This window comes from Ixodes scapularis, unplaced genomic scaffold, assembly GCF_016920785.2.
Source record: "Ixodes scapularis isolate PalLabHiFi unplaced genomic scaffold, ASM1692078v2 PGA_scaffold3__209_contigs__length_174095766, whole genome shotgun sequence".
In the NCBI taxonomy this organism is placed as follows: Eukaryota; Metazoa; Arthropoda; class Arachnida; order Ixodida; family Ixodidae; genus Ixodes; species Ixodes scapularis.
In genome coordinates, this window is record NW_024609868.1 from 75,062,485 (window position 1) to 75,134,312 (window position 71,828).

At 44.7% G+C, this 71,828-nt stretch overlaps 3 protein-coding genes across 3 annotated transcripts in view; all 3 read right to left on the bottom strand.

Annotated features, from left to right (window-relative positions):
- Positions 1-10,898: 10,898 nt before the first annotated feature.
- LOC120846643 lies at positions 10,899-41,936 on the bottom strand. The gene is made up of 6 exons (XM_040218477.1): positions 41,781-41,936; positions 37,932-38,104; positions 37,748-37,836; positions 15,262-15,348; positions 14,307-14,378; positions 10,899-11,101 (listed from the first exon to the last, which is right to left on the bottom strand). The coding sequence occupies exons 1-6, from the start codon at positions 41,934-41,936 to the stop codon at positions 10,899-10,901; spliced, it is 780 nt and encodes a 259-aa protein (XP_040074411.1).
- Positions 41,937-48,155: 6,219 nt separating this feature from the next.
- LOC121837403 (antimicrobial peptide microplusin-like) lies at positions 48,156-63,141 on the bottom strand. Its single transcript, XM_042293022.1, has 4 exons — positions 63,037-63,141; positions 61,819-61,880; positions 48,599-48,688; positions 48,156-48,233 (listed from the first exon to the last, which is right to left on the bottom strand). The coding sequence occupies exons 1-4, from the start codon at positions 63,110-63,112 to the stop codon at positions 48,183-48,185; spliced, it is 279 nt and encodes a 92-aa protein (XP_042148956.1). The 5' UTR covers positions 63,113-63,141; the 3' UTR covers positions 48,156-48,182.
- A 1,566-nt stretch (positions 63,142-64,707) lies between these two features.
- LOC8032630 (antimicrobial peptide microplusin-like) overlaps positions 64,708-71,828 on the bottom strand; it is a 7,237-nt gene continuing 116 nt past the window's right edge. The window contains exons 2-5 of the mRNA XM_029981045.3: positions 70,555-70,622; positions 69,082-69,171; positions 66,444-66,470; positions 64,708-64,808 (exon numbers count right to left, since the gene is read on the bottom strand). Of these exons, the coding sequence (XP_029836905.2) occupies positions 64,758-64,808; positions 66,444-66,470; positions 69,082-69,171; positions 70,555-70,622 (236 nt within the window). The 3' untranslated portion in view covers positions 64,708-64,757. The remainder of the gene's footprint in view (positions 64,809-66,443; positions 66,471-69,081; positions 69,172-70,554; positions 70,623-71,828) is intronic.

Sequence of the window (71,828 nt, forward strand, 5' to 3'; positions counted from 1 at the left end):
TTTCTAAGAAACTGTGCCAATCAGGAAAGAAGTATTGTGCATTTAGAAGATAACTCTTGGAAATACATCTTGCTCTTAAACATTTTAGATACTTCATCGAAGGACGCTCATTTCACGTAGTCGCCGTGTCACAGAAACCGGCTGTTCTAGAAACCGACGGGGGTCGTGCTGACGTCTGCGGAAGAATAATGGCCAGTGAAGTAAACGACCGCCTTCGGCGGATGAGCTCGCAGCCAGGCGCGTGTCAGGTTACGCAGGGAGCGCTTCGTTGAAGCGACCGCATGTTCGGTGTTTCTTCGTATACACAACCTAGAGTGGTTTTGGGGGGTACACAGGTCTCTGCAGCCCCAGATTTACGAGGCGAGCTGGCGGCTGGCTGTTTGAATGTGTTTTTCGTCAGCGCTCGAATTGCCTGGCGGGTCTTAGTGTTTAGAAGAACCCTGCTTTAGGGTCAGGGGTCAGACCGAGGGGGCAACAACCTACCGTGGGAACAAAGAGAGTGCGGGAACCGCGGGGTCGCCAGGACTGACAGTGCGAGAGAGAACTCTAAGGCGGACGATCGCATCGCGACGTCGAGAGATGCGGCGAGACCCTGTCGACGGCCCCACGCCAGGCACCGGACGAAGCTTCCAGTGAGTGTGCGACCGCAAAAAGTGGGCGTGCGGGGCCAGTGAGCCGCGCCCACGGTGTGCCAAGCCACCCGCCGGAATTTCTCCACCTTGGACGGACCGCGCAGGGAGACGCCAGCACCTCAACGCCAGATGAGACTTTTTCTTTGCACTCACCTATCCTCTATTTTAGTTTACCATTAGGACTCTCTTAAACTTAGTATTTTTCTAGTACTGTCTAGGCAACCCCGAGCATGAAATTGTAAACCGTTATACTGTGTGTACCTGTGCTATCTGCCGTTTGATGTCTACGTGATTTTTGCATATTATATAGCGCCTAATTGTCTACTATACCCCTGTCAAATTAAACGTCATTTATATATCCCGCACAGGCCTCCGTCTCTCTTCATACGTAAGACTCTCCACCAGAGCGTGGCCCTATCGCTTGGTCAGCGGTCCCCTTCTTTCACACCGTCACTCGGGAGGCCTACCGCCTTCCTGTGACACGCCGATCACAAACCCTTGCCTTGTGGCTTAACATCCAATGGACATACATACTCTCCACGAGAAATCAGGGAAATAGCTTTTAATATGCAATTCAGCACCAAAATCAAGTACGTCAAAGGTTCTCGCAACGCCTCAGCCGATGCTCTCTCCCGCGCAGATATACAGTCGTTGGAACGAACCTTCTTTAGTACCATGGAATTTAATCACATGCGCGGTCTCAACAGTCCGACCAAGAACTTCAAAATCTACGCTCTGGACACACAGTGCTCAAGTTCGAGGATCTTCGTCTTTCATGATGTAGCGCCACTTTAACGTGCGACATTTCCAGAAGCGCACCACTGCCAATTGTTCCTCACGACTTCCGTCGTCAAATCTTCACGGCTCTGCGCTTACTGGCCCATCCTGGCAATTGGGGCACCCAACGTCTAGTGGAATCACGATTGGTCTGGCCCAAAATTAATGTTGTCGTTCGCACATGGATACACACTTGTCAGCAGTGCCAAAATTCAAAGATTAATCGGCATACCGTTGCACCAGTAGCCAGGTTCAAGATCCCAGATGCCAGATTTTCCAAAGCTCTCATCGACCTCGTTGGGCCATTACCATCTTCTCGTGGCTTTGCGCACAATGCACAACATGCACTTGCATTGATCGCTTTACTCGCTGGCTAGAAGGAACACTACTAACCAACATCACAGCTGACGAGGTCACATAAGCCTTTATGATAACATGTGTCCCACGCTTTCGCGTACCAGACAAAATCGCAACATGCAGAGTTCGACAGTTTGAGTCACGCCTTTTTTTCTCAACTCTTATAGATTTTTGCAGCGACGCGAATCCGAACCACGTCCTATCAGCCGGCTTCAAACGGTCTAGTGGAAAGGTTTCCTCGGCTCCCGAAGGCAGCCCACCGAAAAAAATACAGTATAATCCAGTTTATACTGTTTTTGTTTTATTTTCTGCAAGGATAAACTAAAGGCATGCAAAAATCCAGCAAACTGGCCAGAAGCGCTCTTGCTTCTTCTACTGGGTCTTCGTTTGGTCTACAAACCATATCTCTTCTCCACACCACCTGAACTTGTTTACCACACGACCCTGACTGCCAGGCGAGTTTTTTCATACTCTTGAAGAGGATGCGGTGCCAGACATGCAGACTTATGTATGAAGACTGAAGCTGAAGATCTAAGGTTTGCTCCCACCGCCTACACGACAACCACTTAACAGGAATGTTTTCATAAGCTAAGACTTAGATACGTGTACACACGTTTTTGTTGGCCCAGAAGCAGTGAGGAAACCACTGCAGGCCCCTTATGACGGACAGTTTTCAACGCGGTCCCAAGACTTTCCTTTTAGACCTAAGAAACAGACATGACATGGTGTCCGTTGATCGCCTGAAATCCGATTATATTGAGAGTGTGCAGGTTTCGCCCCAGACACTACCGAAGTCAGCATTGCGACTCCCAGCACAATTTCCGACCAAGTCATCAATTTGCCGACATGTGCATTGGCAAACCGTGCCGTGGCCTTCCCGGAGGGGGGTGTGATATAGAGTCAGCCAGGGCAAGCCAGAGAAAATAACAAGAGTCGTAGAGATCCACTCAAGGCTCGTGACAGAGGATACCTGTTTCGTTTTACGTTCTTTTGCGAAGGGCACACATGGACAACCTTTCGTGCCGGAGTCAGGCTGAAGACTGACATCTCGTTTATTAAATATAAAACGAAATAAAAGAAAGGCGCCTCGGGTACGGGGCGCTCAGGTTACGCGCGAAGCGGCGGGACGGGGCTCCGCGCGAACGGTTGCCCTCGCTCGGACGCTTTGGACTTTGGAGCTCGATAGCGTCGGCTCGTCGGCGACCTCCATAACATGATGAAAATAATCCCTGGAGAAGGGGAACAATCCCTCTCTCTAAGGGAGCTTCGAAGAAGTGCTGAAACGGTCTGGCTCTTTTAGACATCGGCCGTGCCGAAAATGTTTGTGGGAGGTGTCGGCACACGTTTCCTCGGGCCTCGTGGTTGTTTCGGGGAACTCTTCAATGCATTGTTTATTTTGTTCGTCGGGGAAAGGAATTAGATGCGTGCGATTTCTTCGGATCTCTTGACCCTCGGACGTTATCCAGTAAGATCGTGGTGTATGGGCCTTGTTCTGAACAGCTCCGGTTCGCTTTAGGTCAATGACCCAAACTCGCTCTCCAGAGCCGAGTGGATCGAGTTGACGCACTCCGTGGCGCCGGTCGAAGTATTGCTTTTGTCGGTTCCTATTTTCTTGCTCATAGCGACGCAGTTCTTTTTTTTCGGGTATCTTTGGTTCCGGTAGCTCAGTGGCGATCGGTACGGTTGTACGCATCCTTCTCCCCATGAGAAGTTCTGTCGGACTGTATCCGTTGGGCAGAGGCGTTGAACGGTAGATCATGAGTGTCTCGTACGGATCTTCCGTTTTGCTGAGTGATCTCTTTATGATCTTCACCGCAGCCTCCGCCATCCCATTGCTCTGCGCGTAGCGAGGGCTTGATGTGATGTGCTTAAATCCGTAGGTCTGTCAGAACTTTGTGAGTGCTGAACCTGTGGTTCCCGCAAACTGAGGACCATTATCAGACACCACTACTTCTGGGATGCCATGCCTCGCAAATATCGATTTGCAGTGCATTATTACGCACGCTGCTGTGAGGCTTTCCAGTCGGGCGATTTCGGGGTAGCGAGAGTAGTAGTCGACGACGACCAGCCACCATTTTCCGTGAATGAAGAAGAGGTCCATCGCCACTCTCTCCCACGGCCGACTAGGAAACTCTGACGGGATGAGGGGGAGCTTTCGGTTCTAGCCAGTTTTAATGCATTTTTCGCAGTCGCGCTCGATATGATCGTTTATCCTCGGCCACCACACTGATACATTTGCCCGTGCTTTGCATATTCCTATGCCCATGTGTCCTTCATGAAGTTGTTGCAGGATATGTGGACGGCAGGATTCTGGTACCACTATTCTAGAACCATTCATGAGAAGGCTGTTTTGCACGGCAATGTGATGACGGTACTCGTAGTACTCTTTGAAGTCTGTTCCGAGATCTCGACGATTTGGCCAACCTTTGTGGCTGTAGCTGGCGAGTCTTTGGCAAACAGGGTCTTGGTTTTGTTCTGCCGTTATCCATTGGAGACTCGTTTGCGTTGCTGGTAGGGACGTCTCTATGTGTCGAATGAAGCAATCGATTTCTTCTTGCATTTCTCTGTCTTGCCGCTGTGGCAGAGGGCTTCTTGACAACGAGTCAGCTCCTTGGAGTTCCTTGCCCGGAACGTGGACAACTTCGAATGAGTAGCGCATTAAACGCATGCGCAGTCTCTGAAGCCGAGGGGTTAGGTCGTCCAATGACTTTGATCCGAACAGAGAAATGAGTGGTTTGTGGTCGGTTTCCAGTACAAAATGCGTTCCCACGATGTAATCTTGGAATTTTTCGCATGCCCACGTGAGTGCTAAACCTTCTTTTTCGATTTGGGCGTACCTCTTCTCTGTTTCGGTGAGTGTTCTGGACGCATAGGCGATGACGCGATATGATCCATCCTCCTGCTCTTGACGCAGCACTGCTCCCAGGCCGTAGGATGACGCATCTGCCGATACAATCGATCGTTTGTTGGCGTCGTAAATTCCGAGAACGGGGCAGGTTGAGAGGATTTCCTTCCATTTTGTGAAGGCTTTCTGCTGAGGATGATCCCACACGAAGTCCACTTTGGAACTGAGCAGTGACGATAATGGATGCAGTAGGTCAGACAGGTGTGGCACGAATCGTCCTAGGTATGTCGCCATACCCATGATGCGCTTGACTTCTTGCTTTGAAGTCGGTATGGGCATCTGTTTCACTGCGTTGACGATTGTCTCGTCTGGACGGACACCATCGCTGTCTACTTGATGACCTAGGAACTTGATACTTCCCACTCGAAAGACGCATTTTTCCTCGTTGAGCGTGAGTCCTGCTGATGAGAGTCGTCTGAGGACCTCTCGCATCCGTTGTTCGTGCTGCTCGGACGATGAAGCCCATATCAAGATATCGTCCATGTGGCAAAGTACTCCTTCCATTCCTTGGAGAAGTTGTGTGATACGTCTCTGGAAGTGTTCCGGAGCCGACGTGATTCCGAATGGTAGGCGATTAAAACAAAATCTTCCAAACGGAATGATGAATGTCGTCAGGAGTCGTGACTTCTCGTCTAAAGGGATCTGCCAGAACCCAGAGTTCGCGTCCAGCTTTGAGAAGATCTTGGCTCCCGCTAGCCTTCCAAGCGTGTGCTCCACTGATGGGATGGGGTGATATTCGCACTGAATGTGTTTGTTCAGTTGTGTAAGATCAACACAAATGCGAATTTCGCCACACGGTTTGGCGACGATGACCATCGGCGCGCACCATTCAGTAGGTTCTTCTACTGGAGAGATGACACCTTGCGACTGCATGTTTTCTAGCTCTTTCTGCGTTTCTCGATACAGCGAAAGCGGTACTCTTCTCGGTGATGCGATAGCAAACGGCGTCGCGTTAGGTTTCAGCTTGAGAACGTGAGCACCTTCGAGAGATCCCAGTCCTTGAAACAGGTGAGAGAACTCTTTCTTCGGTTCGCAAGCTTTGTTCGCAGTCATGCAGATTTGAGGGCAAAGCCGAAAATTTTCGATAGCTGGCTTACCCAAGAGAGGTTTGCGAAGTCCTTTCACGATGTAAACGTCTTCGAGTGCTTGTTGCCCACGGCAGTTGAGCTTCATCCAAGCTGATCCCATGACTTTAAGGGGTCGTCCGTCTGGACCATGAAGTCGGCGTTGGGGCTCGGAGAGCTTGTGGCACTTTGCGAAGACCTTTTGAAAGATGGCAGCTGGTAACACCGTTTCATCTGCTCCAGTGTCTGTTCGCAAAACAACAGGAGTTTCGTCGACGAATATCTCGATGTACCATTTTGCTGTTTGAGGAGAAGCTGCAACTCCTACGAATCCTTGTTCGTGTACAAGGGAGTTCACGGTAGTTGAAGATTTCCAGACTGTTGCAAAACGTCCCTTTTTTTTACACCTGTTGCAGCCTGCGTTCTTCGCCGGACACACGCTCCTCGGGTGAGCTTCTCGACCACACGAACGGCACGGTTTGCCTTTTGGTTTGGGTGTCGCGGTCTTCTTAGTAGGAGTTCGAACATTTGAACGTTCAATTCCTCACTGAGCAGGTGCTGCTGCTGTCCCATTTTTGGCTGCTAAACGGTCAACTTTGGCATCTTTTTCTTTTGTAAGTCGGAGTTCCACTTGTTGCTTCTTAATCACTTCCGATTGTCGCGCAGCAGCGATGGCCTTCTGGAGGTCCAGATCAGGATCCAGTTGTAGTTTTTCTGAAGTCCTGCTGTCCCGAAGACCAACAATCAGCCTGTCGCGGATCAATTCTTCCTTCAGTGGTCCATAGTTGCACGTAGTGGCTAATCCACGGAGAGCAGTGACGTACTCCCCGGCGGTTTCCGTCTCCAGTTGCAATCTTGTGTTGAACATGGCTCTCTCATACACCACGTTTCGACGAGGAATGAAGTAACGTTCGAAGTTCTTACCATCGCCAACTTTCGACTGTAATCGAATGTGCATACATGTAACTAATTAAAAGGCAGATGACTACCCTTCAAACTCACCGACCTTACAAGCTCACGCCTCTCACCGAACTCACGAACTCACGCCCCTCCAACCAACTGATGAACTCTCCTAACTCATTAACTCACTGAACTCACGCCCCTCACACAACCTCAAACTGGTGAGTTTTCGAGGCATACTAATTCACTCACCCTCAGGCTCACGCCACATCGGTGAGGGTGAGTGAGGTGAGTGAGCGCGCTCGTGAGTTAGTTTTTCCGGGTTACGCAGGTTACGATAGTTTACGCCTTATTATGTGTGAATGCTTTTGGGCATCGCCTGCTACGGGCTGTGTATGCTTTATGTTACGTTGGTGCGTGTGTATAACTCTTTTTCATACCACTTGAGCGTGATGCTCTTCGCATGAAATCCGTCCCGTAAACACAATCTGGGTTAAAATTCGTAGTGGGCGCTACGAGGCTAGAAATGTAATTCTTATGCACGGCTTAAAATCGAAAATAACCCGGCGAAGTGCGTCACTGACTTGGATTCTCCACTATACCCCTCCGTTGCACTCATTAGGTCAACTGCGATATGGACACGTGAGATGCACAGCCAGCTCAACGCGGAGAGATCGAGCGGATTGAGCTGAGCGGAGGAATGGATGATTCAACGCGGAAACGCGAAGCTGGAGTTCGAAGCTAGGCTTGCTATCGCTTCACTCCAGTTGGGAAAAAATGGCTTATAATTCCCGACTTCAGCTTGTGCCAAGCCACTTCGGAACTGCCTAGGTTTCGGTGGGCGACAGCTTCGCGCTCTCAGAGTAGACCGCCGTACTGATGCCCGGTTTTGTAATATGGGCAGGAGATGGGGAACTATAGGGGCCGCTTTTTTTAGCTTGTTTCTTCCACAGCCCGGTGTTTACTAACAGAGCATAATAAAGAAATTGAACCACACGTTCTGGGCGCGAGCGCTTCGCTCTGAGCAGTGCTTTAGTCCCACGAGGAGCGGCCTTCGAAACGTGATCTTCGCTTTCTCGGATCAAAAACAACAACATAAAAAGCGGTTTGTTGCCCCCGCAGTTGAAGCGCACCGCTAGTGGCGTGACTGTTCGATCTCCTGCCCAATACACAGTTCACGCTTAAGCAATAGACCATTCCAATTAGCGCTGTCTGGGCGGCACCAATTTCTTCGACAGCAGCGCCCTCTCCACACATCCGGGAAATTCAGCGAGTTCGGCGGGGTAAAACGAGAGAGAGGGCACGCGCCCGACTCCGCTAGCGGACGACAAACTGGGAGGTTGCCATCTTTGGGCTGTACCGGCGGGCAGTACGGAACATTGAACTCTCGCTCGAGGCTGCCGTTGTGAATTGGTTCGCGTTCTTAGAATAGTTACGGCTACTCCAAAATCAGCCTAGAGCTCTATGTTGTTCTATTTCAGTAAATGATCAACTAGCATATCTTTTTTCGGTTACTTAAACAGCCGGCAGTACGACCCTCAACTACTGCGTGTATTGCGGCAGGAGAGCGCGTTTTTATTTATTATTTCAGACTTCCACTCATGGTCGCTAAAGGCCTACACCAGTACGAACTTTGTATAGTAAAAAAGGTACGAAAACCGGATTTATTTTTTGCCGGAGAAACCGGCCAATCTGACAAGGTTTTCCTTTTTCTTTTTTTTTTATTTGCACGCAGGTTACAGCGCGATTGGACCCTGTAAGTCTGTTTATCTAGCATAGTAGTATGCGGTAACTGGCATAACCAAATCTGCGCATCTTCCCTTGAAATTTCCAAAATGACGCGATTTGAAACAGAGTTTGTACGCCAGCCGGATGCTATAGGTACAGCCCACTCGGCGGAGCGGACGACATGCGGGTGAGAGGGAAAGGGCATTTTTTTCACTTTTTACCCTCTCTGCTATGACCCTAATGGAACGGTCTATACTGTACTTAAAGGGGCACTGACACATCAAAATCATATTTTTTTTTATTATCCGAAACGATTGAAAACGATGCCGGGACATTATCCTCAAAATTTGAAATTTGGGAGTTCAGTATTTGTGAAGTAAAAAAACAATTTCCAAATGCCGAATTCGAAGTTCCCGCGCGATCGGCGCCGGTGCCTTGACGTCAAAAATCGCGGAGACCTGAGAGTCGACTTTCTTTCACCCCTCCCTGCTGTTGCCATGGCGACCCAAAGCGAGGAGGAAAGGAGTGAGCGGCGTTACGGCGGACCGGTTTTGAGCGGTGTCGCCTGTTTTCCGTTGGAGGATACAAATCCAGGAGACGGCACCACAACGAACTCCCGATTTTTGGTATTTCAAAAAGAAGGGCCGTAGTGCGTTCGCAATTGCGTTAAAAAACATGTTTTACGATTGCCGTAATTAAATGTTATAGAGATGTCGCCTACAAAGCTTCTAAATTTCCTGATTTTTGACGTCACCGATCAAAGGAAGCGAGGAGGCGAGAGGCGGGAAAATCAAACGCCAAAAATAAAAAGGCGCGCGCGCGCGCGGGAAAATTATTTTTCGCGATGCGGTTTTTTTTGCGTGTCTATGACTGCAACTTGCATCGTTTTAGACAATAAAAATAAATACGACCTTTGGGGTGTCAGTGCCCCTTTAAGCTGAGACTGCATGCAGCCAATACCATAGTCACGAGAGCTCGAGGCTGCTGCTTTGAAGCGTTCTTCCGCAGAACGACCGCTAACGCTAGAAATGCATGTCTCAAAGCCAGGAGCGCCAGTTAGCTCGCACTTGTAGCTTTGACTGCAGTCTCAGTTTAAGGATGAAGGGAATGTAGTTACCAACACGACGGTACTTTAGAAATGGCGTCCGTTGTTGCTGGCTTCAAGCTCTTCGTTCGCGTGTGCGTGTTTTCAGGTGAGGCTTCGTTGCCATGGTTAACGTTGCCAACAGCATTTAAGGACCTATACTGTGCCGAATGAGACGGCTGTGTGTGGAGTTGAGGTGGATGCTTCAGTTTTTGGGGGCGAAGCTCCTTAGGGGCTAGCCATGTCCGTATGTCCGTCCGATGTCCGGCGTCGGGGGCTCGTGCTCCTGCTCGTGAGCTCATGCGCTCACGTGCTCACGAGCACGTGACCACGTGCTCCCGTGCTCGTGTAGGGCAAAAGAAACATAAACAACCGCATATCCATGTGGTGAATTATTTTTAGTGGGGCGAAGCTCTGGTGGTGCTTGTCTGCGTAGACGGTGAGCCGCAGCATGCCGAGCCTTTCGTTCGTTTTAATCCATGTCAGAAAGAGAATGTGTGGTATTGAAAGTGGTTATATACGCATTTGAGCATTTGATCGCAGCGTGATATGGATGAAAACGAACGAAAGACTCGGCATGCTGCGGCTCAGCGTCTACGCAGGCAAGCACCACCAGAGCTTCGCCTCAATCAACATCATTCAACACGTGGAGATGCGTTTTTTTTGCCGTGCTTTTTAATCGGTGGAAAGTGAACAATAGGGAATATTCACTGGACGCCATATTTGTGGGTGCTGTTTAGGGCGTATGCTCAGAACGAACTCACATCAATAGGCTGCTAAGCCTGGCACTTTTCATGGTACGGAATGCACGTTGCAAAAGAACTGTGAAAGCTCGCAGTCAGCACGCGCTCAACATTCGCGCACACAGCTATGGCCGACAGTGAATACTCCCTATAGTTCTTAGAAAAGAAGACTTCACGCAGATGGCCTTAGTTTCTCCAGCGCCTAAACTCCTACCAGCTTTACACGAAAGACATGTTTTTAGTTCAGGAACCCGACCTTTCTCTTTGCATACCACATAGAGATAAATCGCCGATGTACTACCGCCCCTTTAACTTTAGCACTTCGTTAAGCGCTGTTTTCGTGATACTATTTTCTTAAAAATGACTATGTGTCTACTTTCCTACAAAACACTCGAAGAGCCAATCTTTCTAATCTATGAAGTCAGCTCAGCAAATGATGAGGCGGATTATTTGTTTGGACCTCAAAATTAAGTCTGCGCTTTTGCATTGCGCTTTGCATTGCGTAATGCAACAACGCAGACTTCATTTTTGGATCTAAACGGATGTTCCCCATCATCATTCGCTGAGCTGATTTTGTACATCGCAGAGATTGGCTCATTGAGTGTTTAGCGGATAAGTAGACGCGTAGTCATTTTTTAGAGTGTTTTGGGACACTTCTTGTAACACTGATTCAAAACAAAATGAAATGCAGCATTTGAAGGTCAGTTTTTATTCATCTTTTGAATAAGAGTTAGTTATGTTAATGGGTAATTTTTCGACTTGATCACAAATTGGCTTGTCGTAGAGAAATATTTTGGTTTCACCGCAAAACTGTTTGTAGTATTTGGTGCAGTTCTCGCTTAGAGAAGTTTCGTTTAGATTTTCATGCCTCACCCACATTTCGCAGGCTGTTTCGCAGGGTCCTTGTTTACCTGAAAAATCATTGAGAAAGAGTATATTTGTAATAAATACTAAAATATAGCCAAGGGTTAAAAAAATAAGAGACCTTCCTAATCATTTCTTACCCATGTCTATTATGAATGAGACCTAACACACGCATGAATTCCCGTCATTTCTGGACGGTTATTTTATATCCTGTGGAATGCACATACAAATAAAACACTAACCAATCAATTTTGAAGTGTTCAGGATTGTTTGCAGTTAACTTTCTTCGCTAATGGCACACTCACATTACAGATTTTGTTTCAAAGCCATCGAAATAAAATTATGTTAAATTACCCTGTTATCAAATTTTAGTGTTTTCTAACAATAATGAGCGAGAGACAAACAAAACAGAAGAGGCTATTGTATTAGATTATAAATAAATTGATTAGCATTTTAAGACTCAGAATGGTGGCATCCTTTGATGAAAACTACAAGAAAATGTAGACAGAGCGATAAAGGCAGCCGGGATTACCTGAGGTACGCAACATAGTGTCAAGGATATTGGCTTTGTTTTAAGCATTTGCAACTGAAAGGAGGCACGAGGAACGACTTCGATTTTCTCATATTCTAAGTTTACTTCAATTTTCTTAGTTCTATCATGCAATGCATGGCTGTGTATGGGCGACATCTACGGCCGCTGCAGTCTGTTTTCAAGGAACCATGCCAAGAGTCTAAACCGCTCTCTACTATCGTTATGTATACACTCACGCCTTCCTTCTTGATAAGTCCAGTGGTTTATGTTTGCAAGGTGCGTACATTTTTATAGCATTCCAAATAGTTTATTTTAAATGTATCTTTTTTAAACAAGTTATTTCACACTAGTTAATTTGTATTTTCTTGTAGCTGAGTTTCTGTGAGCCTTCTTCGAAGTGAACGACGTATTTTGACAAAATGCGCCGCGAAGCAAGGACAGAGTAAGTAAGACAACACGAAGCGCTACTTTCAACTGAATGTTTGTTGAAACAACACACTATTTATACACCCAATCGAACTTCTGAAGCAAGAATTCAGATTCCTTGTCTGTGCATCTCATCCCCCTGCAGTATAATGTTAAATGACTCGAACATCTCTCTCGAGATTTCACTTCTGAGCTTTCCCAAACATTTTCTTTTTTCCATATCCGGGGCGCAGGGGTATCTATCGCAATGAATAGTTAAATTGCCCGAGGAGGAATTTCTTGCTGATAGTGCGTGCTCTCTTCCGCTTCCATTAACGCATCTGCCCGTTTGGCCCACGAACCCTTTCCCGCACGTCATTGGAATTTCGTACACGACCGAAGATGCGCATTCCACGAATTTTCTAGAGTGTTTCTGCAAACGCAACCTCCGTCTTGTTTGTGTTTAATTTTATGGCACTGGCTGGACAGCTTTTTCGGGGAAGAAAACACAACCGGAAAATCAAAGTGTGCCGCCACTTTTTTTAGGTTGTGTGAGACCTTGTGGATATAGGCTATAACAGCAGGTCTCAGCCTCCTCCTGGGATCCTGTGCTTCCTATTCTTTCTTTTTAATCTTGGAAACAAGTGTTTCAGCTACCTCTTGAAGAAAACGATCAGGGTGACCCGACGACTTTAGGCGTTCTACCTGGTTGATAAAACTACATTTCATGGCGTGCTGGCACGACTTGTCAATAACCAGCTTAGAGTTTGCTGAATTAAAGGGCAAGACAGTTTTCTTTGAGTGTTGTCTGTACTCCCAGCACATGTGCTCTTCTTGAAAATCTAAACTTAAATCTAGGAACTGAAGCTTTCCTGAAGCCATTGTTTCACGAGTAAATGTTAGTCCACGCGAATTCAAACTGAAACTCCCCAGCACTCTTTAAATGAGGTTGTCATCCAACACAGTGGGCTGCGGTACCAGCACCAGGAAGTCATCCACGTATCTTAGTATCTTAACATCCCCCTTTTCTTTTAGACTGGTGAACACTTCCTGACCAAATCGCGCCAAAAAAATGTCGCACAGTACGGGGGCGACTCGTGACCTAATACAGATCCGATGCTTTTGAACATACAAGTCAATTTCAAAAGACACAATGGTAGAATCCAGGTAACTTGTGAGCAGTTCTATAAATGAGTCCACACTAAGCCCGCTGGAGTTCCTAAACGCGATCTCGTCGTTACGCTCTATGCACTGCCTTAAACACAGGGAACAATTCGTCGTGCCCTATGCAATAGAACAAGTCCTCTGCAGCGATGGAGAACCCGCCCGAATAGAAAACATCTGCAGACAAGCACTGGATGGCCGCCTCTTAATTACGAATCAAAAACGGATCGTTTTGACTGTCCCTGTCTTGCGGCGCATTTTGTCAAAAGAAGTCATGTACGAACTGGCCCATCTGTCACCATTGCTGAACGACGTGTTTGTAGGTCATTTTCTGTATCTACTGCTTCGTGACGCTTCATATAAGTTTGTGATTTTCAAAGGATATTAATATTTCAAGGAACGCATAAACGAATGTATTTTAATTCAAACCCTTTAAAAGAAAGCGACGTGTGCGTGGGTTACCGTCTTTGTTATTGGCATGTAAACCAACACACACACGAAAAAAATACATTGCCTTGTGAATTGTTGTACAATTCAAGGCAGACGAATTACAAGAACAAATGTGTTTCTCTTGGCATCGGTTTCATAAGTACAACGGATATATCTATGTTTGCGTCAATTGACTGTGTTAAAAATGGGCATGCATTTCATTCGTTCATGACAAGCTTCCATGGTGGCCAAATTTAACAAACCATTAGGAAATTTCATTTCAAATCATGCAAATAAAAGAACCCATGTGTAAACATTTTCAAAAAGATTAAAAATGTTTATATATATATATATAAACATTTTTAATTTTTATACATATATATATATATATATATATATATCTTTATATATATATATATATATATATATATATACACTGGACAAATTTTTCACTACCACAAAATTGAAAACTATTTTGTCTTATATTCTGAGTTCCAGTGTTTTTTACATCCGAAGGACCGATGGCGGATTTTTGTTTTTGGGTCAGTGTCACAGGTCACATACTTAGGAGCTTCACAAGGGTCGGATACCCTCTGCACAACACAAAAACTTTTTTGCTTAAACTGCCTTCAATTCACATGTTTTCTCATAGCGTTTTTGTATTGCACAGTGACGTTGAAGGCAAGTTCCATGAATAGATAAATAAGATATCCCCACTTTACCAGTAGTGGCCGTTATTTTCTCAGTTCCATCCTCCTGATTTGGGGTCTCCTCTTTGCACTGGTTTTTGGCAGCTTAAATAAAAAAGTAGAGCAATTTAGTAAAAAAACATTATACTAGAATTTACAAAATCGCTCGCTTCAAAAACAAAAATAAAATATTTTAGCTTGAATGCTCCGCGTTTCCTTCAGATAAGCAATAAAAATCAACATTTTTCCTAAGAAAATAGGTTCAAAGCAAATTTAATGTAACGCAAAGAGGAAATCGAAACACCCTTGTTTAAAGGAGGGACAGAGCTTTCATTTACTTCGTGTCTGCTTTTTGTCCTAGATTTTTTTTTTTTTAAATTTACGTTTAAATACGCTCTTTAGATGGTTAATATCACGAAACAGTCTGTTGTACGGTCTTAGTAAACCAACGCCGGAAATTTTGTATGTTCAACAATAAAAATATTTTCTCTCTGTCTTTCTCGCTCTCTTTCTTTTTTTTTCGTTCTAATGACTCGGAATTAACTGAGAGGACAGATTTTCGCTTTTTATAGTGTTAGAGGCAAAAATAAAATTAGTTAGATGTTTAGGCAGCGTTCTGTAGATGATAAAATTTACCAGCGCTGTACGCCTGGGGTCTTAAACGTGCATCACACAGACGTGATGCACGACCGCACGCCAGTGCAATGAGCAATCTTGGTCGATGAGCCCAAGATTGGTCGAGAGATGGCGTCACCTACCCACTAAGAAAATATTTACTGACTCACTGAAGGGTAGGCATATAAAAGTGTGACCGGTGACGACGGCGAGGTAGCTGTGCTCCTGTTTTCGAACAAGCTGCTATAATGTGGGAGTGTTTCTTAATTTTACAACAACAATAAACAGAAAGATGTAATGAATTAAGTAGACTAGATTGAATGATCATTAATTCTTACGAAATATATGCTCGGTTCGGATATCGAGTGCTTACCATGGTTCCAATGATTCATCAACACAACGGCACACTTTGCATTAGTGTATGCAAAAGGATAGCAAGTTGTATTCGTAAAGATCCCACCTGAAAGGATACAAGGCGGCAGTTCGAAATCAGGGTGGAATCTGTTTACCTGTTTGAGAGGTGAACCAGGCTGAGAGCATTCGATAATAAACGCCAAGCTGCAATATGTTAAGAAGTTGAACTACACTCTCAGAAGTTCCTACACGCATACTAAACTGCGATGCATGTAAAACACCAATCAATAGCTTTGTCTTTTATTCACTGTCAGTGAGGATCCTGAGTAGGACCACAACCCAATAGCATGCACTCAAGTCTTTGTCTCGCACCTGAGTATCCCGTCAAACATTTTGCACTTAGATGGGCCTCGGAAATGTAATTTCGAAAGCAATGAGTAATGCTGTTAAGATGATTGCCTTGAAAGAATTCATTACATTTCTAAATTGCCAGCCAATAAAAGTAATTAATTATATTACTAATTACACAAAAAAGTACTTTCGATTCAAGTAATTTCATTTACAGTAAGGCCATTACCCCCCTCTCTGGATCCGTTTATTTTCTTCAGACGTCGATCTAGCTCACTGCTTTCGGCGTGCCTCAAAGCGGCGTCATTTTCGCGCCAAGTCCTTGCCAATTCTTCCTAAATTGAATTGGTGTATCATGCAGCAGTTCTTCCCTAAATTTAGCGGTTTTTGCACTAAATTTAGACAAAAACTGCCCCTACTAATTTCAGCAGGGCAGTGAGTTAGTGTACAGCTATATACAACAGTTCAGGTTTACTTCCTGAATTTAGCGGGGAAATTAAATTGGAGCATGACCCAACAGAAATGAAAGGTTCCCGTTATATTTAGCAGGCGTGAAACGCTTTCGTCAAATTTAGAAGCTGAGCCGTGACAGACGGGCGCGCAGGGCATCACGCTTTGGTTGTCGTAGGTATACAAGTGAAAGAAAAAAGTGAAAGCCGTTTACAACTCCCTGCAACGCCGAATTAGAGCGCAGCTCTTGAGGAGGAGGAGGAGGGAAGGGTACTGGGGGGGTCAAGTGACCTTGGGTGGGGGTCACGTGACCTAGGGGGGTCACGTGACGATGCCGATGCCGATGACGTCATCAGTAACGATGACGATGCGGTTACCGATGACGTCATCAGTGACGTCACTGATGACGTCATCAGTGATGATGACAATGACGATGCGGTGCCGGTGACGTCATCAATGATGATGACGATGATGATGCGGATGCCGGTGACGTCATCAGTGACGTCACTGATGACGTCATCAGCGATGATGACGATGACGATGCGGATGCCTGTGACATCATCAGTGACGATGACGATGACGATGCGGATGCCGGTGACGTCATCAGTGACGTCACTGATGACGTCATCAATGATGATGACAATGACGATGCGGATGCCGGTGACGTTATCAGTGATGATGACGACTACGATGCGGATGCCGGTGACGCCATCAGTGACGTCACTGATGACGTCATCAGTGATGATGACGCTGACGATGCGGATGCCGGTGACGTCATCAGTGACGTCACTGATGACGTCATTTGGGGTCACGTGACCGCGGGGGTCACGTGACTTGGGGAGCCACGTGACTTTGGGTGTCACGTGACCTTGGGGGTCACGTGACCCTTGGGGAGGGGTCACGTGACCTTGGGGTGACCTTGGGCTCACGTGACCTTGGGATGACCTTGGGGGTCAAGGGACCTTGGGATGACCTTGGTTACGCCGACAGCGACGGCGACGCCGCTCAAGCCGGGAACGGGCCCCTAAGAGCTGCGCTCTAAAAATAGTACGATCTTTTAGAGCGCAGCTCTTAGGGGCCCGTTTCCGGCTTGAGCAGCGTCGGCGTCGCCGTCGGCGTCGGCGTAACCGCGCTGGGCATCATGAGAAATGTCCCATAATGCACCGCGCGAGCCCCCCACCGGGGTCACGTGACCTCGTGGGGGCACGTGACCCCCCGAGGTCACGTGACCCCGGTGCATCATGGGAAATGTCCCATAATGCACTGCGCGAGCCCCCCACTGGGTTCACGTGACCTCGTGGGGGGCACGTGACCCCCCCCCCCGAGGTCACGTGACCCCCCGAAGTCACGTGACTCCCCTGAGGTCACGTGACCCCCGCCGATGTCGCGCGACCCGCCAATGACGTCATCGTCACTGATGACGTCACCGGCATCCACATCGTCATCGTCATCATCACTGATGACGTCATCATCACTGATGACGTCACCGGCATCCACATCGTCATCGTCATCATCACTGATGACGTCACCGGCATCCACATCGTCATCGTCATCATCACTGATGACGTCACCGGCATCCGCATCGTCATCGTCATCATCACTGATGACGTTACCGACATCCGCGTCGTCATCGTCATCATCACTGATGACGTCATCAGTGACGTCACTGATGTCGTCACCGGCATCCACATCGTCATCGTCACTGATGACGTCACCGGCATCCGCATCGTCATCGTCATCATCACTGATGACGTCACCGGCATCCGCATCGTCATCGTCATCATCACTGATGACGTTACCGACATCCGCATCGTCATCGTAATCATCACTGATGACGTCATCAGCGACGTCACTGATGACGCCACCGACATTCGCATCGTCATCGTCATCATCACTGGTGAAGTCATCAGTGACGTCACTAATGACGTCGTCGGTACCCGCATCGTCATCGTCACTGATGACGTCATCAGTGACGTCAGTGATGACATCATCGGCATTGGGGGTCACGTGACCCCCCCTGGTTAGTTTAACCCCCCCCCCCCCCGTGCCCTTCCCTCCTCCTCCTCAAGAGCTGCGCTCTAATTCGGCGTTACAGGGAGTTGTAAGCAGCTTTCACTTTTTTGGATACCTCATTACCATAATTTGTTTCTCAATGAACTTTCAAAATTCCAGTTACTTAGCGCTTTTAGAAAAAAATTCTTGATCGTGGTGTATGAACTGTGATTTCTGAAATTGATTTACGGGCTGTTTAATGTATGATGTGTTGCTTTCTCTCTGAGTTCCACTGTTTCCTTTGTGTGTGTGTGTGTGTGTGTGTGTGTATGCATGCACATGTGAGTACATTTTTTTCAAATGTATAGCTACATAGTATTTCCGGTGGTTGTCAGGAACTGCACAAGGATATCCATGTTCTTTTTCCGGGCTGCACGTTACTTTGCCTTTCTTTCTTTCTGTGCAATAAAAATTTGATATTATAAAAGTTACAGTTATATTGAATTTGTCAAGGGGCAGGATAGTAGCGGCTGCTTCTCGGATCATGCAATCTCACGTTTGTATTTTGAGCCTGATGGCTGTATTTTTACTTATAAACGGTCCCCTCTGGCAAGCGTTTCGAAAACAGCCATGGGAGAGCACGTGACATTCGGCGCAATCGTGACGTAGATTGTCTCGGGATGAGTGAATGTGCGGTGGCACTGACGTCAACAGGATGTCCTACCAGTTCCAGCCAGCCACCGGAGTGGCCGAAGCACGGCAGCGATAGCGCCACCGCAACTGATCTCAAAGCCTCTTTTGTGCGAATTTCGACTGACTGGTTAATCCTCTATAACAGAGGTGGCCAAGCTGCGTTTTGCGAGGCGCATGCCGCTCTTCGAGTGTTTAAGTGCGGCTCGCTGCTCCCCCCCCCCCCCCACACACACACACACACGCTCACCCGCCTACCCACCGGTCACACGATCACTTCCCCAAGAAGAGAAATGGAACGCGTTTTAAATTGAGAGACAGGTTGCAGCCTGGTAGTCTTCTGCTACTGCGACCTTATACGTACAGTTGGACAGCTTCTGACTCGGATAGATTGAAAGTGATTCGGGTTTTGTTTATTACTCTAAGCAAAAGTCAACACCCCCCCCCCCCCCTTTTTCCGTTGCTCTTGTAACCTTCGTGGTTTTGTTTGTGACTCCTAGGCCGGGTCAGCCTGGCCACTTCAGCTCTATAATCTTGTAGACGGACTATAGGACACACAAGAGAGAGTCCCGGTGAAAAGGGGAGTTCCTCCTTCACCTCTTCTCACATGGTGGCCGTAGGCGAGACAGGCATTGTCACTACTTGTAAAGGTTCCTTGACGGGCATTACAAACGAGACTTTAAAGGCGTCCACTAGGTGCTCATTGCTAATCGTTCATTCCGTTTTAAATCTCCGTTTCGTGACTTTTTTTAAAAAGAGTTTGGTGTACGTGATGTGATACTGCTCCGTTGAACAGGAATAGGCCAAGAAAGAAGCGACGAAATTTCGTTGTGGTATCCAGCTCGTGCCGCAGAAAATTCGGCGCTGTCATATTTGGCGGAAAATTTATCACCCTAAAGTTGGCGGAATAATTTTCTACTAAAATTAGCGGAAAATCCTTTCGCCAAATTTAGTGGGTCGATTGGGTGATGACGTCACAGCCACTTTAACGTCCCACGCGGCTGTGGCGTTATGACCCTATCGACCCGCTGAATTAGCGGGAAAATTTTCCGCTAGACTTGGCGCAAGACGTTTCCTCTAAATTTAGTGGAAATTTGTCCCGCCAAATTTAGGGGAAACTATTCCCTTCAAATATAGCGGAAACTTTTTCCCGCCAAGTTTAGCGAAAATTTTGTGGGAAAATTTAGCGAGTAGATATGGTCATGATGTAGCACCCACGTGTGACGTCATTCGTGTGACGTCAGGCCATGGGACCTTAAGTGGTATTTCTAACCCCCCAACGCTCACGTGTAACGTCACATGACGTCACGGTGGCGTCACGTGTTTGTGTGACGTCACGTGACACGTGATTCTACACAGACAAGTGACGCTACCGACTATGCCACGCACACACGCTTGCAAGGCTTGGGAGCGAGCGTGGGATTATATGAGAAGGCTTTGCGAACGGGGCCCGATAACGCTATCGCGTTCCAGGTTAACTGAAAAGAAAAAAAAATATGTTTTTTTTCAACGGCCTAATTGGGACAAGCATTTCACAACACCAATCTTCCGCGAAAGAAAAAAAATAATTTAGCAATTATTATGTTACAGGACTAATTTAGTCGGTGCCTATTTAACCTCCGTTCTTTCGCTTTGCGCGCCCGGAGAAGTACGCCCCGTTCCTCGCTCTTGGATTGACTTGACTGCGGAGTCTAAGGGTTGAACGATGCACGCAGCGTATCGATTCCCGGTGCGGCTTGTGTGCGTACTGCAACCTTTCGTAGCTTACAGTGGCTTCCTTTTACATCCCCTACGGTGGGTGTACCCCCCCCCCCCCCCCCCCCACACACGATTTGTTTTAGATGCGGAGCATCTCTTGCTCGGGCTATGTCCCGCGGCGTCGTAGTCCGCACTCACACTACGCATGCGCAACTCTCCTCGCTGCGCGTGCATTCTCTCTCTCTCCAACAGCTGCGCGAAGTGCACGCAGCTACCAGCTGCGTCCCTCTCTGCAACAGCTGCGCGTGCGTTCTCTCTCTCTTCAACAGCTGCGCGAAGTGCACGCAGCTACCAGCTGCGTGCACTTCGCGTGCGTTCGCTTCTACTCACACCGCGCGCGCAGGCGCAACTCTCCTCCTCTAGTTTCCTCTCCTTCAAGTTTGAATATAAGCAGCGGTAGCGCGCTGCGCGCGTTCAAGGGGAGGAAGTGGCCGAGTGGACTAACGCGTCTCAGCTCGGAGCGTGGAGCGTGGAGCGAAAGCTTAAGCTGGGAACCTCCTGGGTTCGAGTCCCCGCCACCCCTGCCCGTTTCGATGTGGATGAGTTTCGTACCGGCACGCGTTCGTGTGATGACTACTGCGTGATGCACGTTAAAAACCCCAGGTTAGCGGTTGTACTGCACTGGATAAATTTCTCATCTACAGCTAAGAGACCGATTACCCGTTGAGGCGCATCTCCATCAAGGCTGTATAAAACATAAAGAGCAAACCAATTTCTGCGCGCGTTCAGTTCATTGCTGTTGACTCCACTTCACTCCGTTTTTCCGATGAAGTGTAATGGAACGATGCTCCGCATCGCCCCATGGTTCCCCTCGGGAAGATGGTGTAATTTTTTTCTGAAGGCACTCCCTTAATTCGGAGCGACTCCTCTATTCTTAATGCCCCCCTTTCACCCCCCCTAAAAATTAGACCCCCCCCCCCTCCTTCTAATTTCAATTCGTGGGGACTCCCCTGGTAGCTTCTGTGTTCTGTGCGAACTGCGCGCAAAATGGACCCTGAATTGAAGCGTCAGCTTCTTGGCCGCTGCGAGCAACTTTGTCTTCGGTCATACGAAGATACGCCGCGGGGGACGGCTGTCATCAATGAAGACGGTGCACAACCTGAGCCTCACGAGCCTCGCACACAACGTCAGTGCTTGGAGGCATTGAAAAATAATATTAGTGTCTTGAGACACTCAAGAAGAGCAACATAATTCTAAGAGATCGGGGGAAACAAGCATGAGCGATAAGTTCATTGCATGCACAGTGCCAAAGGCGCTCATGTTGGCCGAGGAACGCTTTCACGACGATGGTTCTCCATAACGACCTTGGTGCGACTGGTTGTAACGACCCTTTCGAAGCTTCGAAGCTTTCAAAGTCTCCAAAATGGCGATCACCATGACAAGCGGCGTCGATGAGCCAATCACTTTGTTAGTTTATGTTGTCTCTCTGCTGGTATTTGTTTGAGTCTGGATAGCAGGTGGGAGGGCAATCGTGCTACTTTCCCAGATCCAGTGACTTTGGGTACACTGGGCCAAGAACGCCATCTTGGCGGATGCTTCCGTTGTGTTTACATCACCCCAGGACGTGTTTCGTGGAGTGGTGAGATGGTCGTGGGTGAAATACACCTGCCTTTCTTCATCACCCAACAAGATATTATATTTTTTATGCTCGCAGTAAGGACGGGAGGAGAGACTGAGGGATATTATTAATTATTATAAGTGAGAGTGGATTATTCCCTTGAAAATTTCTTTGTGTGGGTTTCGGTAATGCGCTTGCAGCCACCGCGTATATGAAAGATAAGTGAGTGTTCGTAACTACGCGAGTTGAAAGGCTTGCGGTTGCATCATCCTGCCATTCTAGATATATTCCCGATCAATTGCGAGTTTATATAGCACGCAGTGCACAGTTGTGGGCGATCCGGTGAGGACGGTCCCACCGATTTGATAGTGCTGCGCTTGCAAGTCCTCTCACTGACAAAGTCGCTATTGTAACTTAGAACTTAAGACGGTAGGGCGATTGAAAGAAAGACTTGGGAGTAAGAAGCAGACGGAACGCTGGAGAGGAAAGGGGAAACCTGCTTCTCTCTCCAGCGTTCTGTCTGCTTCCTCCTCCCCGGCCTTCCTTTTCGTCGCCCTACCTTCTTTGTAACAGACTATATCCGTTTGCAGACAACACTCGAACCAAGCAGGCTTCATGTCTAGAAGCAGTTTTGGAAAGCACTGTGCCTTTCCGTTCGCTTGAATGGCGCTAGTCTGTCTAGACATCTTATGTAAAAGCAAAATTTGACTATTTTGCAATTCTCCTTGGACTCTTTTACAGTTCTGCCAGAGACTCTAACAGTGGCGCACACATAGATTAAGCACCTACTTTAAAACCTGTTGCACGAAATTAATTTTAGTTTATTGTTTAATTAGTCATATTCATAGCTGAATAATTTTCCGACGCCTTCTGTAACGCAGCTGCTAAAAAACCAATCCTCAGAAACCAATCGTTACACGTATTCATACAAAAATGTAATGATAACGTCTCTTTGAATTGTACTTAGAAGTTTGAGCGCAGTCATTATTCAGCTGTATTAATTTGCCAGACACGCACGCGAGGCCCCAGCTTTACTTATCGCCCGCGTTAACTGGTAAAGCCTTCACACAAATAAAGCTGTGTTAAAAAAAAAAAAGTCGCACACTTTTCAAAAATGACAACAGAAACTCTTTTTCCGGCTCACTTGCAAATCACCGCGTTAAACGCGGAGAATGGGCAATCACCACCTCGTGGCTAATTTGTAGTCTGTACATAACGGCAAGAGAAGACAAATGCAGTTTCTTCACTAATTCGGGACACCAGACCACTCTGCATCTGACTTTACACAACAAAACGCGAACGTAAATGCGATTAGTATTGCGACATTGAAACGTGCGCTGACTGGCTTGAGCGACGCAGTATCCTTCAAGATGGCGTCGGGGGCTGGTTGCTCTTCCGTGCGACAGATGGCGCTCTTTTATCTAAAGGGCCCATACTTCGTTTCACCTTTACGTCCAGACAGCTGACGGTACGAGCTGATGGGACCAATCAATAAAGCGTCAAAAGCACATCATGGTGATCGTCGCGTTTTTGCACTTGTCTATCATCGCTGAACCAATCATGAACAGAAAAGGCCTAGTGACTTGCACTTTTGACGCTGATTGATTGGTCCCATTAGCTCGTAGCATCAGCTGCGCCTGGACTTGGGCAGAAAGAAAGTATAAAAACTACCGCTTATGTGGCATTTATGCCACGTCCGAATGTACTACGATATTAAAATTATTACATTTATATCATGTATAGAGGGTATCTATTTTTGGATTCTCTTATCGTTGTTAAAAGTTCGTCAATTCTAAAGTAATGCAATATAATCACGTAAGTTATACTGCCAAGGGGACATTATATATGGGTTAGTCTCTACAATAAGTTGACTATTTAACCAAATTTTGCTAAGTAGTTTTGATTAGCGAAAATAAACATAATGTTTGAATTAGAAACTTGCTGAGCGTCATTCAAAACCACAAAATCAGCAAATAGCAGAAAGAACGCGAATGATAATTTTGTCCTGCGCGTCCATCAAGCCAAATCCTCATAAATCAAAGCATACTGAGTAGCGTTGTCTCAAAGTGGGGTACGTTGAGCCGTTTTTACGAATTCGTTATTCTCTTGGAATCTGGGCACGCGCGCCTCACCAGGGAACTTTTTGAGCACACCCTAGTTCCTAACAAGAGGTAGAGTACAAAATGTAGAGCCCTCGAGCCCATCCTGGCATTATGGTAAATGCTCAAACATTTACTTTTTCAGACAACCTTCTATAAATGGGGATGGTTCGGTTGTTTTTCGTCCATCTTTTGAAATTTGAGCAAACGCGCTTCGCCTGTGAACTTTTTTAGAACAACGCAGTTTCCAGCTAATGCTGGACTATAAAATGTAGAGACCTCGAGCCCATCCTGGTATTATGAAAAATATTAAAAAGAAATATTACTTTCTGAGACAACCGGTCTCAACATGGGGATGGTTCAGCTTTTTTATACGCTTTTGTTCATATTTTGAAATTTGGGCGCGCGCGCCTCGCCTTTTTGAGCACAACGCAGTTTCCAGCTAAAACAGAATACAAAACTTACAGTACTCGAGCCCATCCTGATATGATGGAAAATTCTTTAAAATTAGTCCTTTTCGAGAAAACGGGTCTCAGAGTGTTGGTGGTTAGGCTGTTTTTGCGCATTGTTAATTTTTTTGAAAATTGGGCAACCGTGCCCCGCAAGGGAATTTTTTGAGCACAAAGCAGTTAAGAAGAAAAAGCGGAATATAAAATGTAAAGCCCTCAAGCCCATCCTGATACTATGGGAAATATTTAAAAATGAGTCTTTTATGTGAAATCCGGTCTCAAAGTGGGGATGAATCGGCCGTTTTTACGTATTCGCTCATCTTTTGATATTCTGGCACCCGCGCGTCATCCAGGAACTTTTTAAGCTCCAACGAGATCGAGAGAAAGCTTAACTCGTTACTCAATACAAAAAAAAAAAAAAAAATTAAGGACTCTCGAGTATATGCTGCTGCTACGGAGAATCTTCCAAAATAAGCCATTTTACAGTAAAGCCGTCTATGGCTAGGGTTCCGTGGATTATTCGTGTGTGTGACCATAAACGTGCGTGCAAAATGCCTTTTGTTTTGGGCTTTTGCTTTAGAACAGTTACTGCTGCAGACGCCGGCACATACGGTGCGTAGAACACCGTTCCCTGCATTCTCTTTGATGCTTGGGTAATTTAGCAATAAGTCTATCCAGTAGGTTATCCTACCGAAAAAAACAATACAGCTTTTCGTTATCGGCAAACTGGAGTTCAGGTTTCCAGCAATAAAACCAGTTACATTTCCTGTTCTATCATCCAGTTAGCGTAAATTTACACTGTTCTTTTTTCGGTAGGGTAGTTATGAATAGGCACCATTTTAATTATCCATAGACTCTCAGGTCGATAATAAAGGCTTCCAAAATATTTGCCACTGTGCAAATAGCGTCGGCCATGTCTACGCTCGCACCGCCCTCTCTTTGTCGTCGTTCCAAGCGCTTGCGTAATAGTTTCATTTCCTTCCGCTCTCCCGGGGTGGCGGTTCCGTCGTGCAAGTTTTGTTTCCTTCGGCTCCTCGAGGACGGTCTGTGTCACTGTACCGAACAACTTCGCTGGTCATAAACCTTCACAAAGTGGAATGGCTCATGATGTTTTGGGCAAACTTGTTTCGAAATGGATATGTAAGACTACCTCCAGGCATTCGTTCATGATTTCACAGTCGGGCACACGAGCCTCATCCAGGAACGTTTTGAGGTCGGCAGAGTTCTACACTGGTGATGAAATACAAACCTTATGGCTCTCGACTACAAGCTACTACCATTGTGAATCCTCGAAAGTGAGCCATTTGTGAAAAATATTGTCTCGAAGTGGACACGGTTAAACTGTTTTCAGTCATTCATTCGTCATTTCAAATTTAGGAACCCTCGCCATGTCCGGGACCGTTCTCAGATCGACCGAGTTCTCAACCGTCGCCGAAATATAAAACTTAATGCCGCCGACTACAAGCTGTACTTCAGAATCTTGGGCTTCTACCCTCTGCGAGAAATGGGATATCAAGTCGAATATTTCAATACGCTGTTCTGCTAAATTTTTCATCCTTTTGCTGCTTGTGTGCAGGAAAATTGGATTAATAAATTTGATGTAAACGTTAAGAACGTGATTCAACATTACTTTTGACCAGTGTTTTAACTGACGCGTTACAAGTAACGACGTTACTGGTAACGCGTTAGTTTTTTACTGACGTACTAAAGTACTTTTTAGAGTCCCAAGTAATTAACGAGCAAAGTAATGCCTTTGTTATTTTACAGTATCTCCTATCAAATTACGTCACCCGTTTCTCGTTAGTTCTGATTAAAAATGACCGCATGATTGTTTGAAAGCAATATATTTTTATTCTGTACATCAAGATGCAAAGAAACCCCAATAGAGCTATGTATAGAGGGCGTCATTTTAAACTCCTTCGGAATACACTTTTAGCGTTTCCACGACCGGGTTTAAAAAGCGCGAGATTATCGCTGCGCGGAACCCCTAAGCGTCCTTAGTGCAGTTTTTGTGGAGAAGCTGCTAAAATCACCATCGCCGTACCCTGAATGAGCAGCAGTCTCGCTGGAATGAGACATCCGTTCAAAAGACAACAGCCTGGCGCCGCTCGAAGGATTTGGCCTCAGCGTCCCTATAGGCCTTTTCATTTTAGTAGTTGCCTCACTGGCGGATAGAGAGCGCTGACGCGCTCGGCGCCATTAGGTTGCTTCAATTTGGTTGGTTCCGGTTTCAACGTGAACGCGCCTATGTTGCTGTTTTACGTTGTTTTTGCTCAATTTTGTAATTAGGTTATTTTCCTTGTATCACACAACGAATGAAACAGTTGTTTTGAGCCACTTTGAGGACTGCGAGGTGTTTTTGAGACTAAATTGCGGGCTTTTTTTACCAACTTTTTTGATGTATCTGACTATGGTTGGTTACGAAACGCCTGACTCATGTACAGGGAAGATTACTATCGTCTACGGCCGTACCCGATGACACCAGTTTCCAGAAAAACAAACTAATGAAAAGACTAGCACGCGAATGGTAAGAAGCACATCGACAGCTTGATTAGCAATGCGCTGGATCGGCCAGAACAGATAAGCTCGCGAGTTTACTACTCACTGTTTGGTTTTCGTGGGCACCCAACCTTTAGTGAAATTCGCAGACTAATGACGCAGATAATTGATATTAATAAGTAATATTGTCTCAGACTCTTTTTCTTTTTTTTTTCCAGGAACTACTTGAGAATGTTTTGACAGGCTGAGTAGGACATTTCTGAAATTAGCAACCCTACTAAAGTAAGTACTGATATGCAGCATTTCGCGATATTGGACCTAGGAAACAAATTATTTTTATATCAACATTTTCTTTTTCAAGATGTGATATTGTCACGGGTGGTGACCAATAAACAATAAATGAAGAGGAAGAAATAAACGTTTAATGTGGCGAACTTGTGCCAAAATAAAAGGGTACAAAAGATAATAACAGAGCGTCGCGGGCGTCGAAGTCGGCGTAGCAGCAGAGTCGAACGCTGGGGCGAAACTGACTCCGGCTTGTCACGCGGAGCCGCTTTTGTACACGCGTTGGCTTCTGGAGCATTCGGCGTAGAAGGTTCGACGCGTAGAACCTCCTAAACTCGAATCAGCTAGATGGTTCTCGAATTCACCAAAACATCACATTACAGTGTCAACAAAATGCGTAGCCGCGGCCAGGAATCAAACCCTGGCCCTTTGCGTGGGTGGCAAGTGCGATAACCGTTAGGCTGCGGCCGCGCTGCCTACTTGGCGCGCGGCAATATAAGTGACATGCCCGCTGAATTATATTTGGCATTTGTCTTTCGTAAAATTGGCCAAATAAAATTAAAGGGCACACGAGGAGAAATACCTCGGAAAGTCTGGCTGAATTCTAGCGCTAGGCACCACTTCACGTATCTATATGAACACATATTTGCTTTGTAAATTTTGGCGTCGCCAACCACCAAAAGTAGGCTTCTATTCCCCATCGACAACCCTGGACTCAAATGATTGTTATGCAGACGACTCTTCTTTTTTTCGGCGTCAAATATTGTGGAAACCGGATACTAACAAAAATTAAAACAACGTACGCAGAAAACGAAAAGAATACCGTTACTATTACGCATGCGTCGAATTTAAGCTGCGTTTTGGATGTGCAAATAGAAAGGTCGTTATTTCTTTGTGCACACTATTCTAAAACTTGCTACTGTCAAGTGTCTGTGGCAGTTTCTTACGCAAGAAGTCTCAACCTTTGTGTTAAAATAAATTAAGTAGAGGGCACTGGTTATCTAAATATAATCAATAAATCACTTAAATGACTGTCGAAATGGGAGCGAGCACGGTATGCAATTTCGCAAAGTTCATAAGTAAACCGACCAACTGAATGTTTATGTCGCAAAAAAATATTGGGAACCTCGAACACATGTAGGTGTGATGTTATGAACAAACAAACCTCCTGATGTTGACGTGCTATTACTTCTAGCCTCAGATAAAATACAAGCTAAACGTTCGTTGTCTATTTCCTCCGCGAGTTTCCTCACATAATCTAAAGAAACTGTTTTCGATATATTATGAATACAAATAACGATACTTTCAGGAAATACAGATAGTCTCCTTGCGCTGACTATTTTTACGCCTTCCGATCCTAACTGCGCGATATAAATATACGCGCTTCTTACTGAGAATTTTCCGCCACTATTAGTAAACAAACCTCAGTTGCCATAAGGACCTTTGAACCCTCATAATGTCTTAGTTGTCGAGAAGGCGTGTCGGACTACAGTTTCCGAAGTAACGCAAGAGAGCGCGGTGAAACGCGACGAAAGAGGCGAATACAACGCATCCGCCAAGGCGCGGAGGGGAGAGCGGAGCAGCAAGTTGAAGTAACCTAATGGCTGACGCGTCACGTGATTCCAAGATGGCAGCGCCCATGCCAAGGAGGACACATCCTTCTGTTCAAAACAAATAAATTCTCGTTCTGTCAGCAACAGAAACGAGAAACTCTTTTGGAAGCATTGGCGTTCCCACGCTTTGAACCAAAACAAGTGGCAAGGTTATCGCAGCACTGAACGGCGACTGTCACCAGAAAGACGAATCCCTTCCGCCGTGCTTGCTACGTAGGTGCGGCCTCTCGCTGGAGTACGACTCCTGATCAGAAGGTCGCCTCCCTAGCAGCACGATTCCCCGGCTCATACTTGGCCAGTTCGGTGCAAGCTTGGGACAAGCCGGAGCCAAGTTGGCTCTAGCTCGTGCCAGTCTGGTCCAAGCCCGGGCCGAGCAATTCTGATACTTGGGATCCCACCAAATCCTCTGGGCATCCTTTCTCCCACAGCGCGTCAAAGATTAGACGAAAGGATGCGTCACCACCACAGACGGCACCTTCTTTGTATCGCTGTTACCACTCATTCACACTGGAAGCGGATCCGCGTTCGCAAAACGGTTGCAAACGCGGTTATTTAAAGATTCAGTGCAATTTCACGCGCCCTCGATGAGATCAAGTGCGCAATAGGTACATTTAGATTGATGCAAGACACAATAAAAGGAAAGTCATAATACCCGTGCAAGCACTTGAGCAAAAATATGAGATCACATTATCAACATTTCAAGCGCAAATGCACGAGTTTATATCTGAAAGTTATCGTACAATGTTGCGCACAACAAAATAAGATTAACCGAGAACTCTCCTGCTGTCGCACGCTGTTCAAATAAGAAAGTGGAAACAGTTCTGAATACGGTATGATCCGTCATTCGTTTCCGACGAAATGCAAGTGCGATTGCAGTAACTTTTTGCTAGATAGAGTTCGTACCTATGGGTTATGGCATCGGTGACTTCCACTCATGGTTGCCTTTAGCAAACTATGAGTGGATGTCTCGACACAAAAAAGAAAAAAAAAATGGAAAGAAACAAGTACTGCGTAAATGGTATTTTAATGACACACGAATTCCCACAAAACTTGTCGCCTGCAGCATTGAATATGAAGACCTTAGAGAGCTTATCGCAGATGTTAGTAGTGTTTACTTCCAACCAAAATCAATTTTTTTATGTTACTGAGAGGTGGTACTTGAGAAGCGACTAATTGACTTTAATCCGCCGCCGAAAACCTAAGGACGCTTATGGGCAGTCGCCGTTTTTTGAGCAAAAGTTGTTAATTGTTATTCATAAAAATAGTGTACTATAAACATATTTCCTAAAAATTGATGTACTTGTAACCAAAAAACCTTTTTTATGTTGAAGGTTAGGTAGTGCATGAGAAGCGACTAGTGGTCACGCAATTCACTTCAATGCGCTGCCAATTATTTAACCACGCCTCGGTGCAAGCACCGTATTTTGTGCGAAAGTAGTTTGCTGTCATTCATAAAAACAAGAAAGTGAAGCAGCTAACTTTGACGTGACGGTGATTTGTGAATAAACCACATATCATATATGAGTGGGCCCACGTAAGGAAAACCGCTATGTGACTTGTTTCTAACTTCCAAGTTAAAAAAAAAAATTGTAACTTGGAGCGGCGTTTCACTAAAAACAAAGATTGTCGCAATAGTTGCAAATGTTGAAGGTAGTATCGGCTGATGCCACTGTCATGGAAGTAACCGACCGATGCTACTCTAGCTGAACATTTACTGAAATGAAATAATAGAGCATGATGAAATGATCCTAGAACAGCCATTAATGTCTTTAAAAACGTAAACCGCTTCTCAGCGGCAGATGCAAGCGAGCGTTACAAGTTCAGCACAGTAAATTTACAGTATTGCACTAACGTTGTTTTTTTTTTCTTTTTAGGACAGTATTTCCCAATCGTTAAAAACTGCAGACAACTGATACGCAGCCCATCGCTGGGCTGCGTATCAGTTGTCTGCAGAAGTATATAAAAAGGCGATTGCAGATGCGAAATCAATTTTTTTTTTCAAATACTCTCCCAAATATGTTAATAAATGACCCCAAAAGGTTTTGGAACACTGTCAGCAAGAAAGACACTTTTTCAATTTTACTCAAAACGTCAAGTAGTGATAGTGCCTCTAGTGATGACTGCGCTAATATACTAAATAATGTGTTTATTGAATCATTTTCCAATATTAGTAACATAAGCTACCCTTCAATTGTGTGTGCCGGTTATTTACCAATGGATGCTATTCTTGTTGACCCTATTGGTATAGTTAAGATTATAGATGGGCTGAAATTGTCTTCTTCTTCAGGAGTGGACGGCATTAATTCAAAATTTCTTAAAAGCACCAAGTTATATTCTTCAATTATTCTTGCTAAATTATTCGAACAGTCACTCCAAGAGGGTGACCTACCCTCGGACTGGAAGGTGGGGAAGGTGGTCCCTATTCCAAAAGCTGGTGACAAACATTCTCCTCATAACTATCGTCCCATTTCGTTAACCAGCATCCCATGTAAACTTCTCGAGCACATCATATTTTCCCATCTTGTAAACTTCCTAGAAATGAATAATTTTTTCACCACAGCTCAGCACGGATTTCGTAAATCATTGTCATGTGAAACTCAGCTTCTATCTTTCACTCACGACATTCATTCTCTCATTGACCAAGGCTCCCAGGTGGACTGCATCTTCTTGGATTTTGCAAAAGCTTTTGATAAAGTGTGTCATAAACTATTACTATTGAAACTTGCTAAACTTAACATTGACCCTAACGTTCTTGCATGGATTCATTCTTTTCTTACTAATCGTTCGCAATTTGTAACAGTCAATAATGAAAACTCTCCACTTGCGTCAGTAAACTCTGGTGTTCCCCAGGGGTCTGTTCTAGGTCCCTTACTATTCTTAATTTATATTAACGACCTACCAGTTAATATGTCATCATCCGTCTGTCTCTATGCCGATGATTGCGTAATATACCGTGAAATCCGAAGTAACCAAGACACGCTCACACTTCAGTCTGATATTAACTCTGTGTCTCGTTGGTGTGAGTTGTGGCTAATGAAACTAAACACTAGTAAATGTAAACACATGAGAGTAACCCGTCAGTTTAGTGAGAGTCCTTCTTACTACCTTGATGGCAACTCCTTGGAACAAGTGTCGTCATACAAGTATCTTGGTGTTAACTTAACTTCTAACCTTTCATGGAAACCCCATATAGAATATGTCACTAATCGTACTAACTGCATGCTGGGTTATTTAAAACGGAATTTTTCTTTAGCACCTGTTTCACTTAAATTGGTCCTCTATAAAACATTAATAAGACCTAAGCTTGAGTATGCAGCATCCATCTGGGATCCCGATCATATTACCCTCATCACTGCTTTAGAATCCATTCAAAATAGATCAGCTCGTTTCATTCTATCGAACTATCACCGCACCGCCAGTGTCTCGTCAATGAAGAATAATTTATCTTTACCATCTCTTTCACTTCGCCGTAAAATTTCACGCTTATGCCTTTTTCATAAAATTTATTTTCATAATCCCCTATTACGCGACCATTTCATAACTCCCCCCTATTACATCTCGCCTCGTGTAGATCACCAGCACAAAGTTGGAGTCCCAAGCTCATTAACCAACACATTTCATTCATCTTTTCTACCACGCACAGCTCAAGAATGGAACCACCTTCCCGGTTTAATTGCTGCCATAACAGACTCTAATCTTTTTCGAAGTGCCATAAATAACCATTTTTGCGCTGATTTCTGACCTGTTTGTTCACTTTTTATTTGTTTTAGTATTGCTGAATTGTTATATTTTCCCTGCCTACGCTCTCCCCCTCTGTAATGCCTTCGGGCCCTGAGGGTACAATAAATAAATAAATAAATAAACTGTCAGGTTATCGTTTCCTATCGGGATCGGGTGCGTGCCTCTTTTAAAACCTTGTCGAATCTGTTTAAGTGCCCGGGTGTATCAAGACGGCGCTGCCTTCGAGCAAACTATACACCGTCCTGAGAGCATTTAGCGGAAGGGTCTTATGTTTGGAGATCGTGCACATAACCCAGCACCCTCGCGCGGCTGGGGGCCATCACATCCATTACGCCATTACATCCATCGAGCAATTACGTTCAAATTCGTGCCATTACATCAGACATGTACAAATTACTCAAAAAAGGCAGTTAAGTTAGTGAGTATCGCCGCCAAAAGTAATTGGAGTAGAGTAGAAATTACGCATTTGAGATAGTAGTTGAGTAAACTACTAACTGCTGTAAAGAAGTAGCGAGTTACTTCGAAGTTACTTTCGAAGTTACTTTTTTCTATTTTTGTGGTAGCAAAATGAACAGCAGTTTCGACCCGTGAAAAACCCTGCGAGCCTAAAATAAATGCAGTCGTTTTATGGCTTGCGTTTTCACCAAACTAGTTTATTTACTCGCAGAAGCAATTCACTTTCAACGTTCTTATCGAAGAGTTTTCTCCTCTTTCTCCTAAAGACGTCCCCAGCCAAACTAGAAAGACGTTCCACCGACGCGCTAGATGGAACGACAGCGTTGAATTTGAGAAACAGGATGTGCATGGTCGGGTAAGCGAGTATCGGCATCTTAGGTGTCCATGACGAAACATGTGTGAGGTTTGCCTCGGCTAGAGAGTGGTTTATAACACTCTTCTGCTTTGTTTATTTTTTTTTCGGCAAGCTGAGAATGTTGTGACTGGTCCCATTTTACTCCCACGATGTTCGGAGAGTACGCGGAGCGAGTGCACCTGACCGTCAAGGGTTCAAGTCTCGCTCCAGGACGATGAGATCATCCAGACGACTGCGCGTCTCGTTGCAGTGCTAGTGCTGAGCTACTAAAAAAAAGTTATGGTTTAAGAGAAGATGAAACGAAGTATACTTCGCGGCTGACGCCGGGTCCAACAAAAGGAGCTCCCAAGGGTGACTCGCAATCCCCGCCGGTGACTACGGTATCCTGACGCGCCTGACACGCCTGAAAATTAAAACGTTTTTAACAGAGAGGAGGTCTCCCTGGCGTGGAAGGTCGAAAGGACACGAAGAAGTACGTGAACCGGTATCGGCACTCGTACAGTTTCAGCTGGAAGCGGGAACTTGCTCCCATGAACGGATTATCTGTGCGTGCGTTTGTACGCGGGGGAGTCCGGCTTTGGCAAGGGAGTATGCGCTGACGACGAAGCGAGCATGGGAACACGTGCCCAGCTGCGAGGTCATTCCACTGACGCCTCCCGTGGAACCTACCGCTTGAGCCGGAACTAACTAAAGGCAGGCAACATGAAAACAACAACAATCCTGGGAGTGTCCCCGCCTTCCACGGTTGCAGCTGGAGGCGCGGCGCCTGCGTGCATTACCGGCTTAGGTCAATACCCGTCCAAGGCTTGTTAAAGGGCAACTCGGCTCAATTCCGAGAAATTTAGGCTTACATGTTATTCCAATTCACAAAGCCCCCCACTACTAAACAACTCTACGTCTTCGGATTCGCGGAATGTGGAATATTATTTTTGTAATCATAATTTAAACATCATCTGATACCAAAACCAAAACTTCGGTTGCGTCAGGCACCATTAGTCTCGGGTCGTCAGAGTCATGGTCACGTCACGTCGAACCACGTGGTCTTGTGACGTTCGGGAGGGAGCGAGGGACAGGACACGCGACGCGGGCAGGTCGCTTCGCATGACGTGGACGGTGATGGCCCGGGGGAAGGGGAGCGGAGAAACAGACCGATAAACGCCAGGACAGCGCAAACTAGCGCATCCGCGTTATTCCGCGTTACGGTGATCACGTGAACGCCCGGTCAGCCAACACCGGGAGGAGAAACTCATGACATCATCGTTCAATTTCGCTCTGAGAAGTAAAAACAAACAAAACGTGAGAATGACGTAGTCATGCCTCTGACGTAGTGGATCAACGTTTGCCGCTCAAACTCCGTCGCATTGACTGCGCTGACGATTGCGCCTCACGCCGCACGCTCGAGTTGGCATGATTTCGGCAACTTGGATCGTTTGAAGGTTTGCTGGCCAGTTTATTAAATATATAAACGGAATTAGATCGTAATATTTGACATGGCGTCTTCCTACACGATACTGAAGAGGGCTACATAGTTTTCTAAATATCAAAAATGAAGCGGAGTTGCCCTTTAAGCGTCTCTTCCTGCGTTCGTGCGCGCCGGTGTTATGTTTTGGCTGCTCGTCGCTACCTCGGCCCAAGGACGCCTAAGATGCAGTTTCTACGGCTGCCGTGTATAATGAGGGGGCACTTTGTTCGGGAATGCCACTTCATCTGCCGGCGTCTTATTCATTTCTGCGCTCAATCTTTCGTGATGAGCAATGTTAGCCCTAGATTTTGAAAGTAGTTAGTAATTTGAGTAGAAGTTACCTGAAAAACGTAGTTTAAGTAAACTACTAATTACCCAAATAAAATTGTAATTGGAAGTTACCAAGTTACTCGGAAAAGTAGTTAAGCTACAGTAGTTTGAGTAGAGTAGTTGAACTATACGTCCAAGTCTGCATTACATTTATCGTGCCCGTATATCCATATTGCCAGCACATCCATCTTGCAATTGCATTCATTTTTGGCCAGTTCATCCAGCGTGCCATTACGTCCGTTATGCCGTTACATCCATTGTGACATTACATCCACCGCGCCATCACATCCATTGAGCAACTTCGTCCAAAAGCGTGTCATTACATCCATCGTGCCGTTACATCCATCGTGTCACCACATCCATCGTGTCACCACATCCATAGCGCCATCACATCCGTCGAGCAGCTTCGTCCCCAAAACGTGCCATTACATTCATCAATCATTCAAGTTTTTTTCTTCCTTTAACTATGCTGTATAATAGTTCACTTTATTTTAAAGAGTTCTACGCTGAATTGAATATACAAAAGCGAGTAAAAGGACCCTTTGTGCGTTATGGACTTTCTGCGGCCCTCGGCGTCTCCGAAGGGGGACACGCTACGTCGGCTCTTTGTTTGTTGTTTCCAGAGTGATCAAACTTTAGTTACTGTTTTTTCATCCTCGAAATTAACTGAAAATAAACTTTATTTTAAAATTAGGACGGTAAACAGCATCACACCTTTTATTTCGCCTTGAGAAAAAAAAAAGTCTGAATGTCCTTTCGAATTTATTTACGATATACTAACGTTCTGGGGCTTACCGTTTGTTCCCTGTGGCTCCCAAACCATTGCGGAGAGCAATTCGTCTGCTTTTTGTGCAGGGGTTGCGGCGACGTCAGAAACACGCCGAGCTTTGATTGGTTTCAAGTGAAGGATAGTGGGTAGACTTCAAAGCAAGCTGCCTTGAGGTCTACCCACTGTGGTTCATTCAGGATTTGTCGGAGCTCGGCGTTCTGACGTCACCAGAACCCCTGCAAAAGAAACAGACGAACTTGTTCTTGCATAAGAATGTAAACAACGCAAAAAGCCGAATGGCAGCCATCTTGGCTTCTATGGATGCGCTAGCACGATGGATGTAATGGCGCGCTAGGCATCGAAACAGGAAGGATGAGCAATCACATCCATTGAGCAACTATGTCCATCGAGCGACTACATACAAAGAGCAACTACATCCATCGAGCAGCTACATCCATACACATCTCAACACATCCAACGAACTGGTATATCCACCGTGTACTAGCTCGATGGATGTGTTATCACGTAATCCTCTCGAGCTTGGTTCCACGCCTCATGAACCCCCTGAGTCAATCGCACCAAGCCCATCTTTTCTTCCCCAGCAGATACGTGCAGAGATAAGTAAAGGCTCTCACACCGAACGCGATCTTTGTCGTCTAGGTCAAAAAGCCTGTCCGCTCCGCACAAGCGCGCTCAAGCCCCGTCCTGATTCCCTTTGCCGCCAATCCGCTTCGCTGCGCTCTTGTGAGGCGCGGAAATGCTCTTTATCGTTGACGGCTAAAATCGCCTTCAGTGAGGCGATCGAACAAAGTTGTAGCCAACAAGCGGTCAATATTTCTTAAGTCCTTTCATAACTTGAAAGATATCATTGTATTCATTTCCTGTTTGGTCGAACGTGCTTAGTTGGGGCTTTTCCAGCAAATAACGATGCGCGCTAACAACGATTAGGCCATAAAAAACGTGATTTTCACAGGTACAATCAACATTTGATACACCAGCATCATTCTCTTCAAGCAGATTGTGTGTTGGAATGCAATTGCTTTTCGCGATCGCGTCATTCGCGTTGACCTGCCTCTAAATGCTACAAGCGTTGACCTGCCTCTAAATGCTATCATTCGCGTTGATCTGCGAAGCTCGCGCGCAGCAATTTTTGGAATGCATTAAGCACACCTGGAATTGTATACTTTTTAATCGTGCGTTCTAAACGCCCGTTCACACTCTTGCGACCTCTTAAACCTGGGTTCCTTAAAACTTCTTAAACCAGAAAACACACTGGCGCCATCTATTGGGAAGCAATGTAAACTCGGCGGTCCGCCATATTTTTTTTTTTTTTTTTATTTCTCGCGCATTATCCTTTCTTTCTTGGCTCGAAAAGCTTTTGTCAATGTTATAAACGAGCCTTTCTAAGGGGTATTATGCACATTTGACCTATGAAATCCCGCAAAACCTTCGCTCTTGTGAAATGCAGTTCCAGGGTCACCGCATAGATGGCGCCACAATGCCCAGTGTGTTCCCTTATTCTAAAAACATTTAACAAGTTTTAAGAGATCTCGTCTCTCTCAGTCGTACTCGGTCGCAAGAGTGTGAACGGGCCTTAAGACAGTGTCACGACGAGTTGTCAGCATTCTCGTAAAGGGTGTTTGATGCTTACCAACTTTATGTCGTGCAGCCAACACGTTTTTTGTTGTACCTTTACTTCCATCCAACATTACGAGTTTGTAGAACGATTGCATCGCGTACCTGAAAACAAGTTTGTTAGTTGTGCGCTAATAAGCTTCATATTTGTTTTTAACTGAGAGCTTGGTATAGTAGGAATGAAATCTATGTTTACTTACGATAAACATGTTGTTTCATTGTACCACTTTGTGTAGTTAGCAAATCTTGTCTCCGCTGTGTCGTCATAGGGAACTTTCTGTACCATGACACACTTATTTGTTCCTTTGTTTTGACGGTCACTGTGAAAATTTCTGTACAACACGTACATGAAGTCTCCGGGTGCAGCGACAAACTATGAAGACAAAGAGAAAACTTTAGATGTGCATATATGTCTCCTAGTAATTATTGCTTAAGAAGTGTCAGTGTCTACGAACAACGTTGCATGTGCTTCCCACTACTGACGTTTTGTGTGAGTCGCGAGTCCGCCTTGATACAGAATCTTTCTGCAAAGATTTCCAAACGCACCCAACACTAACGTAAAAAAAAAGAAAAACATTATTTTTGGTAACGAGTGGTTAGCCACGGTTGTTTCATGCGATAACGCGAATGAATGAAATGGATGACAAGAATATCATCCGTGTTTCGCATCGCCGGCCTTGTGCCTGCTGCACGAGCGGTAACTTTTAGCTCGCCCTCGAGCTTCCTCAGTGCTTCAAGACGTCATAAAATTGAGCTATCCAGGGGTTTTATTACGCTGAGAATGATTTTAATTGGAATCATATGTGCATTTTCCTTAATTAAAAAATTAATCAGTGTGTCTTATGTTCATATTTTGCTTAATAATATGTTTTATTGGAATCTCTGCGATCGGCGTTTGGTGGTAGTTTTTTCCCGAAAATACTTTTTTATTTTCTCAAGCACCCTATAGGGAATATTCACTGGCGGCCATAGCTGTGTGCGCGACTGCTGAGCCCGTGCTGACGGCCACTTTCCACAGTTCTTTTGCAACGTGCATTCAGCATCATCAAGATTGCTGGTCTTAGCAGCCTATTAACGTGAGCTCATTGTGAGCATGCGCTCTATACATCGCCCCCAAATATGGCGTCCAGTGAATACTTTCTATACTTCGTTCCAGCTTAAAGGGAAGCTACGGAGCTTCTTGGAAAAAATGAGTTAGAAGCGAATTCTAGTGTATTTTTACCCCATGAACCCGAATACCGAAACCATTTGCTGCGTAAGTATTGTTAAACGCGAGAAAAACGCGAAAGACAGTCGCTGTCCGTGACGTCATCGACGGCTCTTTTGGCTGCCCAAGGCTTGGGAGGCGTGGCTTCAGCCGTATTTTGAAATTGCTCTTGTGGCTCTCCGGCGCGTCGCATTGAAATATAATTTTGATATCTGTTATTCTAAAGGCCAAATGAACGCAATTCAAGCATTTTTTCTCAAATGTAGAAGTGCCCCATCTTCCCTTTAAGTCCAGGCGCAACCGATTGGTAGAAGCACGAGCACTGGGCTTTTAGCGTCCCTGCCTAACACGAGCGCTCGTATAATGAAAGCACTGTTTAGGGCGAGATGCTCGCACTTGTAGCATCAATTGCCCCTGGACTTAAGCTAAAACAGTGTATACGGTTCGAGGACATTTTTAAAGTCTTCGCAGAACCAACCGGTATCAAAAATTACTCACGGTAATAACTAGAAATTTCGCATACCTCCAACGGTCAGGTTTCGAAAGATTTAAAAAACGTCGACCCTTCTTACGGTTCAAATCCAAAATTTTGCAATTTACGAAGCCTACTTATGCTCTAAATCGAAAAGGTAAAAAATTTAGAGGGAGGGTTACGGAGGGGAAGGTGCGCCCATCCTCGTCCTCCTCTTTCCTCCTGTCGCTGAATTTCTTCATGGGTGACATGATACGAATTCGTGACGTCATTTTATCCCCTAAATTTAGCGGGGAAAGTGAATTGGTGTTGAGGTCACGTGACGTGAATTTCCCCGCAAACTTTATCAGGGAAAATTTCCTACTAAATTTTGCAGGAAAAGCTTTCCACTAAATTTAGCGGGAAAAGTTCCGGCTATATTTAGCGGAAGAATTTGCCCGCTAAACTTGGCGGGAAAATATTCCCGCTAACTTCAGCGGGGAAACGTCCCATAATGCAACGCGCGTGGTTACGCCGACGACGAGGCCGACTGCGAGGCCTTGTCAAGCCGGTCATCCGTCATCCGGTCTAAGCCGTCATCCGGTTAAGATATGACGCACTGGGGCCCTAAGCTCGTCAAACACAAAGTTGGAGCCCAAAGTTCGCAGAACGCGCCGATTGGACGCTGGCGAAAAAAGCGCGAAGTCATCGTCGTGATCGTCCAATCGGCTCGCTCCGTGAACGTCGGCCCCAACTTTGTGTCTGACGAGTTTAGAGCCCCTGATATTTAGTCACTCTCTCCGTGCCCGCTGGCTTGCCCGAACCTCAGGAGATGTGGAAACCGCAAGAAAAGCTAGACGCTTAAATATTTTTGCAGGGCCCTTTAAAGCGCTCGCCAAAACTCGTAATTAAAAGCGAGAAATATAGCCATGCGGCTCACAATACGAGCGTGCAATTATTTTTTACACGTATTATTGATCCTATTCGACTTATGTCCGAACTTTCTGCGTATATTTGTAGTTTCGATCCGGCACCCCTTTAAACCACCCGAGACTGGGCCACACCGTGGACTGGGCGAACAACGAGAAGAATCTTAAGAGGAGGAGAAAGGAACAGAATGGCAGATATGGCGACGCTCAATAATTTTGACTCTTTTTCTGTTTTAATTAAGAATATCCTTCTTCTCCTCGCGGTCTCGATCGGTGTAAAAAGATGGAGAAAAAACTAACAAACAGCTAAGGTAGATTAAAACAAAAAAGGGGACGCAAGCACACAGGCGTCAAGTATAACCTGCAGAGTCAACGCAAGAGTAGGGACTCGGACAACACCATACGATGGCCATCCAGGTGGGTCGCAGAAGCGCCAGTGCATACCTTTTCCGAGAACAATTCTGCGGACGGGCGTGATTACCTGAAGCTTCGGCGACAGCTCGAAATATGGCCGGTGGACGAGGTGGAAGTCATGAAGCCAGGGAGGGAGCGTGCAGAGGCACGCTACCTCGCCTGACTTCTCAGCGTCTCACGTATTACACCCCCCTCCCCTTTTTTTCTTCCTCGATTATGTGTTATGCGTTTATGCTCTACGCAGTCTTCTCGCCAAGGGACCCTCGTCTCGCCGTACTCTGGGAGTTATTGTTCAAGCCAGTGATAAAGCAAACTCACACAAAAAAAAAGGAAAAAAAAATAGTACCATGACGTTGCAATTTTGGTTCCGCTTAATTGGCTCTATCGGGTTGTAGTGCTGCCTGGGGTCGGACTTGAAGTAAAATGGAGTATGCAAAAAGATGTTTAGCGGGACCTCTCCACTTGTAATGGAGAGGTCCCGGGTTCGATACCCGGACCAGGCGGATTTTTTCGGTCGCTCACCAGTCACCTAGCTGTGTTTGGAGATTTATGTTTGTCCTTTGTCCCTCTTGTTCCCCTTCTCCATGTATTTTCGTCATGTTTAGAAACACCGTTATGATCTGTTAAAAATCCGGTATTAGGGCCGAAAGACTTGTCGGCACCCCGTTCTCGCTTGCGACGCTTCTATCTCTAAATTGCCATTCTGCCCAAAAAAATATTGCGAAAAGGCTGAAAAACAAGATCCAATTAAAAAAAAATAAGGTGCATTTTTCTTGGAATTAATTTAGTTTTTTTTTTTATCTACATACACAAATTAGGAAGAAAGAACAGCGCAATTTGTTTCTCCCAAACATTTCGCATATTTAAAAAGTGAGATGTAATTTATTAACATATGTAATTCAGCGAGATAGAAAACATATCCTTATACTGAATATTGGCAGATCAATAGCGCCCTACAAGATTCTAGAAATCATTCAATCAGTTAAACTAAACCTATGAGATCGCTGATAATTGTAATGTAATACGATATTTTCTCCATAAAACTTACACTCCAGGCGTCCTGCTCTGACGATGGGATGTTTTTGAAACCTGCAGGTACTAACACGTTTTGGCATACGCTTGTCTCGTCGGAGCTTGGGTCGGTTGATGCAGCGTTTACGATTAGCAATAAGCATGTAAGCAAAGATCCTACGTTTTGCAGCATATTCCGATCAATGGTCCAATGTTGTCTTGGAATCCGCCCTTTGCGTAGATGCAATCTAGCTGTTAATCTGTCCACAAGAAGTCAAACGAGAGGTCGCAAAGTCACTTTGAAGAGTGGCACTTAACACATGTTTATATATCTAAATTCGAAAACCTTCAGCGAAAGAAGACAAAAAAGCCATATACGTCGTGGTTGGAAATTTCGACTAGGTGTGGCGTACAGCTGGTTCGAAGAAAGCATTTTGAACTATCCACCGCTGTGGAGTTCGCAACCTTTTTGAAAGTTCATTGACGTTCTGATCCGTTCCAAGTTCATTGTTGTTCTCTTTACGAAGCAAAGCACAAGAGACCAATGGCTGCATGCGCAGGGAACGTTGAACCGAACTCGATCTGTCCTATACATTCTTGAAAACCTGACGAGAAAAACACGGCTCTGCTTCACACTGCGAACGTGTGGGCCCGTGACAAACCATATGAGTGCGTATAGCATCGTAATAAAAACATTCTAATCTAAAAACAACAACAAAAACAACGGGGAAGGCCACGGGTTGTGAAGGACGGGGATGACCTACTTAAGTTCGAGTGATTAAAGGGGCGGTGCAACAATTTGCGCACTTTGCCTAATTATTTGCGAGAATTGATCCCGGCCACATATAAAGCGAAGGACCGAAAACTATTCTTTCCTGCTTGCCCTAGTTTTCATTAAAAAAATAAAAGAAATTGGTATCTCTGGCACCCCTCAACTCAACATTGAAGCGGCACCAGCTCCGCCTGTGACGTCAGTCGGAGTGGCGTTGGTTTTCGGTTGGGTATTTCTGGCTTCCGTTTCCCCAGCGCTCGCCGGCTCGCCAGGCTCGCCGCTCTCCCGCTCTCCCGCCGATTCCCGACCAACATGGCGGCATGGGCGGATGGCCTGAGCGACGTCGAGCGCAAGATGCTTGCGTATAGTAAGTCAGTTGGACTTGTGCGGCGGGCAGTTGAAGTCGAGGTCGAGACACCAGGAACAATAACGATACCATGATACTACGGACCACGACCAACGCACTCCGTCGAGCGAAGGAAAGACAAAACGTCCGGGTTGCTCGTGTAAACGCCGTAGGCGCCTCGGGCGTCGACGGATGACGGCGACGGCAGGTTTGGTTGACTTGCGGTCGATGGCGCCACAAATCTTTTAGCGGCAATATTAGGCTTTTGAAGCGTTTCTGCATTCCTAAACAATAAGATTTTAAAAGTTAACCTTAAATCAAGCTTACAACTGCCTAACACTATCACTTACAAAAACCACTTTAAATGACGTCACACCACAGGTTCCCTTTGCGGCCACCATGTGGCCGCAGGTTAGGAAAAAAAGCGTTTTTTATTTTGCGATTACGCAGCGAAATAGAGGTATTTTGGGGTGTGGTGGCACTTTTGCTCTCACTTATGCTGAAGTAAACAATATAAAAAATACAAGCTGCACATTCTTTCATTGTTAAAATCATTGCACCGCCCCTTTAAAAGGATTCTTCGTACGTCGTTGTAGGCAATTTTTGTTTTATTTTTGTTTTCTTTGCAAGGCAGACCGTGCGTCTTTTCTGCCTCGTTACTTGCGAAGTTTCCTTGAAGTTGGTCGTCGTTCCTCTGTAAAGTGCTTCCACGACATAAACGTAGTCTGCTCCAAATAAGGCCTCTGATCTTAAAAGATTTTGTTTATTAATTTAATTTGTTTTTAACAAAATGCCGAGAGGGAAAACAAGTGGAAAGGAGGTGACTATTGACTAAATCGCGTCTGGCGCCTTCAATGGTGTTGCAAAAAAGTTTTTTTGTTTTTTTTCGCGTAAAATTAATTTTTTGACACGCGTTTCCCAACCATACTGTTAAACAAAAATAATATTTTGTTTCTTTTCAGGGGTCCTTTGAGGGCTTGGTTAGGGCACTAAATAAAAGGGGAGAGGGGGGGGGATAATAGATGTTTATTTATATCAAGACGCAAAAACAAAGGTTATTTTAATGCATTCAGGATAAACTCAAGTAAATAAAAAATGGAGAAAAATACCAATAACAAGAAAGTTAACTGATTATTTTATGAAATTGCTCAAATTATGAATTTAGATAAATACTTTTGAGAGATCACTAAAAAGGCTCAATTTAGTCAGAAACGTCGTCGCTGTAACATGTTCAATTAATCAAATTATGCCTAGGGATTGTATAGAGGTTGCATAAATTTTAGTTCTCCGTATTTCGGTTGAAACTTTCTGAAGCCAAAAGCAATATATTGCAGTAATTATTGCTTGCGAGAAGAAAAATATGTGGTTAAAAAGTAATTACTTCAAATTTTGACCGATATATTTGCTGAGAAAGTGTCTGTAAACAATTCCATCGAACTCAGCCGCGATGTCCGATTAAATTACGCCATTTTTCGAATTAGGAAAGACGTCTTGTGTGATTAAGGTCTAATATAATTAGCGTTTGTTGTCATGAATTATTACACTCATAACTGGCATTCGTGCGAATGAAAATAAAGTCATGAAACAACATAATTAGCGCTCTCATTTAGTTCCTCGAAGTACATCTAGAATACTGGCTCGTAAAATTTTCAGAAGCCTCAGTCGTGTGATCCAGGTTGAGATAACGCGTGACATTAGCACAACATAATATTCTTAGTCACAACCTCTGCTATGCGCTCATCGCACGAAGATCTCACTGACGAGCATAAACTACGTGATGTGCTTGTGACCATGACGGCTTCAGAGTAAAAATGAATGGTCACTTATATGAGGATATATATTTCCAAGCATTTACCACCATAATACAAGTGTTGGGGACGTCACAACTTGCTATGTCTTTAAATTACCTAAAACGGATGTCAACTTTGAAAGACGCATTATTTTAATGCAGTAGCATTACTAAGTTACTAAAGGTATTCAACTATGTATACTCTGGCCTCCTAATGCGCAGTAGGCATGCGCAGTAGACCATTTCAGCTCACTGTACTGGCTGAAAACTCACTGTACTCACTGAAAACACAGTTATATATGAAGGTACCTATGCCTATCGCACTCGAAGTCAACGATAAGAACTACGAAAATGCGCGCTGAGTTTTTTTTGCGAAATTGTTTAAAAGCTCAGATGTTCTTTTTTTGATCGCACTCTCGCCGTGAATAGGTGAGAGAGAATGATAAAGTTATCAATATGTTGCAGCCGCCAGACACTTATCATCTCATCTTTTTTTATCTTTAAAGTTACATGTTTATTTATCTTTTTTTAGTCTGCATACATTCCGCTTTTGCGGTAATTTGCACACTGCATAAAAGTTAAAGGTGGATGCGTCACGTGGGGTCAGATAAGTGAATTAGAAGAGCCTGTCACAAATTTCTGGACATGATTTGAGAACACTTCCCCTTGTATAATGCACAGCAACTCTAGAACACCATTGTGCAAGCGGCCGCATATGGTGCGTGTACCTCATGCAACCTACAAAGTGGCCGCGCCGTCCCCCGATCGTGGGACGCAGCGGCTTTAACCCCTTAATTCACTTTCAGATAGCATATGACTTCCAATTCCTTGTCCAAGAGCGAAGACATCAGTAGACCGATTCAACTACAACAGCCACGCTGCCCGCCCCGCACCAAAACTGAGCTCATGCTTTTAAATGAGCGTGGTCGAATGTGCTTTTGGATCGTCAAGTGCATAAATGCGCACTAATGTTTACCGCAGGTATATATATATAAAGCAAATCAGAAAATTAGGAGCAACTTTCCCTTCCTGAAAATACTTGTGCGACTCAGCACGCCGAATGTATCGCAGTACAATTCTAACATCCCATGACCACAAAAAAAAAAAAAAGCCGCATGCTTCGTAGGTTATGAACGTCAAGCATTAATTCTAAGCGACATTTACAAGAAGTAGTAAAATTGTTGCACTGCCTTTTTAAAAGGGAGGTACAGCATCTTTTTTTTTTTTTGTTTGACCTCACGCTTGTCACCATGGAAATTAAAAAAAAAAAAGATGTAACTCCTTTTAAAAAGGCAGTGCACCAATTTTACTACTTCTTGTAAATGTTGTTTAGAATTAATGCTTGACGTTCCTAACCTACGAAGCACGCGAATTTTTTTTTTTTAGCAATAAAGGTTGCAGAAGCAATTATAAACACGAGCAACGTTCACCACCTCAACTCGCAACCAAAAAAGCGTCCGCGCTATCGAATATTAATAGTATGCTGCCAGTGCTCGTCTCAGTCAACTTCAAGCACCGGCGCTGGCAAAACCCAGGCTATGTGCATGTGCACTGTTGCGTGGTGCCCGTTAGAGGCCCCAGGCTAGCGGTTGCATTTCTTCGTCCACAGATGAGAGACAAGTCGCCCACTGATGTTGGCTAACTTCCGGCTGTCTAAACAGACGTACATCACAATTACACGTGTTGAGTAGTAGACATCATTAGGGCGCGGCTATTTCCGTCGTTGCAGCGATTAGACACGAGCCACTACCCAAATACTCGCCGAGAAATTGCTTGCTACCAACCCGAATCGAGCACCCACAGAGTATTCTTGGCCAATCAGAGAGACATATTCGGCTACCGTCGCCACGCACTAATCCTCGTGACTATGTCAACACCGCAATCTCCATAACTCAACATAATCTCGTTTTGCATTGAAGAGACTGGAAGAAAAATTTATTCTTGACCACATTTGAAAACAGCGCGCCATCTACTAGCTGCTGTGCCGATTATCTAAGGGGGCTGTTGTTTGGGCACGTACTCCGAGCATGGATTGTGCATCACTGCCGCGTCAGAGCTCGCCGAGGACCCGGATTCGATCGCGTGCTTCGTGCTCATGAAATGGCGCCCGCCCATGTTGCTTAATGGGGTCTTGAAAAGGAGCTATTGCGCCGCGACAAAGAAGCTTCTAAGTCAGGTTGCGTGCGAGTAAACTTGTCGCCTCGCGTAGTGTCAGTAACCACGCGTATAAAGTGAGAAATATTCCAACCCAATATTGTTGCGCTGCTCCTGTGTCTCAGACGGATCATGGATGCCACAATTTAGGGCCTACTATGTCATGGCGACAGCTAACCAGCGAGACAATTTTTACAACGTAAGAAATAAACGGTGCCACGTGAATTGGTCACTATGCTATTATGTTTAGCTTTCCAAGAAATGTAGTGAGGGGCTGTATGCCAAGATATTTGTAGTGAGAGGCAGAAGTATTGTTAAAGTCGCGATTGAAGTGGAAAGGGTAAAGATTTTGTCGAGTTTGATAAAAAAAAAAGAGGGATTTGAATTTCGATGAGTTGAGGAGCATTCGACACTTCTAACATATATTATTATTGTTTTATGTGCAATTTTGAAAGTTAATTAAGAATTTCGTGTTACCTGTGGAGTTCTAATATGCGTAAAGTGTTGCTATATGCATGGCGTTGTGTCACACAGAATAGTAATCTCGTAACCAATGACACTTCACTTGAGCACGTGTGCATCTCTTGTCACGTGCTTTTGCATGTAACAGCCTGCACTAAAATGATCCGTAATAAACCTTGCTTAAGAGAACGCACTACGTTTTTATTAATATTATTTCCAAAGAGCAGCGACAACTTCAGAAATCGAAGGCGTGGTCAACTTTTGCTCTTCTACTTGGTTTCGCAATTGGTTGCTCTTGTAATGAATACAGGCGTCTAGCTATCGGACGTTCAGGTCTGATAATGGCCCAAGTTTCTTGAGTCGCTCGCTGTCGTACAAGATCGGCGCTGCAGTCCAGAAGTAGCGAGTGCTCCGCAATAAGTCTTGATGGGAATCCCGAAGGCGGTCTCATTTTTAAGGATCACCACCAGGATAGACAAGATTGCCAAGGCGTTCGCACCTGGACGCCATTCGTTTGAGCATACCCACCTCAGCGGCCTGCAACAAAACATTCGATACACTCTGAAAAATTTGAAGAATGTGCCTTCCAGTATAGTTTTAAACAGTGTACAACACACGCACAGGACATGAAAACAAATTAAAATACGTAAATAAATAAAGAAAATACAAAAACGCAAAATTAAATTATTGCATTTTACTTTTTATTATGCACGCCATCTGTAAATGTTTGCGAACAGTTGACGCCCACTGCAACTTAGGTTCCCAAGTGAAACAGAGCATTCTTAAAATTCTTTTGCGCACTTAGATTGGTCGCGATATATTGACTTAGAGATGACAGTTCTTCGACCTGCTGTTAATGCCCGCCGTTGTTCATTGGAATACAATTCTGCTCAGACCAACTCGTTGCAACACAATACTACTCAGACCAATGCATGCTTACTGGGAAATGCTGCTGGAGGGTTTCTTCCTGTGAAATAACAAAAAAAAAAAAAGAAAGACGTGTCAATGTTTTGTTTTTATTTTTACTAATATGATCAGGAATATGAGCTCATACAAATCAGCTGATATCAGTGCACACTTGGTGGAAGCATCGTAAAATCTAAGGACACAGTCCCACTCCCACTCTAGTCACTGACAGCTAACGGATCGCAGGGTGTGGCATATTACGTCGTTTAATTCCCGCTCCGTGATTGGTTCATCGCCGTTCTTATCGGCTAGTGCCACGCCTGATTGACTCTGAGTGAACGTTCAGAACTCGCTGCGCCCTGTGTTTTGGTTTTATCAGTTGTCAGTGACTTGAACCTGATATTGTGAACTCGAAAGGCCACTTACCACGTCAGCTTGGCCACACACCTTTCGCACGGCACACAGCTTTTCGGTGCATCCAAGTTTCTTTACCGTTTCGTTCAGCTTGGCTTTGAGCTGTGGCGGAAAGTTTTGTTAAAATGGTGCAAGAGCAAGTTAATATTTCTGACGGTGAATCTTTCAAGCGCGATCAAGGAACAAGCGCAAAGATTAGTTTTGTCATACACTTAAAAGAAAAAAAAAGTATGTGAGTTCACTTTACCGCAGAAGACGAATGCAATCAATCATGACGAACAGTATAAGAATGCCTGCCAATGAATCAATTAAAATATATTTATAGATTAAAAAAAACTGCAATGCACGGAGAGGCAATGAGCATGACGTCACACTTGCTCGTTAGCTCTACGGAAACCGCATTTTTCAGATGTAGTCGTGTCCTGAGATTTAACACTCGCGGTGATAGTTCTGTTCGTCGGATTGTCGGTCTCCGTATTATGAAAAAAAGTTAAACTCAGAGCCTTTTTTTAGTGTGTATATACTTTAGACATCTGCATACTGGGTTTTTTCCGAGTTATTCACAACCAAACGATTAAGGCCTTAAATCGACCTTCCCGAACCTGGTCTAAAAGTGTATAGTTGTTCACCGGGTGATCGAACTACATGGGCGCTATGTCCAGCTTGTTTTTTCCAGAGTTCTGTGATCATCAACACAAGGCAGGTGCACTGGATTCTTTACTTCACCTTTGTCGATTGAAGGCAGGGCAAACATTGGACACGACCCGTGTCCAATTTTTTTTTCCGCGCTCAGTCAAGAAAGGTGAAGTAAAAAAATCCATAAGTTCTGCATGTCCATGTTCGGCTTCACAGACTGAACACCAGCCCCACCTGAACCCTGACGCAACGTTCGGGTATACGTGGGCCGAAAGCTGAGTGAAAGAACAACGACAAATAATTTATGTTGTTGTTCCCTTCGGTGTCGTTCTCAAAATAGCCGCTAGCCCCCAAGGGCGCGACGTTTGGGTCTCGTTCCCAATTGTTGACGTAAAAGTACGTTCAGCAATGTATTTTAAATTTGAAACGTTTTTACACCGTGGGCGAAATTAATTGAACGCACTTTAAACTTACTGTATAAATCGGTTTCTTAACTTATCGCGCTGGGATTTAAAACACAGGTGCTCGAAGGTGGTGCATTCATTAATTGAGAGTAAGAATACATGAAACCTCCGGGGTCAAAATAAAAAAAAAAATAAAACTGGTCTTGTTTATGGAAAATTTATCCCTGAACTTTATCTCAAAATCGTCAGAAAATCTTTGTGGGCCATTCTGGCGTTTGCAACGATTGAAAACTTCGTAAGATGAAAAACAAATTGAATTGGCTTAGCTTTTTTTGGCTTCATTGGGCCCAAATAAGCTCCAAAGTAACACACAGTATTTGTTTAGTGTACATGAAAAAAAAAATAACATTGATTTTGATTTTTCTTGATTTACTCGGATGAGCCAATCTTTCCACAATTTTAGCGAAAGCTTCTACCAACGTCCGGTACATCTGTAGTAAATCCCAGCGCGAGAAGTTAAAAAACCAATTCATGCGGTCAGTTTAAAGTGCGGTCGATCTATTTCGCCCACGGTGTAAAAACGTTTCAAATTCTTTCAACTTCGGCGACATCTTGAATTTGGCGGAAATTAGGCCTGAAAAAGTAAAAATCGCGAGCTGTCTGACATATATATATTAGAATGGAGACTACCAAATTAACACCGTAAATAAAACTACGAGTGCCTCTGAATGACCGAAATAGCTTCCGTCATGAATTTGAAGTGTTTCCGTGGAGTTGACATTAAAAACGTTCTAAAACCAGGATATTCGGCAATTATTAATGCATATTTCAGAATTTCATTCTAAAGAAAGCTTATTCAAATTTCTTGATGATGGTAATCAAGCTAGCCGTAATACGGTGAAAATGTACTGGAGTTAGCCGCCTGCAGAATACCCACGCCGCCACACCAACTGCGCGTATTTGTGCGCTTTGCATTGCCTCAGACTGTGAGTCGTTGCATTCTCTTTGTTGTGTCAAAAAATATGACGAGGCGACTCTTCAAGAAGACGTGGCGGAGTTTTATTAGAAAAATCATGCAGCGTTGTTTATAGTATGTAATTCTACATATATGGCGGTTTTATAGATAAATAAAAATACAGCGAATACAAACATATTGCTACACCTAAAAATTAAATTTATTTTTGTTAGTAGCATTTGTAATTAATCGTAACAATAGAAGCAACATTTTTTATACGAATTAAGTTTTGGTTTTCTGCGAAACAAAACAGTAACATTGAAAATATGGCAAGATGCTCAGAATTGGCAGGGAATAGGTGAGATGGGAGGTCGGTCGAAAATATTTACTTTGTTGTTCTTCGTAGTTTCGATTACACGCAAAACATGAGTGAGGTTAGAATAATGCATCAATGCGTAAAATTAAAAAAAAAAAAACAATTAATTTTTCATTTTTGAACAATGCACGTTTAAAAAAAACAACAACAAAGATGTCTTCCGGGAGGCAAAAGAAGGGGAGAAGGGTATCATCCATAGGGAGGAGGAAGTGGCGTGAGGAGAAGAGGCCCGTGTCACTCTTATGATTACAGGAGCTTTGGTGCCAAAGAACGCAGCGCAGTTATAGACTCGAGAGGATCCGAATATAGTTAAGTTCTACATTGCAAATTGACGCGATAGAAATAGGGGGAAGGGGGGGGGGGGCGTGCCCACGGCATCTTGGAGCGCGTGGAGCGAAAGCTCGCGATGCAGATCACAGGGAACATGCAGTGTTGAATCCCCACCCTGCCTGGTTTCGATCTCGGTGAGCATCCTATCGGCGTGCGGTCGTGTATCACCACTGCGGGGGGCATGTTAAAGGCCCCAGTCTAGGGGTTGTACTGTACTCGCTAAACTGTTCATCTATATACAGCCAGACATACGGTACGCACTAAAATTACTAAAATTACTCCTAACCGTTGCTTTTTTTCTGCCTCCTTTTTTAATAGAGTACGTTGTTTGTACAAGTGTAGGACAGAAAAATCCTTGAAACAAGACTCCGATGGGGAATGGTTTACTTAATGTGGTGGATTAAGATGATAAGTAGTTTATTGTTCAGTGATTCTTATCTAACAATGGACAGGACATACGAGGTTTTGAAAATTGGAAGTAATCAGAAACGTTACGGCCAATTACTTTTTTCCTCAAGTCAAGTAATCAAGCAAATCTCATTGAATGCTTTTTAAGCAAGAGTACTCTTAATCGTTATCGATAACCTTTTTGGAGTAAATGTACAAGACTGTATACAGATGAGACATCAGACGCCCACGTGGCCAGCTTTTTGGGACACGCTGTTTTAGTTCCCGGTTCTCACGACACGTGGCGTATCAACCTTGTGCAACCTAAGAGCAAACTTGGCAGGTTTTCACCAGTGTGATTGTGTCAACTTAGGTAACTTCATGCATTCGCCATGCGTCAACCGTGCATGAAAGTGGAGTGAACCAATATATATCATTTTTTTAGATCACCTGAGACTGAGTGGAAGAAACACTACGACGTCGTCGTGTTTCTTCCACCCAGTCTCAGGTGGTCTAAAAAATTAGTAAACCTACACCAGCTCACCTGCGCCCTAACTGTATTTCAATATATATCGTGCGGTGCCCTTCGGTGTGGTATAAGCATTGGAGCCACATTGCCATGAACATAGGCGACGTGCGTAACTTAATTCTTGAGTAACTTAATTGCTTGAGTGGTGACATCTCAGCAATTTTTCCGCGCAATCGTTTTTTAATGCATTTTGAAGCGCGCGCAATCTGGTGTCACTCAGCTCGGGCGCGTAGCTTTGTGTAATGCATAGACGCCATTTTTCCGCCCAAGTCACGCACCGAGTGCGCGAGAGCGTCATGCGCTGGCACATTCAGGGCGACAATGGATGTCTTCACCCTCAGTCAGACAGACATGTAAATACCTTAGAGCAAGATAAAAGGACAAAAAGAAGCGCGCGACCGCTATCTGAACCTCCTCTCCTGTGCATCTCTCCGGCCTCCCACCCTTTTCACCGTTTGCGTCTGGCCAAATACTTTTACTAGGGGGAATACATTCCACCCCGCTCATTTGCATTAGACAGAACGCCTACAGCGCCGAATCCAGCCCTGACGGAGGGAAGGTCCGCGCCGAGGCTAGTGTTTTGGCAAACAAGCTATCATTATTATCAGTCGCAGACATTTCACGGCTGCACGCTATGCTACGCCGGCGGTTTGTACGCCACTGCAAGCCAGTGTCTGCGTGGTGTTGCGTGCTGATTTCGTTTGATACTTTTTCGAAACAATGCATACAATATCAAGAAACCAAAGTAAGTTATCGCGTTTAAAAAAACTTAGGAATGAATTAACGTCTGAGCTCAGAAAAGCAAAATCGTCTACTAGAAGCAAATATTCAAAGATGTCCCGAAGCACCGCCCAGATGTTGTTTGGAAAAAAGTATTAATAAAGTCTTAAATCGCAATCAGGTTTTTTCTGGTATAGACTGACACGCGGGCTTGACGTCACGGAGCTGCGGCGGCGCTGCGATCGCGCCGGAGCCGGGGGGTGTGGGCAAAAGCGCGCACGTTTCGCATGGGCGTCATAGCATTTCAGCTTGCCGCGAAGCTGTGTTGCCATTAATTGCATCGAAATGTACAAGAAAAGCAGCGGAGTGAGTTTCCACAAGTTCCCGTCAGACTCTGAAAGGCATAGAAGGTGGATAATATCCGTGGATCGAAAAGAATGGTCGCGTCGCGCGAACGACCGTTTGTGCGGCAAACACTTTCTTGAAGGAAAGTGCGGCTTCCATTTCAATCTCCGTACCGAGGCTTGCTTATGTGCAGGGAAACCGTTGTCTGATCGAGACCACCCGGATTTTGTTCCCATGGTGTTCGTGCACAAAGCACCGGCCAAGCGCTCGTCGGAGGCTCGCTGCGCCCGTGCTACCCAATAGAAGGGATCGGCGACAGAACGACGGTGTTGTAGGCGTTACCGAAAAAAAGTAACAAAATACGTTACTCGTTACTTTCAAATAAAAGGTACGCGTTACTGAGCTACGTTAGCTAAAAATAAAAGGAACGCGTTACCGCTACCAATAAGTAACGCACGTTACTTTTTTAAGTTATAATTTAACACATTTTACGGTTTTGACGATACAGGTCATATATCAAGAAACATTATGTTCATGCAGAAACTGAACATAATTACTTTATCTCTTTGTACGGTTTCACCTAAATACTTACGAGAAAAAACGAAAAGACAAACATGGCGTGACGCCTAAAACACGGAAAAAATTGAAGCGTAATTTCTTTAAGACTTAGGAAGTAGTAACGACTAACGTAACTACGTTACTTGAAATAGTAACATAAGTATGTTACCCGTTACTGTGTCGAAAACGTAAAGAGTAGGTTAGCACGTTACTGAAAAAAGTAGCGCGTTACCAACAACGCCGTCACTTGTAACCTGTTACCGCCAAGACTGCAGAACGGACAAACCGTTACTGCTTGTCATGCCTTGTGTTCATGAAGGTAGGAAAAATATCGTACCTTGACTCGAAGACGCTGTGTGTTTTTAATCAATTAATAAATAGACTCCCGCAGACCCAGGGTCTGCTGATCCCGCCGGCAGTGCGGAAACCGACTCGAAGTAATCGTAGACCTCGAGAGACTTGCACACCTGCACCGTGTTGGCCGGGAACTGGCTTGGCGAAAAAACTCAATATATAGGACGACGTGAGCCGTCGACTTCCGTGGCAGCAACATTACGTCGGAAGTCCAGCAGGCCTTGTTTACGGCGTACGGATCCTCGCAGGCAACGCCGTCCACGCACAGCTTGTTTCGATACCGCTGCCGTTCAGGCTCGGGCCACGAGTTCAAATAGTCTGGCATAGCATACGACATACCTTGTGAGGAAATACGACGCACAAATAAAAATACAAGCGTCCCTACAACGTCAACAACGAGCGCACGCCATAGAACGCAATGGCGAAAACGCGAAGAGCCGGGCTGCTTTTGCCCACATAGCTACCGCGCATGCGCGGCCTTCCGGCCGTGTTGGTAAACAGAGCCGCTCCGCGTGTCGGTCTATAGGCAAATTAATTATCGATGGTCAAGCTATGTCGGGTACGACTTTGGCGAAATGTTTGAATAACTACTTTTCAAGTACACAGGAGACTGCCTACAATGACGACGCCATTTCGTTTGCCAAACGTGTCGATGAAAGATTTTTTCTAAGACCCACTGACGCACAAGAGGTATTTAACATGTTTTTGGGGCTTAAGAACAGCAAGAGTATTGATATAAATGAGATACAGATAAAACCAGTTAAATTTGTAATAGACGTAACGCGCCATGTCTCGTATCCATAAATAATTTATCTTTATCGTCCGGACATTTTCCTCCAAGTACGAAGTTGGCGAAAGTCGCAGTTATCTATAAAGGTGGTAATAAGCATATTATAAGTAATTATAGGCCTATTTCTGTGCTGTCTGTTTTTTCCAAGGTACATGAAAAAATTATTTTTACGCGCCTTGACAACTTTTTTTCAAAACAATGTGTGTTTACAGACTCCCAGTTCGGTTTTCGTAAAGGTAAATCTACAGTAGCAGCATTTTTATTTCAAAAATAAATTATTTTACAAAACATAGAAAGAAGGCTCATTACTTTAGGCATCTTTATTGATTTTAGCAAAGCGTTTGATGTCGTCAACCACAAAATTGTACTTCAGAAATTAAACGGTTAAGGTGTCCGCGGAACGCCACTTGCTTTACTTGAATCCTACTTAAATAATCGTAAACAGTCTGTTGTTATCGATGGTCACCCATTGTTCTTCTTTCCGAAATATTCGCCCTGGTGTACTGCAAGAAAGTATATTGGGGCCCTTTTTATTTATTGTCTATATTATTGGTATTGTAAACTTCGATGACGAAGCACAGTTAATTATCTACGCGGATGACACCAGCTTGCTTCTCTCTGGGGAAGAAGCTGATGTATTAGCATGTAAAGCGAATTCTATTTTAAGTAAGTTTTTTATGTGGTCCGAAACAAATGGGCTCAAGGTAAAGGCAACAAAAACCAAAGCAATCTTATTTAGGTCAACAAATAAACCTGTTTCTATAAATAATATAATCAACCTTGGTACTTCCTCAATTGCACTTGTAAACTAGCACAAAACCTTGGGTGTAATTTTTTTCAGAGCACATGACGTGGAATAGCCGTATAAATTATATACTTGAAAAACTTTCACGGGTGCTTGGTACTATGGCTCGCTGCCGTAATATTTAGCCACCCGACATTAAGCTAAATATTTACCATGCATTGTTCCAGTCCCGCTTAAACTATTGCCATCTTGTGTGGGCCACTACGACCAAAACAAACCTTAATAACATATTATTGCTCAAAAAGAAAATTTTACGTTATATTGGAGATGTTTCTTATCAGGACCACACAGAACCATTATTTTCCAGATTTCACATACTGCATATAGAATCCATGCACGAGTACCGTCTGATTTATACAACTTGTTTTTCCTCCCCATCTCTTGTAGAATTTTTGTATGCAATTTCACATCTTAGAATTTTTGTATGCAATTTCACATCTTAGAATATTTGTATGCAATTTCACATCTTAGAATTTTTGTATGCAATTTCACGCGTCACACGGTTTCATGAGTCCTCCCTCGGTCTCGTACAAATTATCATTTTCTGTTCTTACGTTATAATATACCGCTTCTGTTAAACAAGTGTATCAATAACAACATAAATATAAATACAATAAGTAAGAAAACCCTTCGTTTGTACTTTTCTAGCATTGCATAATTTTAATGTGTTATTCATTTATTGCTGCTGCCAATGTAAAGGAATCCCATACCTAGTCAAGCTGTTTCTCAACAGCTTTTTGTATGGGCTTTCCCCACCAGGGTTTCTGGAAAATAAACTTGGTTTGATTTGATTTTCCCCAAGTTTCAGCAAACATTAGTTTAGTTCAGGTTTCTGAAATTGGCCGTTAGAAACAAAAAAAAAAATATTTCCAATTATGTATACTTTGCCGTTTGGCGTTCAAGAGACAATATGTTATTTTCTGTATTGCGTACGTTATTTCAGTGATGTGCGCCACTAGTATGGTGTAGTTTTGGAATTTGTATCCTCTAAACGAGGAAACACTATTGTTCTTTCTTTTATGGCGCTGCCGGCTGTTGGTAAGCAAAGCATTTTGTCTTCAGTTCTTAGTTTTTAGTCTTTATTTATTTGGCTCTGGAAAGCCGCGACACCGCGGAAAGGCCGTACCATGATGCCCGCGGTGCCGCGTCTAGTGAACATTATTATGTGATGAGTATATACACGCATGATGACGACGCCATGGATATCTCAGCAATGTTCATTGTGGCTGAAGCGTTGCTGTATCTACATCAGACACTCTTTTAGTCCTTCATTTTTGTATATGGATATTGGTAGTGGAGTATAGTGAGTGCTTTTTTCCTGTCCACATTTATGTCTTCTGTCCACATTTATTTCCTCCCCCTCTCCCTTTCATGTAATGTCCTGCTTTGACTTTAGGGGGACAATAAATAAATAAATAAATTATTTGCACTCGTTATCTCTGCGTTGGGTTTCTTTTTTCCAACCTATTGCGGTACAACGCCCTTCCCCGAACCGCTGCTTTGATCATACCAACACGCTAAACTTTATAAACACGTTTGGTCGGGCTCTTCTCAACGCGGTGGAGCGCGGCGAAACGGACGACGAACATCGTTCTACGTCGGCGTGCGTTGGGTTCGCCGACGCTGAAGTATAAACAGCCCGGGCCTAGCCTCCAATGGCCCAGGCCGATTGGTAACGCCGATCGCGTTCGGAGCCCGAAGCTACGTCGATGGAAGTTGTCTTTGGCAGCTGTGGTGACGATGCGTGCACGTCCTCGGCACGGCAGCCATGAGCCTAACCCGCAGCCAATCGGCCAGCCGCTTCGCTCCAACCTTCAAATCATTGAATTTTGCCGCTTATGTAGCGGAGCAAAAATGTTAGGGTTCCTTTTAAAGCGCAGCTCTTAGGCGCCCGTTTCCGGCTTGAGCGGCGTCGCTGTCGCCGTCTGCGTAGTCGCGCGCTGTATTGTAGGACGTGTCCCATAATGACGCCATACGTGACGTCACGAGGGTCACTAGGGTCACGAGTGGTGTCACAAAGGTCACGGGTGACATCACGAAGGTCAATCGCGAATGTCATGACGAAGGTCACGACCTTTTCAGTGACCTTCACGAGTGACGTCAAGAAGAAGAAGGAGTGGAGAAGGGAGGAGGAGGAGAGGATGGGGAAGAGGAGGGAGGAGGGGAGGAGGAGAGAAAGAGGGGAAGCGGAGGAGGAGGGAGGAGGAGGAGGGGAGATGCCAGCTACCTGTTCTGCAGGCAAGTAATATCACCATTCATAAATCACAGGGAGACACGTATCAAAACGTGGTGTACTCGTTATCCAAGTTGTCTGTCTACATGGGTACGGGTCTGTGCTGTACTCATCGATCTCTGTGGCACGTGAGACGAAGTTCGTAAATTGTGTGCCGCCAAGGTCGACAACGGCTTGCTCGTGATAGCTCTGTATCTCTCACTTACAGCACTCACCAAATATTTAGTGGAAGACAAATAAGAATTTTATACCAGTCATGCAGGAAAACATCCCATTGACCCCGAGGGATGTGCACTCGCTGTTCTGCTGTGACATCTCGTGGGAGCACGCTCAAGACTAATGCTGGGGAAATCAAAAACGCCAAGGAGTCTTCGACAGAGCCGAGAGCAAGTAGGATGACATCGAGAGTATCACGTGCTTCTTCAGAGTGTTGGCTCTAACACTGTATCATTCTCCCGCCTTGCTCCTGCTGCCCTGTTTCCTGGCACCGGCAGAATTTAGACAGAGTGGAGCTTCCAGATGTGAGGATGTGAGAACCATATCTCCTTTCTCCGGACAAGCGGTGAGTGAGAGTACCACTACTCATATATATATATATATATATATATATATATATATATATATATATATATAGGGTGTTTTTTAAGCTTAACAGATTTGTTTAAAAAAAGCCGTGAAAGTTACACTTATGCCGCTTGTGGAGGTGAGTTATACGACCAGGGGGACATATTATAGGGGGTTAATCGTAGCGATAAGTCGGCTAATTTATCAACATTAGTTAATTAACTTTTTAATTATTGAAAACAGACACGTGGTTCCAATTAGAGACTTACTCAGCGTCATCGAAAACCACTAAATCAGTCATTTTCAGAAAGACTTTTTGCGCGTGAGAAGCGTAGCATTGTACTAAATTACCACCCGTGGAGAAGGTACAAGGCTGGGGCTAGATAAGAGACGGAAAAATCGCGCGGGCGCCTTATCGCAACCGCTAGCTTTGTACCTGCTCCTCGAGTGGTAACTTTAGTGCACTACTAAGCTTTTCACGCTATCAAAGTCGTTCCGAAAATTACTGATTTAGTGGTTTTCGATGACGCTGAGCAAGTTTCTAATTGGAACCTTATGTCTATTTTCGTTAATTAAAAAGTTAAAAAACAAATTTTAATTATTTAGTCGACTCATCGTTACGATTAGCCCCCTATAATATGTCCCCTTGGCCGTACAACTCACTTCCACAAGCGGCATAAGTGTAACTTTCACGGCTTTTTTTAAACAAATCTGCTAAGGCTAAAAAAAAAAATACCCTGCATATGTATATACGTGTATATATATATATATATATATACGGAAGAAAACCCACCTGAGACGGTTGTTGGAGTTTTTTAAAACATAGTATTGGTAAAGTTGGTCGACGTTTCGGCCTGAGCCAGACCTGGTCTCGAGAAAGGCCTGTCTCAGGCCGAAACGTTGACCAACTTTACCAATACTATGTTTTAAAAAACTCCAACAACCGTCTCAGGTGCGTTTTCTTCCGTATATTCGCGACTCCAGCGACCTATAGGGGGCGCCACCACCAAACAAACATGGCGGCTGGGTCCAGGTCGCGTCGGCTCGGCCGGGCCGCCTGAATGGGTGGCGCATTCAGTTTAACAGACTTTCTTTTGTTTAATGCCCAATTTTATGGGTATTTCAACTGAGACGGTTAAGTGTAGCCGGTGCGCATAAACTTGCCGAGCATAGTTTTGTTTTCCCGGTGTTTTTGGTTCTTTTCATGTCAAACTTTCGTTTCGGCGACTTCGTTCAAAACCGAAACTATGGGCTCCGGAGAAACGGTAATAGACTCTAATGAACAAAAAGTAAGGGCGCAAACGAGCTGGTGTACATTCCACATGGTTGAAAAAACCCCGAGACTGCGGGGTTTTTCAACCATGTTTCAACCATAGACTCTAATTAGTTTTGATCATCTAAGGAAAGCGGCGATGGCTACAAAATTGTTCCACCGAGAGTAATTTTTAGCTAACTCGCATGCAAGAAACAGCTCCAGTCGTGTACTCGGTCAAGAACACAGGCTGCAGGAAAATTACGAAAATTAAGCAAGCGCTTCTTGAGCCAAGAAGCATGTTAACCCTCTGGCGCTTCACTAAGCAGCTGATGCTCGTATTTAAATTCAGGTTTTAGTCGCAATCGAGAAGTCATTTTGACGAATATGCTGATTATGAATTATATTACGTACTATGTCCCACTAAAGCGATATTAGTATATTCTTCGGGTTGAAATATGAACTTAGTTGACTAACTATTAGGTGAACTGCTGAATAAAAGTATATTTGACGAACAGAGAGGTACTACTTAAACTTAGCCAAGTGGTTCTAGCCGGTAGAACGGAGGCGAATGCGGACAAACTGAGGAGAGTCTTCATTGCAGATTCACTCAGACCTCCCTGCGTTGAACTTGACTTCAAATCCTGAACGGATAAAATGAGTATTTTTTTGTGGCCGGTCAACGTGAGCAATGTAGCCGTATATTGCTGCTGGCCTCGACAGGGGTTATAATATCAATATTGGAGGCGCGATAGATCCCAACGACGTGACAGCTTCTAACTTTGCGAGACGCATCCCCCACCCTTTGAAAGCAGATAATTTCCCTCATTCATCATTTGCAGCGAGCAGGTTTTCTGAATCAAGTAATTGCGAAATTAGCCCAACTCCTTCAGTGTGGTCTTTTTCGGCGAAAAGCAGCCAAGATGAAAAACCTGATGATTTTGGGGGTTTAATGGCGCAAGAGCTACGAGGCCATCTGCGCCAAACGATAGTAACAATCAGCATGCTTTGATGAGGGTTTTACCAAAGTGCAAACTAGGATTTGATAAAAAAGATGAATAACCAACGCACCGGCCGGCGTTAGTGGCTCAAAACTTGAAGCTAATCGAGCACAACCGAACTCAAGAAAAGCAGCTGTCGAACCTTCCCATTCACTTGACTGCAACATTGGTGTTCCCTCCAGTGAAACACTTCGTCTGTCGACCTCAGTCCACTGTTCTACATCCTTATAAAGAAACCAGTTATCAGTTATCAAGCAGTCGTCACATTGAATGTGATTAGAGACAGACAAGAAATCAAAACGTTTTTCCGTGATTCCTCCCCATCCAAAAAATTGAAAGCACGCGACCGTGTGTTTTGGAGTCAACGGGCTTTCAAACACGCAATGGAAAGAGACAATCTACTGAGGCTTCACCACACTAATGAACACTCAGGCAAACTTAAGAAATTTTCGGACCTTCGTCAAATTACATTGCTGGCCCCCGCGCCGACAGCACGTGTCCGCGAAAGCCACCAGAGACGCGGCGGGGCGCGGAGCGACCTGGACCGACTGGTTCCAGGTTTTCCCGCTTGGCGGCGTCCGTTTTGCTGGAGTCGCGAATACTTTTCGTCATCCTGCGCTTCGTTTTCTCTCTCTCTCTCTCTCTCTATATATATATATATATATATATGTGTATATATAAGATTGTTTAGCACGGTACAACGCAAAATCAAAATACTTCTAGAGAGGAGGAGGACAGACTACGGATGAGAAGGATGGACATACCCCCCCCCCCCCCCCCCATGTTCTATACGTTAAATCCAGTTCAAAAAAGCGTGTCTCAGTATGTTCACGTTCGTTGCATCGTGATTCGCTCTTCAATGATCTTATTGGCTCATGCCAAAACCTCATTGGTTGGAAAGTGATAATAGGATATCTAAAACTCACCACGTTCTGCGTGTCTTACTGTAATACTGTTTATAGACAAAAAAACTGTGCAAGAGGTAATACTCACATAAAAGGGAACCTTCGATTCGACGCAGTCAAGCAGTGTCCTGATTTCGAGATCGTTTTTTTCTGCGCAGGAAGAAAGCCCACCACCGCGGTGCGGTGGTGTCACAATTTGGAATACCGCGGCTTTGACAATCAAACGATTGGCACGTTCATTTACAACGGACGTATCGGAGCAGTCCTGTCAGATAGTCAGATATACCCTTTCGTCAGGAGTGCGAACTTCCTAGGAAACTTTAGCAATCACTACCACAGCATGGGCGAAATGGATTGAAAGCACTTTAAACTGATCGCATAAATCGGTTTCTTAACTTATCGCGCTGGGATTTGCTACAGAGCTGCTCGAAGCTACTGCATCCATTAATTGAGAGTACAAATACAACAAACCTTCGAAGCGAAAAACAACAAAAAAGAAATCTTTTCTTTTCTGTGCAAACATTATGGCTAAATTCTTTTATCTCGAAATCAGAAAATCACTGTGGACTATTCTGCTGTTTACTCCGATTAAATTGAATTGGCTTACCTATCCTTCACTTCATTTGGCAGAAATAACTGCCACAGTAACACATAATATCTGTTTAGTGTACATGCAATGTACAAGAAAACAGTTTTTTTTTTCCTTGGTTTACTCACACATCTTCCCGAAATTTTCACGAAGTCTTCCACTAACTTCAGACACCTCTGTAGTAAATCCCAGCGCGATAAGTTAAGAAACCGGTTTATGCTGTCAGTTAAAAGTGCGTTCAATTCATTTCGCCAACTCTTTATCTATATTGTACACGTGGGAGTACCACATTTTTTTTTCGCGTCGCACTATATTAGAATCATGCTTTATATAATGTTGAAATAAACGTGGTGTATATATTGTCTAGAATGACCTGAAATATAGATAAAGGAGATTTACGTACACTTACATCACTTTGTTTCACTCTATATCCGGTCGCCGCAGACGCTACACCCTGATTAGAGTCGACCATGCAGCGCCGAAATCAGGGCTCTCGTCGTATTCATCCGGTTCCTACAACCGGCTGTATCTAACACGCGCCAAACAAAGCAAAGAATCACTGTGCAATCGCTTTCCGCGATTGATTTAGCCGGGTATAGCAAACGCGCAAAGGCGACGAGCGTGAGGACAATAAACTTTTGGCACCGCTTGATTGGCTGACGATACAATGATGACACATAATACGCGACATTGTGATGAAGAAATAAACACACTTACCGCAGTGTTCCCAATTCAGACCAAACGCCACGAAGATCACAACGGCGTGGAGGTAACATGCCAGTAAGAACTTCATGGTAATGCACGCCTCAACTCCACTTCGAGAACCGGTGGAAAATCTTTTTTTTATGGCGGGGCGTTTCTCTTTATATATGCATCACCGGGGCTAGATGACGGATGAAAACACGGCGAGAGTAATCCGATATGCAATACGCGGCAGCTGCAGCGCGCAGTGGTTTCCATTCAGGCCCCACCGAGCATACAAATGGAGGCTCGCTGTATTTTGAGACGATACGCTGAGGGGAACGGATTTGAAAATCCCTCGACCTGCGTGTATAGTTGATATACAGCACAATCTCTGACATCTGCTCTGCCTCATAGCTGCCTGGCATTGAGTGCTGTATATGCTTAAATGAAAAAAAAAAACAAAGCCCCCCCCCCCTACCCCCCCCAAAAAAAAAAAAAAGTGATGAGCTCACACGTGTAGCAGAACGCGTGTTTTTCATGTCCCCCTCTGATGCCTCCGCGATGAAATCGAACTACAGAAGACGCTTTGTCCAACTTGTTTGCTACACAGCTCTGTGTTTACCCAAGTCGAGGCACGTGGACTGGATCATTTACGTCATCTTTCTCGATTGAGCGAGGAGCGGATACTGGACACGAGAGCTGCGTCCAAGTCTGGAATCGAATTTAGTCGGTGCTTGATTGATTGAACTCGAACCCCTACGTAACCCTGCGTTAGAAACGAACGAAGGAGCGTGTGTTTTTTGCCTATGCACTTGAAATGAACTGCTAGGGGCGACTGTTCCATCTTCTGTTCATATCCCTTCAAACGCACATAAAATGAACACAGCGATTATTTAGCAGAGATCGAGAGTGCGATGTGATTGTAACCCTATCGCAGTTCAAGGTGGGCGAAGAGTACTCGAGAAATCCTCGCCCCCTCTCAGACCAAAACAAGCAAGCACGAAACAGTTTCGAACACGCCACATATACTGCTGGATATGATCTGGAAATGTCTGGGAGCCCGCTTCGCTGTGGAACAGGTGCTACAGTCACTGCGAGCCACGTGGCACGTTCAGCGGATGACAGGGCTGAAAAGGTGTTTTGGCTCAAAAACCCCAGCTTGCTTGGGAACACAAGCAGGGCGTTTAGCGTGCTTGATGTCGCTTTACAAAGTGCTTTCTCGAGAATTATCTTTTTGTTGTTTTTTTTTTTTGCTCATTGGTATTCCTTGGACGCGATCCGTAGATCTCAATGATTGGTTCGTTACGTGATCTTCGGAAAAACAGACGTGCAGGAATGTCTCTGCAGTTAGGTTAAAATCAAGGTCATGATACATCTCGAATGCAGAAGACACCACGAGCATTTAATTATTAATCAAAGAGTTCGTAACAGCTGTAAAGAGTAATAATTCTATTTACTGGGACTACCGCTACTGAACGAATAGAAAAGTGCGCATCGTGACCGATTCACAATCCCCTTTTTACTCTGGGAGAATCGTATTTTATTGAACAGACAAATATTATTCCAGCAATTGTTCGCTCGGGGTTTGAGAGGCCGCTCGTATTGTGAACTCCTTCATCACAATACGCCGGAGTGATGAACGACACTTTGTTAATCCACGAAGGGGTTGAATGACACGGCACTCCAAGAAAAGTAAGAATATGCTTTCTATTATTTTTATTTTAGTGGGAATCTTGCGGGGAGCAACGATCGCTTCAGTGGGAACAGCTGTCTACCAGGCCATGCAGCAGTTCAAGCTGAGCAGCCTGCAAAAAGGAAAAAAATCATTAAAAAAAAACTTGAATAACATTGCACGGAAGACCGGTCACGTGGCAGATCATCGAAAGTAAAAACATTTACAGAAGCAACTTCCATGACAGTGAATTTTTTTTTAAACATTTCGTTTAAGCAAGGCGCGTCCGAAATCAAGCCAACCAGGGCGTATACACTCTGAAAAGAGCCTGCGAGTTCATTTTCCCGCAGAGCACCGAGAGCGCTCCAAAGAATTCCAGTCTACATGAACACTCTGTTTACTCGCAAGCCCGCATTTCGCCCACACTAGGGCCAAGCGCGTGGGCAGAAACCAGATGTCCTTGAGGAGCGGCGTCTGTGCGTGCGCAGTGCCCACAGCAGCGCCAGCACAATGTTATGACGTCACAGTATTGAGTTGGTATCTGATATCTTTGACGTCACTTCACGGCGGTAAAGATTTTCCGACGTATCGCGCCCAAAATGCGTTTTTTTTTTCTTCTTCTTTTTTAGTTAACGCGTTTTTTGACGCGTTGATTATACACGAAGCCCAGTTGAACGCTGACAGCACTTGTATTCTATACATGTTTTTGTTCGATCTTACTGTGATGATGTGAAAAATTCGATTGCGCCGGTTTCGAATATTCTATACTAGCATTCACCTCAAGAAGGAAAAGTTAAAGTCCGCCTCCTCGCGAAACTCTACTAATTTCCCCGTTCGTGCGTTAAATTAACATATATATGTATACGTTCCCCTTAGATTTGCTTTTTGCTATTTTATCGAAACTTACACTTTTGAGCACCGAGAGCATCGTGACTTTCTTCCTCAACTAAATATCGCAAGAACTACTTCCCGCAGCGCATGACGAATGAGCATTTTTTTTCTTGATGTGACAACGAAAATAGGTTCGCGTGAAACTTTCGGTGACATTTCCGTCGAGAGGAGGAATGCGTGTGCCCAGCTTTGATTGGCCCTCAAACAAGCCCTCCCGTATCTTCCACCGTACGCAGTCACAGAAAGTCGTCCACGGGTATAGCTAATATCTGTCTCTGTCACTTGAGGCTCTTCGTGCTTTGAATGGGCCTGCCGAGCACGCGCACTCCTGCAGTGAAATAGTACCTCTTAGGGACAGCGTGCTAGTACTTGTAGACTCGGCTATGCTCGCACCTATAAAATAACGAGACAACGCTTCGATTTTGCGGATCTGCATTGCCCATAGTTTTCACGCGACCACACGCTCGTTTATCAACACCGAGTTAGTGTGTAGTTCTCAGCTTGACTGGGGCATTACCTAATAAAATAATTGAAGCCTGTGCACTAGAGTTTTGACGTCATCACGGTGAGATCGAGCAAAGACGCAGATTGGACGCGATGTACTGCGTCACAGTTCGACTGGGCCTCGTCACCAATCAACGCGTCGAAGTACGCTCGTCATAAGTCTCGGGTTGAATCGATGGCTTGGCGTCCTCCACCTGCCATGACGCTTCATGGAGCAAGGAAACGTCGTTAGCAGGTCTTGGTTCTACTTTGGTGGTGTTAGTCGGGTGACTAAAAAATACTCTGCGACGCTCTTGTATTTTCTTTTTGTTTTCTTTTTTGAATGCAAAAATAAATTCGCGGAAGATACGGTAGCTATAAAACGCAGGCTTACTGTAATATATTTCTTGAAGGCCCCCTCCTGTGGAAACAACAAGAGTAAACAGAGGATGTTTCATATTATTATCAATCATCAAATGCCAAAAAAAAAAGAAAAAAACGTGCACGCATTGAAATAGTGTAAACAATTAATATGCGCTGGGAATAAAAAAAAACTTTCAGCCTTTCCACTCTGGTAAAGAAGGAAGATCAGCGGAGCTGCAAAATGGAAAGTAATGGCCGACCTCAAGTCGGCAAGCAAGAGTGGAAAGGCTGCCGCCATCTATGGGCGACGGTGGCAACCAGATACGTGGCTTGCCGCCGTCGCTCATAGGTGGCGGCAGGTGTCCAGAGTTCGGTGTCTTCATTTCTTTGCGGGGGACACGATCTTAAGGAAACTAGCCCTTAACAGCTCCGCTGTATTGAAGATTTTGAGACTACTGCCCTGCGGTAAATAAGAAGAGCCGATCGCGTCACGTAATTCAAGATGATACAGCCACTGTCAAAGCGCTTGCAGCAAAAACTGAAACCGCACGTTGATGCGTCTGCGCAGTGTCGGGGCGCAAGTTAGCTTCGTCGGTTTATATTTTGAATATTACGCCCTGCCTGGTCCTCGTCAAAGACAGCAATGCAATCTACTCAAATAAATATTTTGCTCCTCATGTGCGAAGGTGTCATATTGATAGTCGAGTTGATTTAGAACGCTATATGTACCAGGTCGCGAATCACCTTTCTCAAAGTTCGACGGATAGCTTTTCGCAGTTCATGATCCAATTGAAAGACGAGCCTTTAGGCTGATTATATTTTTTTTTCATTTTTTTTACTAAGAAATATCGTAAAAGAGAAGATGGAACGCCCGAGCGTACAAGCGGGCTGGCAGCCTAATTCACTCTGAACAATATGGAGGGTGTGTAACAGAGTTTGAGGTTGGGCTAGTCGGTGCACATTTGTAACGGGAGAAAGGGGCTCAAAAAAAGACACAGGGAAAAGTAGACGAAAGTCAGAAATACAGCGGTAACTCACGACTTCGTTTCGTTTTTCTTCTTCAAGACCCTTGCCCGTTTCGATCTGGATGAGCATCGTCCCGGCGTGCGGTCGTGTATCACTAATGCGTGATGCACGTTAAAGACCCCAGGCTGGCAGTCGCACGCTGCACTGGCTAAATTGCTCACCTACAGTAGGTAACAATGTCGCCATGTTCTGGCAGACTAAATTTCTGCTGTATGAAGAACTCACGAATGATTTGTTCGTTTTTAGTATTTTTCTTTTTTCTCGCTTCATTGCTTTTATGTCTCAAAGGAAAAAAAAAAAAAAAAACTAAGTCGTGAGTTAGCTTAGCGTTTGTGTCTTTCATCTACTTGTCCCTGTGTCTTTTTACAGCGGATCTGTTAAGGGCTAGTTTCCCCAGTATCGCGTCCGTGGGCAAACAAATCTCGACACAAAACTGCGGACAGCAACCATTATCTATTAACGACGGCAGCAACCAGACAGCCTATTCGCCGGTTGTCTGGTTGAAGCCGTCGCTTATAGATGGCAGCAACCTTTCTAGCCTTTCCCCTCTGGCTTGCCTACTGGCGGCCAGTCATTTCTCCATTCCCACAATAGTACACCTTCGCTGGTCTTCCTTCTTCACTAGAGTAGAAAAGCTGAAAGTTGTTTCGCTGTTTTCTCCCGTTACCAACATGGGGAGGTCTACTTTCCCCCAAAGCAGTTGGAAGGGCCAATCGCCGTAATCTACCGAAAAGAGCTCGGTGAGTGATGTGGCTGACAATGGGTCTAGACTTAAAAGGAGCGTCTGCTCTGCGGCACAAAGCACTTCGCTTTGCCGTGCTCAGTCAACACCACCTACGATAATCCAAACCAGTGAGCGCTCCAATTTTGACGTCATCTCAGTGAGATCGAGCGAAGACGCAGATTGGGGACGAGTGCTGCGTCAGTGCTCGACTTGGCCTCGTGACCAATCAACGCGTCGAAGGACGCTCGGAGTCGGGCTCGGGGTTTGACTGCCGAGTTGGAGCCATCCCACTCTGTTGACGTTTCACGGAAAAAAGAGTGGGGCGTTCGGAGGCCCTCATTATTCTAGATGGTGTCGGCTCAGTGCCAGAGGGCAGAATATATATTTTAGGCATCGTGTCTCGTGCTCTAGTTGCTGACAGGTCTCGAAAGGCACGGCCTAGCATGTTGCGCTTACGCGTAATGCGTGGTGATTCGTTTCTTGGTACTCTTATTGCGGTTAATTTTTACAATCTCATTGGGTGCGATGCTGGAGACGCGCAACGACCTGCGCTTCGTAAGTTGTCAGTCAGTACGCAAATATAATTTTTCTTATAGGGATTAGAGTAGTCGTACAGCTCCCCGATGTTTAGTAAAGAGAATCGCAACGCATCGGGCACCGCCGGACGCAGACGGAAAACCAACTCTTTCCAGACGCAGGAAGTCGTCATGCCCGATGCGTGCTCGGTGAATGGACGACGGCGAATCGCGTGACGTTGGTTCACAACTGGTCACGTATGCGCGTCTGCGCGGTACACAAAGAGTGGGATATACTTTCCTATACGGAATATCTCCAAAGCTTTCATTTATTTTCTCTCGGCCTCTCTCGCTACTATAATACACCATAGAGGCTCTCCGGAAAGGGGCTCAAACATGCTTACCACATCTTCGTGGCCGCACAGCTTTCGCACGGCGCAGAGCCTTTCAGTGCATCCGAGTTCCTTGATCATTTTGTCGAGCGTGTCGTAGAACTGCGTTGTGAAAACGGCTGCTTTAGGGGATAGATCGATGGATTCATTGTAGGGTATTGGGATAAAGGTTTTTCACTTAGTTGTGGGGTGTATGTGAAGACGTTGTCTGGTGTATAAGGAATAACTTACATCAAATGGTAATTTTGCTACACCAAAGATATGGTGGCGGCCGAGATGTTTGTCTTTAGGCTGAGAGGGAATTGAAGGCTACAGGCACGAAATCGCGGGTTTGGAACAAGCACGAGCGCATCTGTACCTCCAGTGCAGATAGTGTAAGACGATTGCGAAATTTAACTAGTGCATTTCTTTGTATAAGCCGTTTGTTTATTAAAAATGTCTACTTTAAGCTACTGAACGAGTGTTTCATTTTCTCGCTCAGCACTTCGGCCTCAACACTGCGCGATGCAAGGCTGTTTTGTTTGAGCCACCGACAACCTCAGAAACGCAGGACGTGACCTTATATTTTCGACCTTCTTGTTAGTGATTCGTTCTTCCGGATGATTTTCAGTTAATGCTCTTATTTCATTCACTGCGGAGATACAAGATAATGCTCGCTCCTCCTGCGTTTCTTCTTCTTGTTTTAGTGACGGGAGCAACGTTTTCATGTGTCTAAGTTTATCCCATTGGACAAAAATAGAGAACAAAGCATTGTGTCTTCATAAGCGCTACTTCCGTCGTTTGCCAAAAACTTGACATTGTAGGAGGCTAGACTCCGTGGAATAAAACAACAGACGACTGTGCGCCCGGTGGCACGTTTGCCTTGCACGTGACGTGAATAAAGCAAACGCGGCAGGGCAAATTCTGTAGTTTTTTCGCAGCATGCTCGACCCTAAAGTCAAGCCTTTACCGGAAAATAAAAAAAACTGGTGTTTGCTATCTCCCTAGGGGGGCAAAACCGCGAATAATTTTATTTACTACATTTAAAAAAGTACCTATGATATGCAACGACCACGATGACTCTATTTCGTTTGACCCAGTTTCTGTGCGTTATGGGGAATCTCTTAAGATATATTCAGAAAACGACTACTTAAGAGAGGTACATATTTTCCCCACGAGGATGTATGCTATGCCTTGCTCATTTGAAAGCGGATGCAACAGAGCATTTAGTAGTAGTCTTCAGATGTACAGGTGTATGACATTATACATTCCTGTTCACCCTCACTCAAAACGAGCGACATTGTTGTCCCAAAGCATTGTAAAAAGATAGCAAAGCGAATAAATTAGAATAAATCATCTGGGAATATAAAAGCGAGTTGCAGTATAAGACTGAAAAAATTGTCTGACACTTCTTTTGAACGCTCGCGCTATTCTACAAATCGGCGCAACAAAACAATTTGGTTATAAAAGCAACTATAAATACGCAAGAACAATTCAGGTACGTACACTGCTAGCGTCTGGAACCTTCGCTATAACGCAGGCTATTAGTTTCTTCATTTCGGCGTCGCTCTTCTCTGCAAAAGAAGAAGTTAATCTCGTTTAAAGTAAAATTCGTTTCGCGGCGATTTAAGTAGCGGACAGCTACAGCAATCAATGCGTTAGGTGTTCAGGCGACGTTAGATTGTCACGGGATTAAGATGCTCATCCAGATCGAAGCAAGCAGGGAGAATTATCAAACCCCGAAATAATATCTGACTCCTGCAACGTGAGTTATCACTCCAGATGTGTTCTGAGCAACAATGCGCTAACACACTTGATCACCGAAAAACAAATTACACTATCATGCATTGAATACAATTTCATGCTAAATGTACATCCATTTGGTTAGCCAATTGACGAGGTGTACCGACACTTTGAGGCACAGGTTCATTTTAATCATCATTACCTCACATGTGCGCAGACTATTTATTAACGTAGGCTCCTTGAGCGGTGATATCTGTAACTCGTTTTGTGTTATTGATGTTCATATTCCCATTTAAACCGCTTATCCGAAGGGCTTACTTAAGTGAATCATTCTAAACTTAGTTACATCAAAATCGATAGTAAGGATAATTGACGGTGAGTGCAAAAGTGTTCTAAGACGTGAAAAGCTACTGGAAGGCTAAAGGAATAATTGTTTATTGATTAAATACCTGTCTATATCTAAAGTGTCTGACCTAAAAATAAACAAAATTAATTTTGAAATAAGTATCGCAAACACCATCAAACCTGGGCGTTCGTGCCCTCCATATTGTAGCACTCCTAAGAGTTCGATGGGTGCGACGAAGAGGTAACGTTTCTTAGACCAGTAGTTCCAAGCAAGTCATTAAAAAAGACAACAAGCGCACCTAATGTAGCAATCTAAATTATGAAATAAAAGAGAACTAGGTTCAGGCCAAACTTCTGTGAGCGGAGAATACGTTGATTTCTGAAATTAAATCACACGCTAAGAGACGCGCTGCACATTTAGTGGGACAGTAATGTAGCTCACAAACGTAAAGTCCGTGACTTTACATACGTTAGTAACGTTACATCATTCACTGACATCATATCCGTCCGTCACGCAACATCCGTGACATTATACTTGATTATATTAGAATCATCCAAACCCCAGTTAAAAAAAGAAAACTAAATTCTCGGCTAAAACACCAGAGAGTTGCAAGAGCAGATTCAAACAAAATAAAGCAAGGTGAACGAATATGACTGAAGGAAATCAAAGGCGTTGACATTTGTATTTTTTA

Coding starts and splice junctions, on each gene's coding strand:
- LOC121837403 (XM_042293022.1), bottom strand. CDS start 63,112: ATGAAGTTCTTACTGGCATGTTACCTCCACGCCGTTGTGATCTTCGTG. Junction 61,881..63,036: donor TCTGAATTGGGAACACTGCG/GTAAGTGTGTTT, acceptor CTTCCTGCGCAG/AAAAAAACGATCTCGAAATC. Junction 48,234..48,598: donor TGTGTGGCCAAGCTGACGTG/GTAAGTGGCCTT, acceptor GTTATTTCACAG/GAAGAAACCCTCCAGCAGCA.
- LOC120846643 (XM_040218477.1), bottom strand. CDS start 41,936: ATGCTGCAAAACGTAGGATCTTTGCTTACATGCTTATTGCTAATCGTA. Junction 38,105..41,780: donor CAGAGCAGGACGCCTGGAGT/GTAAGTTTTATG, acceptor TTGTCTTCATAG/TTTGTCGCTGCACCCGGAGA. Junction 37,837..37,931: donor AATGAAACAACATGTTTATC/GTAAGTAAACAT, acceptor ACTTGTTTTCAG/GTACGCGATGCAATCGTTCT.